Here is a 72089-nt window from a genome sequence, read left to right as displayed (position 1 = left end):
AGTACGAGAATGTGTTAAGGCAGGTACGTTCAATTTACTGCTCCTGTAGATTTCTATGTCGGTCACACGAATTTGAGCGTGCATGTTTATATTATCATCGACATAACGCTCTCCGTACTCCCTTTCGAATTCCTCGTCGGTTAGAAACGACGCCATACTGTGAAGAATTCAAAATAAAGCTTCGTCGAATAACAATTAAGAATTTAAACCTACACAAGCCATAAGCCAGCGGAGGTATATTGAATTAAACATGTCAACAAATAACAAGAACCAACTCTCCCAACCCAACAGATTGAGTGCTGGTGGTTTGATCTTACCTAATCGGTTTGTCGTCAATCCTCATCAAGGAGCTGGAGAATTGGTAGCATTTCGTTACGCTGGAGGCACAACTCCCCAACACTTAGTGTTCCCAGTAGGATCTTCTAAGATCAATTGGTTGACTCTAGTCAGGGTTCCATTCGTTTTGGACAGGCTCTAACTCGATCGAAAAATTTACCCAACGGTCCATTAGACCCTAGTATTCGATTGGACGCTCTAGAACTGAAACGTCTTCGTTTCTGGCGAAGTTTCGATTTTATCAGCGAATGTTGCAGATCGTCGGGAATGATTCGTTACGAACCTTTTGCTATTGGTTGCGGTCTGTACGACCGGGAAGCTTTAAACCTGCATCCTAAAAGTGTTCACGAACGTAGTATCTTGTACTTGGGTGATCATTATTCGCGTAACAACACGCTATTAAGTGACATGGTCCACACCCGGGATTTATGGCTCCTACCTGACGCTGTGTATCAGAATCGAAACGACATTATCCGTCGGGTACTGGAAGCAGAAGAGAAGAGCGCTGCTTTGGATTGGGAAGACGCATTACAGCACAACCGAACGAGATTTGAAGGAGACGAATTGGACGCCTCGTCGATTATTGAATCGTCCGTGTTAAATTATCGGAGAGAGAGTCGGTAGGTTAAGAAAGAACCGACTGATAGAATTCGCCAATAACGTTCTCACTAAAGAACAGAGAGACAGTCTCTGTGCAACTTTCGTACATCCCAACGAAGGAACATCTCAATCTTTCATTGACGCCTTAATCATTTCTCCCTGTAGAACTGGAGTGTATGAAATGTTGCATTCGTTATTAAAGATTATTAATTTTAGCATTTTGAACACGATTGGTTATGATGCTCATCGCATCATGATGTTCAAAATATTCGTACCGGCTTTACTGGCCGTATTCCTAAGTAACGGGGTTTAGGAGACGTGTTCGAGAACGGTGCTTTTCAACTCAAGTTGTTTCACGACCAATCTGGAAAGACGACCATTGGCAGCATACTTGAACGCAGCGCCATGCGCGCTGATGCAAACAGGCAATCCAAGAACTATGCCAAGTACGATTCAGCTACGTTAAACGGTGAGTTGACAGAGTCATCCGCTGATCTCCCGCTGGCTATTAACATTGGAGTGAGTCTAAAGAAATGTGAATACGAAAAAAAGATTTTGAACATGGTTAATGACAACATCATTAAAATAGCATTGAGTAAAGAAAAGTGGCATTACAACAAAGACGAGCTAGGAGAATATTGAAACGCAGAAAGTTGTCATCTGACACCGACTCAAAATGTTACCACTCTAAAAGACCCGAACGAACGTTAGTAACGAATTAGAGGAAATCGAAGATGAGATGGACGAAGAAGAGTATAATGAAGATTGTACTAATGCAGAAGATATAGAAGAGGAAGATCAACCAGATTGCTGTAGTAGTAGAGATGTCGAGGAGGGATGGATATCTGAGAGGAAGAGATGTTCGGATCCATCAAAGATTTGTGGTTGTGTAATAGTGGTATTCATCCTATCGATCAAGCCGAACTCTTTAAAAATTAACTTTCAGAAATTATAACAAGTTATGGTTGCTCATGTTTGCAAGGGCTATTGAAGTATTTCGAAAATGGTGTGTTCTGACACCTTCTTCTGTTGATCAGTCCTTCTTTTCTGTTAAGTTTAATCATACTGTGTCACAGATTCACGACTACAATGCTCCAACTATGGTTCACCATGCTAAATTTGTTTCTTCGGGTTACAATTAATATTGAAAATATTATCATAGTTCAACACGGTTTCTTCGGGAATGTAGTCACCCAACATAGAGTCGTAAACAATCTTCGATGCATTGTATACTTCAGGTTTGTAACTTTCCAAAGCTGCTGCATCCGATGTATTAAAAAACTGCACAAATTCAGATTGCATTCCAAGATAAAATTGGAGAGTTAATCTGCAAACGTTAGCCTTTACCATTGAAAAGACACTAGGACAGAGCAACAACACATCGATATTCCATCCCTTCGATTTTAAAAAGTTCTTATACAGAATGTAAAGCAAATACAGAGTCGAAAAGGTTGCATTCTCGTTAGTGTGGAAACTCTTATTTAAATTTAATTTGATTTGAGATAAATAATCATACATCAATATTGCATTAGTGGTAAATTTTTGTAGTATCCTTTCCAAAGAAGAGATCGAGTACATTGTTTGGTTCAAGCGTTTCTAACCGATACATCGGATTGGTGATAATTTCATCACCAAGAGATTTGGGTGTCTTCAGATATCCAGATAGAGGATGGATCTGATGGACCATAAGCAGGCCCGAGCTCAGAACTATAAGACTCATTGATGACACCAGCTGTTGAGTACTGTACAGATTGGGCAATTAAAATACACGAGAAGGGGCCTGCCGATCCAGTGCTATAGTGTAGAGAATATTCACACGATTCCTGAGTATTGAGTACAGCCGACGTGTACTGATTACTATTACCTTCCACAGTCAAATACATGAACCTGTAAGCTGGTGTGTCAACGACTGTCGGACACAGAGGTACACCCGCCTGCTGATCCTCGAGATAATCAGATTGCACTAGCAATGTAATGAAAAGTATAGCATTGGTGGAGTTAATAGTGATTAACTTATAAACTCCACCACCTAGTGACTGCACACGCACGTCCAATCGAGCAGTATTTTTAATATCATACATTGACAAGTCATCTTCTAATCTTCTCATACTGATAGGTATGTTTCCATGATGGTCAGTTGCTACTACGTTAGTTAATTCCTTCGACCAAGTTAGACACACTTTACCATATCGGTTAGGATAATAATTGCTTTCTAGACCTTTTGGTCCACGCAAACCGATTTCACCTTGAGGACCTGTAAAACCCATCACTCCCTGAGGCCCTTGTGGTCCATTCAAACCCCGTTCTCCTGGGTCTCCCTTAAGACCTTGTGGACCTTGTGGACCTTGTGGCCGGTCATTACTTGCAAGGAACGTTCAGCCCTCCCACCCTCAAAGAGGAAACGGGTAAGACACTCGGCTACCCTTGCACTGGCGCCTTGTCCCAATACATGACGTTGATGGTACCAAAACCCACTGGCGTCCAATCGCACTCGCACGTAACCCGCGAAGAAATCTTAGGCTATGTCGAATTAGTTTTGCAAAATAAACACAACCTCATCGATTACTTTTCGTCTCTAGGAAAACAAGAGACGTGCAACTGTACTTGTGATGTGTTCTGTCCTGTCTTGCACGCCAACGGCAGAGACGGACCTGTCGCAGCTGTACCCAGTCGCGGAAATAGACACAGTCAATTTCTGCTCATGTCCACTCTACCTAAGAATGATCTCAGTTTGACATACACTCTCTTGAAGTTACAGGCTGGTGACTTACATGTTATGAACAGCATTGGGCGTACCGACCGTCAAGGGTCTCGGATCAACCTCGATCATCTCAACATCAACACGGGCTGGGACCTCAACACGAAGGTTCCGTTCACGGCTAATGTGTGGTCCGCCAAAAGCAGTAACGTGGCATTCACTCCTTATTCGTGTCGACTTCTCAACAGACCTGCTAATTATCTCAACGACGAGAAATTATGGAAGCCCACGAGATTCAATAGGTCCGCAAAGACCATGGGTGCACACAACGGGCACGCTGCAGACATACCTCCTAAATCAGTCTATAACAAAAATAGCATCAATGATATTTACAATCCATCTCTAGGAGACAATTTTGTCGACCAGATTACCAATAAGGCGGTTATGGATGGTCAAGACGGTTCGGTTTCTCGTCGACTAATCGATATGATGGAGAACGCAACAGGCACGTCTCCTTCGACTCTGAACGTTGGGATGTTCAATCCACATGTCGAAGGCAGTAGAGACGTGATTTCCTGCTTTGCCACATCCATATTCACTCATAGACTCTCCACTTACACCGTCCCTCAAAAAGAAGGGTTGGGAAGTGTTCCAGATTCACCCCTATGAACATTCCTGTAGAACCACTCAAAAATCCAATCATCGACTTGAAATCCGGACGAGTTTCATGGTCAATTCCATCTAGCAGTCATTCTCACATAATTTGTAAGCCGCAGCCGCAGATACCCTCACACTCACATGTCTACGAATTGCCCCGTCACCCACCCCCACCAGTTTTATTCAAAAAAGTAACCCGTTGATAAGAGGATGTTGAGAATAAAGGAGGATCATTACATGTCCATGAATAATTACATTAGCAGTTCTGCACCCAATGCTTCATCATCATGCATTACACCACCGCCTCTTCCTGAACGCAATATGACCATGTAAAGAGTGGAGGCGATTCATGTGTAACCACAATTCAAACCCAAACCAAAACATAGTTCAAAATGAAACAAAGCCAAAGCATAGTTTAAATAATATTAAGAGATAGATATAGATTTTTTATTATTATAAATTAAATACACAATTTGTTAATGAATTTTTTTTTACCCTTCAATATCTGAAGCTTCGGAAGACTAAAACACACATTCACTTTGATCCCTTAAGGCGAATGTGTGTTTTTCTGTTATGTTGCATCCAATTCTTAATTGGAGTGTGAACAGAATCTGAAGCTTCGGAAGACTAAAACACACATTCACTTTGATCCCTTAAGGCGAATGTGTGTTTTTCAGTTATAATGCATCCAATTCTTAATTGGAGTGTGAACAGAATCTGAAGCTCCGGAAGACTAAAACACACATTCACTTTGATCCCTTAAGGCGAATGTGTGTTTTCTGTTATATTGCATCAATTCTTAAATGGCGTGTTAACAGACTCTGAAGCTCCGGAAGACTAAAACACACATTCACTTCGATCCCTTAAGGCAAATGTGTGTTTTTCTGTTATGTTGCATCCAATTCTTAATTGGAGTGTTAACAGAATCTGAAGCTCCAGAAGACTAAAACACACATTCACTTCGGTTAAGGTTAATGTGTGTTTGAATGTTGTCTAAACTCTATCCCAATTCTTATACATTTATCAAGGTGAATGTGTATGTTTGTATGACGCATCTTAATAAACTTATATTCACATGTAGAGTAAATATTTAACTTTGAGAATACCAACTCTGAAAATATCTAAACTCTATCAAAGTGAATGTGTGTCAATATTTTACATCTCCATGCAAGACAACTTCAATGGCTTATGCTTTAATTTAACAATATGTGACGCATCTTAATAAACTTATATTCACATGTAAAGTAAATATTTAACTTTGAGAATACCAACTCTGAAAATATCAGAAGCAAAAGGTTGGGTCCAATATTTTACATCTTCATGCAAGACAACTTCAATGGCTTATGCTTTAATTTAACAATATGTGAATGAGGGATACACTATATATTCACATGTAAAGTAAATATTTAACTTTGAGAATACCAACTCTGAAAATATCAGAAGCAAAAAGGTTGGGTCCAATATTTTACATCTCCATGCAAGACAACTTCAATGGCTTATGCTTTAATTTAACAATATGTGAATGAGGGATACACTAACTTCAGAATATAAACTTTGCATGGGTATATGTACATCGATAGTACAAAGTGGGGTCCAAATCTTCATGGGGTGCATACAGATTATAAACTTAATTGAGATGAATGTGTGTCTGCACTACGGAGCGTCCAATTTCTATCTTTGTCGCGACAAACTACCTAAATTCGAGAATATAACTTTACAGATTCCTACTTTCTCCCTCTCTAATAATTTATATACCTTCCCTCAGAAAAACTCAATTTTTAGATTAACGCTTAGGAGACGAAATCGTCAAATATCGGACCCCACTCTAGCTAGTGTTGATCATGAACAGATTCTGACTCTATCGGTGAATGTGTGTCGAGGGTGATAATCACCTGCAAAAAACGAGGGTGTTAATTCCACATATGGAAATGACGGGTGTTAATTGCACATATCATATAGTAGTGACGTAACAATACTGTGACGTAGTCTCTAAATTATCTGCAAAAATAGTAGTGATGTAACAATACTGTGACGTAGTCTAGCAATAACACGAGGGTGATAATCACCTGTAACAATACTGTGACGTAGTCACGAGGGTGATAATCACCTGCAAAAATAGTAGTGACGTAACAATACTGTGACGTAGTCTAACAATAACACGAGGGTGATAATCACCTGTAAAAAAACACGAGGGTGATAATTGCACATGTAGTAGTGACGTAACAATACTGTGACGTAGTCTAGCAATAACACGAGGGTGATAATCACCTGTAACAATACTGTGACGTAGTCACGAGGGTGATAATCACCTGCAAAAATAGTAGTGACGTAACAATACTGTGACGTAGTCTAACAATAACACGAGGGTGATAATCACCTGTAAAAAAACACGAGGGTGATAATTGCACATGTATTAGTGACGTAACAATACTGTGACATAGTCTCTAACAATAACGAGGGTGATAATCACCTGTAACAATACTGTGACGTAGTCACGAGGGTGATATTCACCTGCAAAAATAGTAGTGACGTAACAATACTGTGACGTAGTCTAACAATAACACGAGGGTGATAATCACCTGTAAAAACACGAGGGTGATAATTGCACATGTAGTAGTGACGTAACAATACTGTGACGTAGTCTATAACAATAACGAGGGTGATAATCACCTGCAAAAATAGTAGTGACGTAACAATACTGTGACGTAGTCACAAGGGTGATAATCACCTGCAAAAACACGAGGGTATAAATTGCACTAACAATCAATACTGTGACGTATTCTCTAACACGAGGGTGATAATCGCACACATGTAGTGACGTAAGCAATACCTCCTATCGATACATACTGTGACGTAGTCGTAGTTTGGCATATCACGCACTTGTTAATGACGTAAGCGTGGTTATCCAATTTTGGCATGTAATAAAGGTATGCCAAATCAAGCTAAATTTGGACATTGTTGGATTCGGCACGATTGATTGAGATGACGTAAATCGTAAGGAGTGTTATGCTCATGCTAAAAATGGCAGGAAGCATTGCGTGATTTTTAGTCTTGTTGTTATTTTTCCGATCAATTGATAATAAGGGATGGTTGTTAACACATGCCAAATTTGGATATTGTTGTTGACAAGGTTAATAATGACACCAATGACGTAAGCAATAGCGCTGATTGCACATAACACTTACCTCGAAGTCCGCATGACCTTTGGTGACGTAAGCTGCCAGGGGCGTTGACCACACTTACTTACTATAAACACGTCATTATTGCGTGTTGATTGCCAATTTTTTTTTGCATGTCTTTGGCACTGTTTTTTTTTTTGTCATGTTTTGTTTGTATCGACTCGTATTTGGGAAAATCAGTAGCCATGTGTACTAACATTGGTTTATTGATTAAACATTATAAACACCGATATTTACAAGACATGAATTTCCTATAAACAATACACAATCAGCAACACCTATTTAGCACTTATAAGTGCAGTTCTCATACAGATTGATCTTCAATTTATGCGACTGGTTAGTCAACGATGACATCATTTCCATGGGCTGTGATTCATTCATGAAGCCTGGTGACACAATGTGGATATACCCATCGTCGTTCCACATCGTTAATCTCTCACCATCGATGGCCACATTTGGCAACACTATCCTGGTTCTCTTGGCATCAGGCAAGTCGTCAGTATCCTCATTATGACGCTTGGTATTCGCCTTCTTATTACCAGGAACTGCAACCAATTTGCGGGTGATGAGGACACTCGTCTTAACACGCCATAGCTGATTTTCAGTCGTCTCCTCTTCAACGAAGGGAACAAGCTCATTACCGATTGGAATCGACTCCTCCTCCTTCACTGGAACCGACTCCTCCTCTGGAACTGGAACCGACTCCTCCTCTGGAACTGGAACCATCTCCTCCTCTGGAACTGGAACCGACTCCTCCTCTGGAACATCCTCCTCCTCCTCCTCCTCCTCCTCCTCCTCTTCACCAGGTGCGTAGACTGGAATGTCCACCTCATTATCCTCCTCCTCCTCCTCCTCCTCGTTGTTGTTGTCGTCTTCTTCGTCATCCTGTTCCTCCTCTTCCTCTTCGTTATCGTCATCCTCTTCCTCTTCGTTATCGTCCTCGTCGTCGTCATCGTCATCCTCCTCCTCCTCCTCCTCGTTGACTACGTCATCGTCTTCAACCGGACTGTACAAGGGGTACCCATCCTCATCGACATTTTCACTGATAACGACTGGATCATACCTGTTATCGATGAACTTGAAGACACCAGGTGAAACCTCTTCTTTGAATGCAGCTGCTTTGTTATTGATGACGTGTGAATCCATGATGTTCATGTCATCGTCCAACAGTGCGAATTCCCTGATGACGAAGGGATGGTGTTGTCTGAAGATCAATGTGGTCCTGCCATGTTGCAATTCGCGGTGGGTGAAGGGCTTTGAGCACACCACACAATCATACTTGTGATAGTAGTCCATGTGCGTGGAAATGCAAAATCGGTGATTCAAATGACCACAAGCTGATTGGAAGACACGTAGACCTTCCTTGAATGCAGCATCGCATGTCACGCATGTCATTCTGTCTGTTGACTTGACCTTGTAATTTGGCATGACACGGGTGTGATCAATCAATTTTTGCACCATTGCATTACACTTCATTTTGAGATTAATGCCAAATAATTGATATGACGAACAGCACGATGTCAGTAGTCCGCGCAGCGTTGTCTTCCTCTTTAGTGGCAGCGAGATCTTTGTAAGCACTTCCCAGGTTGTTAGACAGGTGGTTTTCTATGACCTTATCCATAATCCGTGATTGAACCCGAGCGTAATTGGACACGTCACATATAAATGGCTATATGGTTAACGGTAATTAAACACATACTCAAGCGATAACTCTAACTACACCACCGTAACGATGAATGAAACCGTATCCACTGAGGAGTACAACTTGGACAGACGCGAACGCCGCGAAGGTGTAGTGTTCAAGGGCAAAGAACACAGAGATTATGTCCTCTCGTTGCCTAATCATGGATCGTGCTACACCCAACACCCCATCGATGTTGAGGCATACGCTCAGTCGGATCTCGTGAATCGATGCAATATCATTCTCGATGGGATTCAGGTCACGGAAAAGAATAAAGATCAGATAGATCTATTGAGAAAAACCTGACTCTATTAATGTACAATGAAGTTAATCCTCTCCAAGTCGCGACTGAGTGCAATATCGTCTTGGATAATGTGCAATTCACAACAGAATACGACAAAGAACAGATAGCAAATTTGAGAGACTGTTTCACCGAATTGATATACCAGCCCTGTGGAAACAGCATCTAAAATCACCACCAAGAACCACGTCATTATGAATTTGTTTTAAGGTTCGTGACAGGCATGCGTCTCCGAAGGTTCACAAGGCAGAATGAATACTGTTATCAAATCTGATGATTTATCTTGGACAACTGTCGATAGCGATCCAGAAGACGATGATGAGAGAGTCAGCATCAGTGGTGGTGAACCAATAGCGATCGGCTTAACATTCAAAACAAGTGATAGTAAAATTTGGTCTGAATGTGTGTCTTTGTCTTACGAAGTGTTCAATTCTGATTTTGTAAGTCTAATGTTTGAGTTAAAGTCTTACTGCTACAAATTCAGAATTGGACACTCCGTAAGACAAAAACACACATTCACTTCAATAGAGTTAAGTCGACATTGAGTTGAGTCTGCGTGTCACCTGTAGCGGTTAACATTTAAAAAAAAATATTCTTAACTTTCTCTCATCTTTATTACGCATGTGAGAGAGTATACGTAACTTTGAATCTCTGGTGTGTGTACTCGCTTGAATGTCGACTAAACTCTATTGAGGTGAATGTGTGTCTTTGTCTTACGAAGTGTTCAATTCTGATTTTGTAAGTCTAATGTTTGAATTAAAGTCTAACTGCTACAAATTCAGAATTGGACACTCCGTAAGACAAAAACACACATTCACTTCAATAGAGTTAAGTCGACATTTAGTGTGTGCTCGCATTGAGTTGAGTCTGCGTGTCGAAGAGACAACAGCGGCGGTGGCGTCTGTCATTTCATTGGTAGGTGTGTAGTAGTCGTGTTTGTGTGCGTGTGTCTTAGCCTTGTATGTGCGTCTGTGTTTGTATCATCAACAAGATTATAAATACTTAACTGCGTCTCTACCTTAACAGGCAACCATCATTCATCATTGGAGAAAGAGATAGTTTGGAGCAAGCTAGTCTTCAAACAGTCTACAATCAAAATGACGACGATTCCACACATCAGCCATGCGGATTATATGGAACGTCTCCACACAAAATACATAGCTTATGTGGGTGCTCATACCCACATCGTGGATCGAGTCAAGTTAATTTTAACACTGTCAGACATCCACCCACATTCCTCTCTTCTATTCCTTGTCTTCGAAATTTAAGATCGTCGACGAGAAATTTATTTTCCAACAAGTTGAAACACTTCACTAGAAATTTTAGGTTACCTGACGATGTGCAATTATTGTTGTATGTTCTAAGTGTCTTGCATCATGAAATACAGACTGTACATGATGTTAGTCAAGAGCGCGGCAATCAATGTATTGATTTCATGAGAGAATTGGGTTACCGACAAAGACGTTTGCCTTCCATTCTATTGGAAACTTGTCTAAAAGGACACCGATGTAAGGTCGAGTTAATCTAGCATAACGAACACTTCTTCTACTAGCGTTGTAAATGTGAATTCTGTTATCTCCCTCCGAACAACACGACCCGGCATACTCCGATCCTGGTAAGACCATCATTTCCTTATCGTTGACATTCGTTGAAAACGTACCACACATTACATAACGAGCATTAGTAAAGTTTTTCTCTTAAAGCCTATTCGTCGAATATGTGTTTGAATCGTCGATAAGATCGCAGGTGTCAGCGTTACGGTTTCACGGGTGCGCATTTCTTTATTCATCGAGACTATGTTTTTCCAATTATAAAATTTAACGATCATTCTTTGTTGTCGTAACCATGAGTGTGAATACTATAGTCTTTCGACAAAGAACTGTCACTATCCGTGTTTGCAAAACTCGGTCTGTCTGCGAACCCTACCTTAGTCCAAGTATTGAACCGATCATCTTTATTGACGAGAACCTGTAATATATCATTTTGGCAATCTCTGAACAAGTTACGAGAGCACGTTATCCAGATAAAGAAAGGGTTCCCGTAAACATTCCGCCTTGACGTATGTGTTAACACATCCATATGTGAATCAATGGCTAGTTGTTTAATGCTCGACTCGGCCAACACGACACTGATGATAAAAGCAGCCATTTCCTGGTCTTGCCAATACCTGTTCCATCGCCAATGACAAAACCCCCTCCATAATTGTTCACTCGTATCTCTTCACGAATTCTCGAGTCATATGTTGCGTTTAACAGAGTTTCAACACTCAAAGAAGGACTCCAACAAGCATGTTTGTAGTATTGAATTAAAGCTAATCGTACGGCGTGTACTTGTACTTGGTTAATCGAAAAGGTCGTGGTAAACTCTTAGGGTACAGGTTACATGCCACTTCTTGACACAAGCGCACCGATGTTAAAGCTTCGCTTTGATAAATTTTAAACGATGGGGTTGGAAACTTAATACAATTTGTTTCACCGTCGTCATCAAATAACTTTGATAATAATATTTTGTCTTTGGATTCATTTCTATATTTTTCTAACTCACATGTTTTAAAATAAAACTCAGGCACTACTAAAGTTAAAGTTTATTAAATAGAGAAAAGAAAAGTTTACATGTAGACTGGAACCCTCGTTCGCCATGGTATAGATATTCAACTGCAACCAACTGCTGTCAACTGTAATTGAATAAAATGATATTAGTTATGGTCGTTGCTGGCAACCACTTCCCTTCTCCTCCTCTTGTAGTGATATGGGGGGGGTTCTTCTGGGCTCTGGACCACATCTCTACACTTCCATTTAGAACTCGAGGAAGGAAGGAAGTGTAACCGTTCCCGAACTCTAGAAATGAATAACGAAACAATATTACAGACGGTATTAAAAAACTATACGAGTATTTCGAAATATCCAATAAAAATATATTGGAACGAACTCTTCGTTGCTGGGTGGACGCACACCACCCATCACATGAACTCTATTGTTGAATACAGGTATGGAGTCGAACGAAGGTGCGACCTGGTACGTCGTGTGGAGGTTCTCGAGGTGCAACGCTAGCACCATACGGAACTCGGACAAAATATCATCCAACGCGATGGACATGAAACGTATACTCGATCGCAAGGCGTGAGACAGCTTCAATGCAAAATCCCAATGAACGGGTTTGTTCATCTGAATTTCGTCTATTGACTGCATTTCGAGTTTGGAGAGACTCGTGTCTGCAAACTGATCGTGTTCTAGTGTGCGTTCGAACTGTTGCAGATGTGCCTGGTAGACACTCTTGACATACAGGCAACTTTTCTTCAAACCATCTTCAACTCCTTGTTTCAATTCATCTATCAAGGATAAGACTAATTGTTGTTCGTTCGAGAAAACTAATTGTTGTTCGTTAGACATCGTAACGGACAGGATGACACTCTGTATTTGTTTAATATAAAAAAAAAGGTGAAAAAATAAGGTCTTTGATATCGCGGTATAGAACATAAATCACAATTTGTGAAATTAAAAATATCAAAACGTATTCAATCTAGACACAGATAAGAAAGACTGGAGTTAAATATTTCAAATTTAGTATTAAAACAGACTGGTTTGATCCAATATTTCAAATTTAGGACTGGGGTCCAATATTGTATTGTTGTTGTTGTTAGTGTTATCCTTTTGTCTTTATAACAGAAAGACTGGGGTCCAATATTGTATCGTTACTAAGTATGTGCCATGTGTTACAATCCCCATGCAGCAGGGAAAGCGGGTAGCGTTCAATTCTGATTCTGGTATATCCGAAACGGACACATCGACATTAGATCTTGAGTCTTTTCTCTTTTCTTAGATGAAAATGGTAGCTTAGGATAATTCAACCTTTTGTCTATACAACAGAAAGACTGGGGTCCAATATTGTATCGTTGCTAGGTACTGTGTGCCATATAGCGTCCAATTCTGACTTTGGCTTGCACTTTGAATCTTCTTTCTCATTTAACTTTTCTTAGATGAAAATAGCTATATTTCTTTGGTTTTGAAGTGTTTAAAATTCGATACTTCAAAAATGTATCAAATTCACACTGCTCAAAAAATATAGTTCAGGTTAAATAAATTATAAATATACTGTATCTGATTCGGATGTGTAGAATCGGACGCTCCGTAAGGCCAAGACATATCTGCACCTCAATGAAGTTTAGACGACATTCAGACATCAGAATTGGACGCAATATAGTACAAAGTCACACATTCACCTCAATGGAGTTGAGACGACATTCAATGAAACTCTAAACTCTGTTAAGGTGAATGTGTGTGTTTGACTCATTGAGCGTCCGATTCTGATGTCTATTAAAGTTAGAATTGGACGCTACATAGTACAAAGTCACACATTCACCTCAATGGAGTTGAGACGACATTCAATGAGACTCTAAACTCTGTTAAGGTGAATGTGTGTGTTTGACTTACTGAGCGTCCGATTCTGATGTCTATCAAAGTTAGAATTGGACGCTACATAGTACAAAGTCACACATTCACCTCAATGGAGTTGAGACGACATTCAATGAGAATCTAAACTCTGTTAAGGTGAATGTGTGTGTTTGACTTACTGAGCGTCCGATTCTGATATCTATCAAAGTTAGAATTGGACGCTACATAGTACAAAGTCACACATTCACCTCAATGGAGTTGAGACGACATTCAATGAGAATCTAAACTCTGTTAAGGTGAATGTGTTTTTGACTTACTGAGCGTCCGATTCTGATGTCTATCAAAGTTAGAATTGGACGCTACATAGTACAAAGTCACACATTCACCTCAATGGAGTTGAGACGACATTCAATGAGAATCTAAACTCCATTAAGGTGAATGTGTGTTTGTCTGTTGTGATGCATCCAATTCTTAATACGAGTGTTAACAGAATCGGAAGCTCTGGAAGACTAAAACACACATTCACCTCGGTTAAGGTTAGATGACATTTGAATGTCGTCTAAACTCCATTAAGGTGAATGTGTGTTTGTCTGTTGTGATGCATCCAATTCTTAATTTGAGTGTTAAGCAACTATTACATACTATGTAACAGTATTGTCAAAATCGGAAGCTCCGGAAGACTAAAACACACATTCACTTCGATTCCTTAAGGCTAATGTGTGTTTTTCTGTTGTGATGCATCCAATTCTTAATTGGAGTGTTAACAGAATCAGAAGCTCCGAAAGATTAATACACACATTCACCTCGATCGAGGTTAGATGACATTTGCACTCTTGTACTTTGTGAGTCCTGGTGAATGTTATTTAAGTTTTTGTCTTGTGAACTTACAATATCGTCTTAACTCTATTGAGGTGAATGTGTGTTTTATCTTAGGAAGCTTACAATGTATAACTCAATCAGTGTTACTCGGGTGTTTAAAGCCAAAGCTAAGTCTACATTTTATTGTTAACCTTTTTTTAAATGTACTAAATAATGTCTTACTCTTTCAAGTGCACTTGGTTATACATGACTTCCATTAATAACCAAATGTAATAAGAAAGTCACCAAGTTAGATTTAACAGCAGCAAGCATAGTGTCAAGTGTGTCTGCATCCTTGCAACGAATTCCCATTTTCTGCACTGTCAATGTAGCGCTAGTTATATCAGACGTCGTCTCGTTGATTGCTTTCCGGTCAAACGACGGAATGGTTACGGTGTGTGTCGTTACTTGCTTGTGATTTGTGTGAGTCGTTTTAAATGTGGATGTCGGACCTGTGTGAAGCACGACATGATGTGCTGACAAGTGTTCAGCGTCCTTGTCCGCTGCAACCACAAAAGCCGACACGTCACTAACGTTTGAATCGGCTCTCGAGAAACCGTAACACACGTTGGTGTTACCTATCCCGAAGACAAAATTTAATTTAATCGTTGGACAACCTTGCTTTTTCATCCTGGATAAGATTTGATTTTCAACATCACTAGCTTTTAAACTCCTAAGGATGTTGCGGTCTGATCGTTGACCGGCTTCAACCTGAGCTAAGATGGACATAACCGGTGATACTAACACAGCACCTGAATACTGATCGAAATCGTAATACACTTGAAAGCAGAATCATTACATAAATTAAAAGCAAGCAGTCAACGCTCTTAAGAGAAGTGGAACTCTTGTGTGACAAATATGAGAAAACCGACACTATGTGAAAACGGACAACAACGCTAGTGTTAGCGTGGACTATAGAGAAGAGTACATATTACGCGTCAAATTGGGTGTTTATTTCATACCTACTTTGGGTAAGGTGTACAGGTTCCTAGACAGTGCAGATAAATTCATCGAATACCTGACAGAGGTAAGCGTCGGATTGCGGTTGAAAGAATGCATACAGAGCGTTGTTGGTGTCGAACGTGTCTGTCCTGAGCATTTCTGTTACGAGTTGCAATATGTGGGACCAGGATTGGATGTGGTGCTCCAAGCAGATGAGAGTATTATTCTAGACACTAGATATCGAGAAATGTGTGTATACAACATGGTGATGTTAAAACATTGTATAGCTGTTGAGGATCAACATCTTTATGATGGATTGTGGTCTTTAGAAAACACCTGTGATTTAGCATGTGTTGATAAGAGATACTACGTCACCATTAGTAGTACGGTGTGGGTGTGTGTGGTGGGTGTGGGTGTGTGGCCCTGCTAAACTGGGTCCAGATTTACCTGATATATTTGCATTTTATATACATTGTTGAAATTATTGCGGAACTAAACCGGGGTGTGTGTGGGGGTGGGGGTGGGTGGTCGTGGCGGCGGCGGCTTAGTAGTAGTAGTAGTAGGAGGCTTAAGGCGGGTGTGAGTGAGTGAGTCACCACCTAAACCACCACCACCACCTAACCTAACCTAAACCACCACCACCACCTAAACCACCACCTACACAGCTGTCACAACCACCCTCTCCCCATTCTCGTGGCAAAATTAATTTCGGACTTATTACGAATCACTATATGTCATGACCCCCCTGCAGATCTGGACCCCACTTGGAAAACAAGAGGGAGGGGTGGGTGGGTGGTAGGGTGGCTCAAACTAGGAGGAGGAGGAGGAGGGAGGGAGGCTACAGATTAGCAGCAGTGGGGTGGGGTGTTGTGGACAAGTTAAAGAACTACGATTATAATATCCGTCTGCGTTATTTTCACTTCAGTTGTCAACCATGTGAGAATTTAGAATCAACCCTTCTAGAACTTGGAAATGAAAGTATCAGACAAATTTGTAATTCTCCTTATGTTACAATTCTTCATGTGTCTACTAATAAGAAGAGGACCAGTCTTGTTGATTTCCATCAGTTTGTTAAGGTTAATTTACCTGCCTCCTTAAAATTATATTTTTCTGTCAGCACTAGAAATCATATTTTTAGTTTCATTAATAAAAGTTTTATCATTTCTTCGAATGTGTTCCATTGTGACATATTTCCATCCAATAGGGTACTTCCTGTGTTAGGTAAGAACGGAATAAATGAAGTTTTATTTGGATGTAATTGTGATAACGGGATACAAGGATAATAAAAAAGGAAGGAATATTGGGTATATATACAAAAAATTAAATCAATGATTTTATTATTCTATAAAATAGGGATGGGGGTTCACTTTGTACACTCTTGATGAGTTTCATCCAAGGTGGAAAGTAGTAAATGCCCATTTTATTAGATATCTTCATCTTAATAAATCTAAAACCTAAAAATTCGGTGGTTATATTTGTACTCATGTTTTCTAATAGAAAACATGTCCACAACAACACCAAGAACAAGTCATCTAACAACATTCATCCATTTTTGAATTTAAAATTCGATAAATTAGAATTGTCTAAGTCAGTTCGTCGAAATATGTTTTTGAAGAATTACATTCAGGTTGTAAGAGATTTTAAATTGGGTATTCTACCTGCTGACATATCCAGAGAAATAGAAATCGTTTCTTTGAATGACTCGAATGTAGCTTGCGTCGTGACACCATTAGGTCTTCATGTCGCATTGGTGGCTAGTAAACTTATAGTTTACCCGCGTCAGTACCAATTCGAAAACGTGTTCTGTTCGGAGGGAAAACAACATAGCCTTGTTTTTAATCCTAGTACGTCCAAGTGGAGTAGCGGGTGTAGCATCAACTTTAACATCTTTAAAATCCATGACGTTACTTGCATCGCATTTTGTTTTAACTATAAAAACTAAATTCAGAATCGGAAGTATCGGAAAACAAAAACACACATTCACTTCAATCAAAGGTAGACGACATTCAGTACGAACTAAAAATCAGAATCGCAGCTTCGGAAGACAAAGACACACATTCACCTCACATAAGGTTAGACGATATTCAGTACGAACTAAATTCAGAATCGGAAGCTTCGGAAGACAAAGACACACATTCAACTCACACAAGGTTAGACGACATTCAGTACGAACTAAATTCAGAATCGGAAACTTCAGAAGATAAAGACACACATTCACCTCACACAAGGTAGACGACATTCAGTACGAACTAAATTCAGAATCGGAAACTTCAGAAGATAAAGACACACATTCAACTCACACAAAGTTAGACGACATTCAGTACGAACTAAATTCAGAATCGGAAACTTCGGAAGACAAAGACACACATTCAACTCACACAAGGTTAGACGACATTCAGTACGAACTAAATTCAGAATCGGAAACTTCAGAAGATAAAGACACACATTCAACTCACACAAGGTAGACGACATTCAGTACGAACTAAATTCAGAATCGGAAGCTTCGGAAGACAAAGACACAAATTCACTTCACACAAGGTTAGATGACATTCAGTACGAACTAAATTCAGAATCGGAAGCTTCGGAAGACAAAGACACACATTCACCTCACTCAAGGTTAGACGACATTCAGTACGAACTAAATTCAGAATCGGAAGCTTCGGAAGACAAAGACACACATTCAACTCACACAAGGTTAGACGACATTCAGTACGAACTAAATTCAGAATCGGAAGCTTCGGAAGACAAAGACACTAATGTCTAATCGCATTGAATGTCAACTAAACTGTATTGAGGTGAATGTGTAACCTTGTCTTATGGAGTGTCCAATTCTGACTCTACAGTTGTGAGTGTGTCTGTGTATATTATGACGTTACTTATATCGCATTTTGTTTTAACTATAAAAATGAAATTCAGAATCGGAAGTATCGGAAGACAAAGACACACATTCACTTCAATCAAAGGTAGACGACATTCAGTACGAACTAAATTCAGAATCGGAAGCTTCGGAAGACAAAGATACACATTCAACTCACACAAGGTTAGACGACATTCAGTACGAACTAAATTCAGAATTGGAAGCTTCGGAAGATAAAGACTCACATTCAACTCACACAAGGTTAGACGACATTCAGTACGAACTAAATTCAGAATTGGAAGCTTCGGAAGATAAAGACTCACATTCAACTCACACAAGGTTAGACGACATTCAGTACGAACTAAATTCAGAATCGGAAGCTTCGGAAAATAAAGACACACATTCAACTCACACAAGGTTAGACGACATTCAGTACGAACTAAATTCAGAATCGGAAGCTTCAGAAGATAAAGACACACAATACATTGCAGATGGACGCTGTCATGAAGGTGACTCTACCCAACACTCTATTGAATGGCGGGGTAGAGATTATCATAACAGATCCGAGTGCGGCAGCGGCAGCACTTCGCCGTAAACGCAAAGCCGCCGCCGCTGTTGCTCTCGCCGCACCCTCTTCTAAATTTAACAATGAGACGAACACAATCATTGAATACGTCATGCCGAGAGCGTTAGCCATGAATTTAAAAATAACTGATAATCCTCACGGATTCATCGATTTACTCAACAACAATGATCTCCTTGCATTTCTTAATTTTCGTAAAAACATGACTCTTCCAATCAATAACAACAAACCTATCATTGACGATTTTAAAGTTCATGCCACGTTAAATAATGATTTATTCCAAACCAATGAAAATCTTCAAAAATATGAAATTAATATCAATTTCATTAAACAAGGTTATTTACATGTGCATGAAATCGACAATTCAGAAGTAGTGTTTTCAGAATCAATAATGTCTGTGAAAAATTTTGAAGAGGCATGTAACTTGAAACTAAAAACAGAGACATATTAACAAAACAATGACTGAATTGCGCTATTTAAATTGGTCTCACGTGTTGGGTGTGTTCAGCATTTTAATGTTAATCGTTCTACTGGTTGCTTTGACCATACGTCATACATTTCGAATGAAATTATACAACAAGCAAAGCGAACAACATTTCAATTCAAAGTTTCTACCGGTGTCATTCTTGGAGCCAAAGACGGGAAGAGTCAGAGATATGTGGTTATCCCCCAATGAATATGTGGTGTTCGCGGGTTTGGTGAAACAATGTCAACGTTTTCGTCACGGCTTGTGTACAGACACTCCAGGCTGGACGCAGTTTGCCTACTTCGCTGCTGCTAACGCTTACAACCGTTTGAGAGATGCATCAGATGTACAACAATCAATCACCGTCCCATCTTTGTTGGCGAAGAGTATAGAAGACGTTGTGACTCTATCTGTTGTTTATGTAAAACAAATTGAATAAAGCAAGTAAAGAAGATCTCGACGAACTACAATTATTAGGTATACCTGACAGACCTGTCTTGTCTCTAACTCAACCCATATCTCTTCTGGTTGAAGAATAAATCAAACTCTACTGGTTGAAGAATTACTCACCTCTGTATTCAAATAAAGTAGATGAAAGATTAAAGGCTTTTTTTTTTAAATTTCTAAACGCAATAATCCCATTTTGGATACCCCGCAGGCAACCTTTCAATTTTTTAGGTGATGTGTAGGACCTACTTATGAGACAAAATTGACAAATTTTAGACCCCACTTGAGCTACTGTGAGCTTACGAAACGATCATGAATGCCGACGATTCGCGTTCAACCGAAAACTTTATTAATTGTAGCGAATTCCTCTAGTAACGACACAGCTTCTAAAATCAATTTGAAAGAAACTCAAAATGAAAACATAAGGTTTTCGCGTTGGAATGATGAAGCAGATCTCACTGTTGATGAGAGGGTAACATTTCTAATGTCTCTGGAAGCCACTAACAGAGAGACTTTTACTTTTACCAGAGTGTTAATGTCTTGTATTGTGTTCAGGTTGTGCATTGAAAATTGTGAAATTTATGCACTCAATGGGACGAATGGAGACGACGCCAAGAGACTACTCCCGTTCATCAAGAGTCTCTACATTGTCAGTCGGTCTTGGAAATCTTCAGCAGTATTACCCACATCCAATTCCTATTTCTCAAGATGTGAGAGGGAAGGACGTTTCTTTGATATTGAAGAAGACACTACCTTTTTCTACACTTACACAGCTTACATGCTGGGGATGTTGGGTACTAACGATGAATTTTATGAAAACATCATGTCCACCATAACAGAAATATTTGATTTCAATGGTTTCGATACAAGGAATTGGAACGAGTTTATCGAAAAACACTTCATCTCCTTTTTATTGGGTCGAAGAGCTTTCCTCGCTTCTAGACCTGCTGCTTTCATCAAACGATTATTGACGGAAGATAAGAGCGATTGTATCCAACGTCTATGTAACATTGTCTTCATGAAGTCTATCAACTCGGATTCCATCACTATTGACGATTTGATTTCAAGTTGTGTTGACCATCCCAATGATCTACCTCGCGTAGGGTTAACGGATTACGCTCAGAGAAGTGCCTTCGGGCGAAGTGTCGTCAAAGAAGCTTGTGTATACCCTATGTAAATCCGACCCCACTCTGTCGATACCTTGTATACCCCTATGTAGATCCGGACCCCACTCTGTCGATACCTTGTGTATACCCCTATGTAGATCCGGACCCCACCCTGTCGATACCTTGTGTATACCCCTATGTAGATCCGGACCCCACCCTATCGATACCTTGTGTATACACTTTGTTTACCTCACATGCCATGTAGTTTAGTTCGTGTATCCCTCATCCACATGTTGCGAAATTAAAGCATAAGTCATTGCTTTTGTCTTGCACGGAGACGTAAAATACCGGACCCCACTTTTTGGCTATTAAGACATGTTAGTTATAAATATATATTTTATTGAATCAAAGTTTTAATTCTGCTAACACAGCTTGTAGGTGTGCACCATAACCTTCGATGTCGTCATACAAGAACCTTGCGAACACAGAAGAGAACGGAATAGCAGCCGTGAAGATATTTTCATACATAGTTTCTTTGAGTGAATTATTGGTGAGATACGTGTTGATTTTATAGGCTTTGATAATGTTAAGTAGATTTCTTATCAAATTGTGTCTGATGTCTTTAAGGTTTGATCTGGTCTTTGAACATCGGACAGATGTGAGATCAAGCCATCCCCGTCTATGTACACCCCTGTGGCATTGCTCTCAAGTATAACTTTAGTGCTTACATTCTCTAAATTTTTTTGGGGATTGACAGCCACGTGTATACTATCAACCATAATTTTAATTATTTCTTTACAAAGATCGGCAATAATTTCAAATTCTTTTTCGCTTACCACTACCATTAAACGACTTATTATACATTTCATAATATTTTCAAAATCGTTTTTGAGAAAAGATAGGATATCCGAAATCGGAAGATCCTTCGGTCCTTTACTGGTAAAGTCGATCGCTGCTGCTGCTGCTGCTTCATTGTTGTTTACTAGTTTCCTTTCCTGATTAAAAAAGTTTTGAACGCTGTTCACACCACCCTCGTGTTTTTGCAGGTGATTATCACCCTCGTGTTATTATTAGACTACGTCACAGTATTGTTACATCACTACTATATGTGCAATTAACACCCTCGTGTTTTGCAGGTGATTATCACCCTCGTGTTATTATTAGACTACGTCACAGTATTGTTACATCACTACTATTTTTGCTAGAGACTACGTCACAGTGTTCAAGAATCCGTGAGGATCATTAGTAAGAACAGACATGTCAGTTTTTTCTAAAATATTTCTAATTTGTGCCAAGTCTAAATACGGTAAACGAACTTTCTCAATTTCACTCTTCAATGCATCTAAAGTGTTATCGACATCCGTTTTCTGAAGAAAATGTGCAATGTTAAGGAACACATTAATAAGTGAGACGGCTTGACCTACCGAATATATGATGACTCTCCAGAGGAGAACTTGCCGCTACTTTGGGTGAAGATGGTGAGCAGCTATTACTTCTCGTCATCGATTGTCGTCGATTCTGAATAACAACAGGACTAGATCGAAAATCCACCAACCTTGGCGAACATCTCGGTAGCGATTGTCGTCCGTTCTGAACAACAACAGGACTAGGTCGAGACGCCAAGAGAAGAGATCCGTAAGCATGCAAGAAAGAATTAGCTGATTCGTTTAACTTAACAACATTACTATTCTCACTTAATTTGAGCACTTTTTTTAGTTTTAACATGCTTGAGAAATGCTGTTGAAAAAAGAGAAATGATTTGTTCTGGGTCGGTGACATCTTTACGACCAGATCATTAACACAATCGTTCATCAACACGGATGAGGACAACTCAGGATAGAGACGCATGATGTGACGAGCGTGACACACTTTCATCCAAGCCGCAATCATTCGTTCTCCGATTTCCACATTGATGTTTTTATTAACAGTAGTGAAGTCAGTTTCGAGATTGAAGACTAACATTCTATTATACATAGCCTTGTCCACAAAAAACTTTAACAAGAAAGAGTTGCTGATTAACACTGGTGTCGCAGTTATACTGCAAGTGACCGGACGACTGTGTAATCCTCGCACTGGTACAACAGATCCGCTTGAGGCGACTAACTTTAACATGTTAGAGTTGTACTGTCCGGGTAACATGTCTCTGGTCATGGGTGTTTCTGAAAACATAGTGCATGTAATGATGTTAGCATCCGAAGCTGTATTTGAAGATAAATATTTCTCACCGTCGAGATTTTGATCGTACAACTCTAACGCGTGGTATAGAGTCGACAGTTGGTCGTTCAACACTCTCTCACGAAGGTGTCGCCGAGTAAGGGGCAATCATCACCGACTTCAATTGTCTCAAGTACGGATTCATCCTTTTTCTTGTCGTTGCGGTTGTCTTGATGCTGCTGATGTGGTTGTTGCTGTTGATGTTGATTCAAGAGATCCACCTCGAGCGGATCAAAATCACTATATACAACGTCGACAAAACTGTCGTAATTTAACGACGCAAGACTCCTATCGTGTTTCTGCAACCTAGAACACAAAGAAACTAAATTTGAATTGGTTAGCGATCCAGTAGAGAGAATCAAGCCATAGAACGCAGCTGTTGTAAGTATATCTTGCGTGCGGTCTGAATCTTCTTCATCATCCAGATGACTATTGTAACTCTGTTGACAGTGAGAACAACCGAGAACCTGACCTTTGTGATTCACCTGATTGTTATAACAATGTTTTCGTATTTCTGGTTGTGACGATATACATTGTTTTAAAGTTTTATAATAATAATTCAATTCCTTCAACGTAGCAGAAGCAACTGACTTAAAGCTACTGTCGTTGTTGTTGTCCTTTTCCATCCTGAATGAGCGATTCAATAACAGAAAGCACAGAAGAAGCCCTTTTAAATGAGCCGGTTAGCAATGACACCATAGAAGAAAGCTCGAATGTTGAAAATAATTCGATACAAATGGAAATGGAAGAAAGCCTAAATGATCCAGCATCACCACCACCGCTACCTTTGCAACCAATGCCACCGCTACCACCGCCACCATCACCACCACCGCTACCTTTGCAACCAATGCCACCGCCACCACCACTATCACCGCTACCACCACCACCACCACCACTTTCACCACCAGGAGAGCCTACACCTGCAGCATTAGATCCTACATCAATGATTGTGGTAGATACAATACCAGGATATCAAACACCAGAAGAGCCTGCACCAATGATTGTGGGAGATGCAGAGGTAGCAATGATTGTGGGAGATGCAGAGGTAGATAGTGCACCAGAAGATCCCCCACGAGAGGAGCCTCCTCCACCACCACCACTATCAACTAGCGCTACAAGAGGCGAAGAAGAACTACGGGAAGAAAAAATGGAAGTTGAGCAACCCAGCGAAGAAAAAATGGAAATTGAACAACCCAAATCATTGGAGGATAGAATAAAATTGTTGCGTCCGAGTTTTAAAGCTAACCCTAAATTGATAACAGACAACGTCGATGTGATAGGTGCTTCTATCGAATACAACCGAGCTGGAAATTATTTTATGTACGAAAGTGATGTTCTTACTCAGGAGAACTTAATCAGTGAAAATGATAAACGCATCTCTAGTTTATACTCTACAACCTTAATTTAAAAAAATGCTAAGTTAAATAAAACTCCGTCTATAAACGAAGACAATGGTAACCTGAATAACCTCAGTTGTGTCTTAGGTTCTTACCCAGCGGTGGAGTTACTCACAATCTTGGTAGATGACACTAGCAGAAGGAAAGACATGGGAAAACTCATGAAGTATGGGATTGACTCTGTATCTTGGATTTTAAAAAATATGATATCGGTTCATAACGTAATGCATTCTTTTGTGGTTTCGTTATTGGAAATGATGAAATCTAAATTTAATCCGATGTATCGGTTAGAAACGCTTGAACCAAACAATGTACTCGATCTCTTCTTTGGAAAGGATACTACAAAAAAATTACCACTAATGCAATATTGATGTATGATTATTTATCTCAAATCAAATTAAATTTAAATAAGAGTTTCCACACTAACGAGAATGCAACCTTTTCGACTCTGTATTTGTTTTACATTCTGTATAAGAATATCGATGTGTTGTTGCTCTGTCCTAGTGTCTTTTCAATGGTAAAGGCTAACGTTTGCAGATTAACTCTCCAATTTTATCTTGGAATGCAATCTGAATTTGTGCAGTTTTTTAATACATCGGATGCAGCAGCTTTGGAAAGTTACAATCCTGAAGTATACAATGCATCGAAGATTGTTTACGACTCTATGTTGGGTGACTACATTCCCGAAGAAACCGTGTTGAACTATGATAATATTTTCAATATTAATTGTAACTCGAAGAAACCGTGTTAAACTATGATGATATTTTCAACATTAAATGTAACATAAGCTGTAAGGAAAATAAAAATAACACTAGAATATAGTATGATTTTATTACACAAATACCAATTACATCAAAACCTGTAGAAGTTGCCCTGGATGTTGTTGGTAGTAGACATATTCGTCAATATTTCTCTCTGAGGAAAAAGGAAGGTCTTTGAATCCATCTTAAGCACTCACGACAGTATTTAAAAAAACAGGAGATGTTTTTTCAACGATCTTCATGTACCTGTTGACATGATCTACTTTGACATCAACATCTAGGCTTATTAAAAACAAAAGAAACAATATCATCAAACCAAAGAGAAACACCAGACTCAAAGCTCGTCGTTCAGAAAGAACATGTGTCTCTTTAAAATCACCGTAGGTGAAGGGTGTTGTTCCGTCCCGTGTCCTGTCCATTTGATCTCAAAGAGATATTTGATCAAAGATAACGTCGGATCTTCTCCTACAATGTATATGTCCTTCAGCGATAAAAATTTTCTTCGGCCATAAGACTGTTGGATTTTAAAGATGTTAAAGTTGATGCTCCACCCGCTACTCCACTTGGACGTACTAGGATTAAAAACAAGGCTATGTTGTTTTCCCTCCGAACAGAACACGTTTTCGAATTGGTACTGACGCGGGTAAACTATAAGTTTACTAGCCACCAATGCGACATGAAGACCTAATGGTGTCACGACGCAAGCTACATTCGAGTCATTCAAAGAAACGATTTCTATTTCTCTGGATATGTCAGCAGGTAGAATACCCAATTTAAAATTTCTTACAACCTGAATGTAATTCTTCAAAAAATTATTTCGACGAACTGACTTAGACAATTCTAATTTATCGAATTTTAAATTAAAAAATGGATGAATGTTGTTAGATGACTTGTTCTTGGTGTTGTTGTGGACATGTTTTCTATTAGAAAACATGAGTACAAATATAACCACCGAATTTTTAGGTTTTAGATTTATTAAGATGAAGATACCTAATAAAATGGGCATTTACTACTTTCCACCTTGGATGAAACTCATCAAGAGTGTACAAAGTGAACCCCCATCCCTATTTTATAGAATAATAAAATCATTGATTTAATTTTTTGTATATATACCCAATATTCCTTCCTTTTTTATTATCCTTGTATCCCGTTATCACAATTACATCCAAATAAAACTTCATTTATTCCGTTCTTACCTAACACAGGAAGTACCCTATTGGATGGAAATATGTCACAATGGAACACATTCGAAGAAATGATAAAACTTTTATTAATGAAACTAAAAATATGATTTCTAGTGCTGACAGAAAAATATAATTTTAAGGAGGCAGGTAAATTAACCTTAACAAACTGATGGAAATCAACAAGACTGGTCCTCTTCTTATTAGTAGACACATGAAGAATTGTAACATAAGGAGAATTACAAATTTGTCTGATACTTTCATTTCCAAGTTCTAGAAGGGTTGATTCTAAATGCTCACATGGTTGACAACTGAAGTGAAAATAACGCAGACGGATATTATAATCGTAGTTCTTTAACTTGTCCACAACACCCCACCCCACTGCTGCTAATCTGTAGCCTCCCTCCCTCCTCCTCCTCCTAGTTTGAGCCACCCTACCACCCACACCCCTCCCTCTTGTTTTCCAAGTGGGGTCCAGATCTGCAGGGGGGTCATGACATATAGTGATTCGTAATCCGTCCGAAATTAATTTTGCCACGAGAATGGGGAGAGGGTGGTTGTGACAGCTGTGTAGGTGGTGGTTTAGGTGGTGGTGGTGGTTTAGGTTAGGTTAGGTGGTGGTGGTGGTTTAGGTGGTGACTCACTCACTCACACCCGCCTTAAGCCTCCTACTACTACTACTACTAAGCCGCCGCCGCCGACCACCCACCCACACCCCACACACACCCCGGTTTAGTTCCGCAATAATTTCAACAATGTATATAAAATGCAAATATATCAGGTAAATCTGGACCCAGTTTAGCAGGGCCACACACCCACACCACCACACTCCCACACCGTACTACTAATGGTGACGTAGTATCTCTTATCAACACATGCTAAATCACAGGTGTTTTCTAAAGACCACAATCCATCATAAAGATGTTGATCCTCAACAGCTATACAATGTTTTAACATCACCATGTTGTATACACACATTTCTCGATATCTAGTGTCTAGAATAATACTCTCATCTGCTTGGAGCACCACATCCAATCCCGGTCCCACATATTGCAACTCGTAACAGAAATGCTCAGGACAGACACGTTCGACACCAACAACGCTCTGTATGCATTCTTTCAACCGCAATCCGACGCTTACCTCTGTCAGGTATTCGATGAATTTATCTGCACTGTCTAGGAACTTGTACACCTTACCCAAAGTAGGTATGAAATAAACACCCAATTTGACGCGTAATATGTACTCTTCTCTATAGTCCACGCTAACACTAGCGTTGTTGTCCGTTTTCACATAGTGTCGGTTTTTCTCATATTTGTCACACAAGAGTTCCACTTCTCTTAAGAGCGTTGACTGCTTGCTTTTTAATTTATGTAATGATTCTGCTTTCAAGTGTATTACGATTTCGATCAGTATTCAGGTGCTGTGTTAGTATCAGCGGTTATGTCCATCTTAGCTCAGGTTGAAGCCCGTCAACGATCAGACCGCAACATCCTTAGGAGTTTAAAAGCTAGTGATGTTGAAAATCAAATCTTATCCAGGATGAAAAACAAGGTTGTCCAACGATTAAATTAAATTTTGTCTTCGGCATAGGTAACACCAACGTGTGTTACGGTTTCTCGAGAGACGATTCAAACGTTAGTGACGTGTCGGCTTTTGTGGTTGCAGCGGACAAGGACGCTGAACACTTGTCAGCACATCATGTCGTGCTTCACACAGGTCCGACATCCACATTTAAAACGACTCACACAAATCACAAGCAAGTAACGACACACACCGTAACCATTCCGTCGTTTGACCGGAAAGCAATCAACGAGACGACGTCTGATATAACTAGCGCTACATTGACAGTGCAGAAAATCGGAATTCGTTGCAAGGATGCAGACACACTTGACACTATGCTTGCTGCTGTTAAATCTAACTTGGTGACTTTCTTATTACATTTGGTTATTAATGGAAGTCATGTATAACCAAGTGCACTTGAAAGAGTAAGACATTATTTTGTACATTTAAAAAAAAAGGTTAACAATAAAAATGTAGACTTAGCTTTGGTTTTAAACACCCGAAATGAGTAACACTGATTGAGTTATACATTGTAAGCTTCCTAAGATAAAACACACATTCACCTCAATAGAGTTAAGACGATATTGTAAGTTCACAAGACAAAAACTTAAATAACATTCACCAGGACTCACAAAGTACAAGAGTGCAAATGTCATCTAACCTCGATCGAGGTGAATGTGTGTATTAATCTTTCGGAGCTTCTGATTATGTTAACACTCCAATTAAGAATTGGATGCATCACAACAGAAAAAACACACATTAGCCTTAAGGAATCGAAGTGAATGTGTGTTTTAGTCTTCCGGAGCTTCCGATTTTGACAATACTGTTACATAGTATGTAATAGTTGCTTAACACTCAAATTAAGAATTGGATGCATCACAACAGACAAACACACATTCACCTTAATGGAGTTTAGACGACATTCAAATGTCATCTAACCTTAACCGAGATTTAGTCTTCCAGAGCTTCCGATTCTGTTAATACTCGTATTAAGAATTGGATGCATCACAACAGACAAACACACATTCACCTTAATGGAGTTTAGACGACATTCAGATGTCATATAACCATAACCGAGGTGAATGTGTGTTTTAGTCTTCCAGAGCTTCCGATTCTGTTAACACTCGTATTAAGAATTGGATGCATCACAACAGACAAACACACATTCACCTTAATGGAGTTTAGATTCTCATTGAATGTCGTCTCAACTCCATTGAGCTGAATGTGTGACTTTGTACTATGTAGCGTCCAATTCTAACTTTGATAGATATCAGAATCGGACGCTCAGCAAGTCAAATACACACATTCACCTTAACAGAGTTTAGAATGTCGTCTCATCTCCATTGAGGTTAATGTGTGACTTTGTACTATGTAGCGTCCAATTCTAACTTTGATATACATCAGAATCGGACGCTCAGTAAGTCAAACACACACATTCACCTTAACAGAGTTTATATTCTCATTGAGTGTCGTCTCAACTCCATTGAGGTGAATGAGTCTCATTGAATGTCGTCTCAACTCCATTGAGGTGAATGTGTGACTTTGTACTATGTAGCGTCCAATTCTAACTTTGATATACATCAGAATCGGACGCTCAGTAAGTCAAACACACACATTCACCTTAACAGAGTTTAGATTCTCATTGAATGTCGTCTCAACTCCATTGAGGTGAATGAGTCTCATTGAATGTCGTCTCAACTCCATTGAGGTGAATGTGTGACTTTGTACTATGTAGCGTCCAATTCTAACTTTGATAGACATCAGAATCGGACGCTCAGTAAGTCAAACACACACATTCACCTTAACAGAGTTTAGATTATCATTGAATGTCGTCTCAACTCCATTGAGGTGAATGTGTGACTTTGTACTATGTAGCGTCCAATTCTAACTTTGATAGATATCAGAATCGGACGCTCAGTAAGTCAAACACACACATTCACCTTAACAGAGTTTAGAGTCTCATTGAATGCCGTCTCAACTCCATTGAGGTGAATGTGTGACTTTGTACTATGTAGCGTCCAATTCTAACTTTGATAGATATCAGAATCGGACGCTCAGTAAGTCAAACACACACATTCACCTTAACAGAGTTTAGAGTCTCATTGAATGCCGTCTCAACTCCATTGAGGTGAATGTGTGACTTTGTACTATGTAGCGTCCAATTCTAACTTTAATAGACATCAGAATCGGACGCTCAATACGTCAAACACACACATTCACCTTAACAGAGTTTAGAGTTTCATTGAATGTCGTCTCAACTCCATTGAGGTGAATGTGTGACTTTGTACTATATTGCGTCCAATTCTGATGTCTGAATGTCGTCTAAACTTCATTGAGGTGAATGTATGTCTTTGCCTTACTGAGCGTCCGATTCTACACATCCGAATCAGATACATTATATTTATAATTTATTTAACCTGAACTATATTTTTTGAGCAGTGTGAATTTGATAAATTTTTTGAAGTATCGAATTTTTAAACACTTCAAAACCAAAGAAATATAGCTATTTTCATCTAAGAAAAGTTAAATGAGAAAGAAGATTCAAAGTGCAAGCCAAAGTCAGAACTGGACGCTATATGGCACACAGTACCTAGCAACGATACAATATTGGACCCCAGTCTTTCTGTTGTATAGGCAAAAGGTTGAATTATCCTAAGCTACCATTTTCATCTAAGAAAAGAGAAAATACTCAAGATCCAATGTCGATGTGTCCGTTTCGGATATACCAGAATCAGAATTGGACGCTACCCGCTTTCCCTGCTGCATGGGGATTGTGACACATGGCACATACTTAGTAACGATACAATATTGGACCCCAGTCTTTCTGTTATAAAGACAAAAGGATAACACTAACAACAACAACAATACAATATTGGACCCCAGTCCTAAATTTGAAATATTGGATCAAACCAGTCTGTTTTAATACTAAATTTGAAATATTTAACCCCAGTCTTTCTTATCTGTGTCTAGATTGAATACGTTTTGATATTTTTAATTTCACAAATTGTGATTTATGTTCTATACCGCGATATCAAAGACCTTATTTTTTCACCTTTTTTTTTATATTAAACAAATACAGAGTGTCATCCTGTCCGTTACGATGTCTAACGAACAACAATTAGTTTTCTCGAACGAACAACAATTAGTCTTATCCTTGATAGATGAATTGAAACAAGGAGTTGAAGATGGTTTGAAGAAAAGTTGCCTGTATGTCAAGAGTGTCTACCAGGCACATCTGCAACAGTTCGAACGCACACTAGAACACGATCAGTTTGCAGACACGAGTCTCTCCAAACTCGAAATGCAGTCAATAGACGAAATTCAGATGAACAAACCCGTTCATTGGGATTTTGCATTGAAGCTGTCTCACGCCTTGCGATCGAGTATACGTTTCATGTCCATCGCGTTGGATGATATTTTGTCCGAGTTCCGTATGGTGCTAGCGTTGCACCTCGAGAACCTCCACACGACGTACCAGGTCGCACCTTCGTTCGACTCCATACCTGTATTCAACAATAGAGTTCATGTGATGGGTGGTGTGCGTCCACCCAGCAACGAAGAGTTCGTTCCAATATATTTTTATTGGATATTTCGAAATACTCGTATAGTTTTTTAATACCGTCTGTAATATATTTTTCGTTATTCATTTCTAGAGTTCGGGAACGGTTACACTTCCTTCCTTCCTCGAGTTCTAAATGGAAGTGTAGAGATGTGGTCCAGAGCCCAGAAGAACCCCCCCCATATCACTACAAGAGGAGGAGAAGGGAAGTGGTTTCCAGCAACGACCATAACTAATATCATTTTATTCAATTACAGTTGACAGCAGTTGGTTGCAGTTGAATATCTATACCATGGCGAACGAGGGTTCCAGTCTACATGTAAACTTTTCTTTTCTCTATTTAATAAACTTTAACTTTAGTAGTGCCTGAGTTTTATTTTAAAACATGTGAGTTAGAAAAATATAGAAATGAATCCAAAGACAAAATATTATTATCAAAGTTATTTGATGACGACGGTGAAACAAATTGTATTAAGTTTCCAACCCCATCGTTTAAAATTTATCAAAGCGAAGCTTTAACATCGGTGCGCTTGTGTCAAGAAGTGGCATGTAACCTGTACCCTAAGAGTTTACCACGACCCTTTTCGATTAACCAAGTACAAGTACACGCCGTACGATTAGCTTTAATTCAATACTACAAACATGCTTGTTGGAGTCCTTCTTTGAGTGTTGAAACTCTGTTAAACGCAACATATGACTCGAGAATTCGTGAAGAGATACGAGTGAACAATTATGGAGGGGGTTTTGTCATTGGCGATGGAACAGGTATTGGCAAGACCAGGGAAATGGCTGCTTTTATCATCAGTGTCGTGTTGGCCGAGTCGAGCATTAAACAACTAGCCATTGATTCACATATGGATGTGTTAACACATACGTCAAGGCGGAATGTTTACGGGAACCCTTTCTTTATCTGGATAACGTGCTCTCGTAACTTGTTCAGAGATTGCCAAAATGATATATTACAGGTTCTCGTCAATAAAGATGATCGGTTCAATACTTGGAAATTGACTGTGTCTATTTCCGCGACTGGGTACAGCTGCGACAGGTCCGTCTCTGCCGTTGGCGTGCAAGACAGGACAGAACACATCACAAGTACAGTTGCACGTCTCTTGTTTTCCTAGAGACGAAAAGTAATCGATGAGGTTGTGTTTATTTTGCAAAACTAATTCGACATAGCCTAAGATTTCTTCGCGGGTTACGTGCGAGTGCGATTGGACGCCAGTGGGTTTTGGTACCATCAACGTCATGTATTGGGACAAGGCGCCAGTGCAAGGGTAGCCGAGTGTCTTACCCGTTTCCTCTTTGAGGGTGGGAGGGCTGAACGTTCCTTGCAAGTAATGACCGGCCACAAGGTCCACAAGGTCCACAAGGTCTTAAGGGAGACCCAGGAGAACGGGGTTTGAATGGACCACAAGGGCCTCAGGGAGTGATGGGTTTCACAGGTCCTCAAGGTGAAATCGGTTTGCGTGGACCAAAAGGTCTAGAAAGCAATTATTATCCTAACCGATATGGTAAAGTGTGTCTAACTTGGTCGAAGGAATTAACTAACGTAGTAGCAACTGACCATCATGGAAACATACCTATCAGTATGAGAAGATTAGAAGATGACTTGTCAATGTATGATATTAAAAATACTGCTCGATTGGACGTGCGTGTGCAGTCACTAGGTGGTGGAGTTTATAAGTTAATCACTATTAACTCCACCAATGCTATACTTTTCATTACATTGCTAGTGCAATCTGATTATCTCGAGGATCAGCAGGCGGGTGTACCTCTGTGTCCGACAGTCGTTGACACACCAGCTTACAGGTTCATGTATTTGACTGTGGAAGGTAATAGTAATCAGTACACGTCGGCTGTACTCAATACTCAGGAATCGTGTGAATATTCTCTACACTATAGCACTGGATCGGCAGGCCCTTCTCGTGTATTTTAATTGCCCAATCTGTACAGTACTCAACAGCTGGTGTCATCAATGAGTCTTATAGTTCTGAGCTCGGGCCTGCTTATGGTCCATCAGATCCATCCTCTATCTGGATATCTGAAGACACCCAAATCTCTCTTGGTGATGAAATTATCACCAATCCGATGTATCGGTTAGAAACGCTTGAACCAAACAATGTACTCGATCTCTTCTTTGGAAAGGATACTACAAAAAAATTTACCACTAATGCAATATTGATGTATGATTATTTATCTCAAATCAAATTAAATTTAAATAAGAGTTTCCACACTAACGAGAATGCAACCTTTTCGACTCTGTATTTGTTTTACATTCTGTATAAGAACTTTTTAAAATCGAAGGGATGGAATATCGATGTGTTGTTGCTCTGTCCTAGTGTCTTTTCAATGGTAAAGGCTAACGTTTGCAGATTAACTCTCAATTTTATCTTGGAATGCAATCTGAATTTGTGCAGTTTTTTAATACATCGGATGCAGCAGCTTTGGAAAGTTACAAACCTGAAGTATACAATGCATCGAAGATTGTTTACGACTCTATGTTGGGTGACTACATTCCCGAAGAAACCGTGTTGAACTATGATAATATTTTCAATATTAATTGTAACCCGAAGAAACAAATTTAGCATGGTGAACCATAGTTGGAGCATTGTAGTCGTGAATCTGTGACACAGTATGATTAAACTTAACAGAAAAGAAGGCCTGATCAACAGAAGGTGTCAGAACACACCATTTTCGAAATACTTCAATAGCCCTTGCAAACATGAGCAACCATAACTTGTTATAATTTCTGAAAGTTAATTTTTTAAAGAGTTCGGCTTGATCGATAGGATGAATACCACTATTACACAACCACAAATCTTTGATGGATCCGAACATCTCTTCCTCTCAGATATCCATCCCTCCTCGACATCTCTACTACTACAGCAATCTGGTTGATCTTCCTCTTCTATATCTTCTGCATTAGTACAATCTTCATTATACTCTTCTTCGTCCATCTCATCTTCGATTTCCTCTAATTCGTTACTAACGTTCGTTCGGGTCTTTTTAGAGTGGTAACATTTTGAGTCGGTGTCAGATGACAACTTTCTGCGTTTCAATATTCTCCTAGCTCGTCTTTGTTGTAATGCCACTTTTTCTTTACTCAATGCTATTTTAATGATGTTGTCATTAACCATGTTCAAAATCTTTTTTTCGTATTCACATTTCTTTAGACTCACTCCAATGTTAATAGCCAGCGGGAGATCAGCGGATGACTCTGTCAACTCACCGTTTAACGTAGCTGAATCGTACTTGGCATAGTTCTTGGATTGCCTGTTTGCATCAGCGCGCATGGCGCTGCGTTCAAATATGCTGCCAATGGTCGTCTTTCCAGATTGGTCGTGAAACAACTTGAGTTGAAAAGCACCGTTCTCGAACACGTCTCCTAAACCCCGTTACTTAGGAATACGGCCAGTAAAGCCGGTACGAATATTTTGAACATCATGATGCGATGAGCATCATAACCAATCGTGTTCAAAATGCTAAAATTAATAATCTTTAATAACGAATGCAACATTTCATACACTCCAGTTCTACAGAGAGAAATGATTAAGGCGTCAATGAAAGATTGAGATGTTCCTTCGTTGGGATGTACGAAAGTTGCACAGAGACTGTCTCTCTGTTCTTTAGTGAGAACGTTATTGGCGAATTCTATCAGTCGGTTCTTTCTTAACCTACCGACTCCCTCTCTTCGATAATTTAACACGGACGATTCAATAATCGACGAGGCGTCCAATTCGTCTCCTTCAAATCTCGTTCGGTTGTGCTGTAATGCGTCTTCCCAATCCAAAGCAGCGCTCTTCTCTTCTGCTTCCAGTACCCGACGGATAATGTCGTTTCGATTCTGATACACAGCGTCAGCTAGGAGCCATAAATCCCGGGTGTGGACCATGTCACTTAATAGCGTGTTGTTACGCGAAAAATGATCACCCAAGTACAAGATACTACGTTCGTGAACACTTTTAGGATGCAGGTTTAAAGCTTCCCGGTCGTACAGACCGCAACCAATAGCAAAAGGTTCGTAACGAGTCATTCCCGACGATCTGCAACATTCGCTGATAAAATCGAAACTTCGCCAGAAACGAAGACGTTTCAGTTCTAGACCGTCCAATCGAATACTAGGGTCTAATGGACCGTTGGGTAAATTTTTCGATCGAGTTAGAGCCTGTCCAAAACGAATGGAACCCCTGAGTAGAGTCAACCAATTGATCTTAGAAGATCCTACTGGGAACACTAAGTGTTGGGGAGTTGTGCCTCCAGCGTAACGAAATGCTACCAATTCTCCAGCTCCTTGATGAGGATTGACGACAAACCGATTAGGTAAGATCAAACCACCAGCACTCAATCTGTTGGGTTGGGAGAGTTGGTTCTTGTTATTTGTTGACATGTTTAATTCAATATCCCTCCGCTGGCTTATGGCTTGTGTAGGTTTAAATTCTTAATTGTTATTCGACGAAGCTTTATTTTGAATTCTTCACAGTATGGCGTCGTTTCTAACCGACGAGGAATTCGAAAGGGAGTACGGAGAGCGTTATGTCGATGATAATATAAACATGCACGCTCAAATTCGTGTGACCGACATAGAAATCTACAGGAGCAGTAAATTGAACGTACCTGCCTTAACACATTCTCGTACTTCTACTACTCTGGTCAGTGAGAAATTACCCTTATACAGAATCGACACGAGCGTTGGTAGACCTCGGTTGATGATGATAACTGACAACGGCGGTATAGCGACGATTCAAACATATATTCGACGAATAGGCTTTAAAAGAAAAACTTTTACTAATGCTCGTTATGTAATGTGTGGTACGTTTTCAACGAATGTCAACGATAAGGAAATGATGGTCTTACCAGGATCGGAGTATGCCGGGCCGTGTTGTTCGGAGGGAGATAACAGAATTCACATTTACAACGCTAGTAGAAGAAGTGTTCGTTATGCTAGATTAACTCGACCTTACATCGGTGTCCTTTTAGACAAGTTTCCAATAGAATGGAAGGAATGCACTATCACCCCTTTTACTCTTTCGATGTTCATTTTAAAACCTAAAGAGCAAAGGACGTTAACGCTCGTCCGAAATTTAGGAACACCTCCAAGCTATTCCTTATTTTCAACTTCTATTGGAGCGTGTTATATTCCTCCTGGTATCATGCATGACGACTTAATCAACTTGAACAACGAAATTACTTTTACAACGCACATTTATTGAACGATGTTAAGATTCACTTTAAGACATCAGACTTCTTGGGATACTCAATACCACTCCCATCACCGCTGACATCTAACCCGATTCACATCACAGATCTGTCGCTAATTGAAACCCTGACCAACTACAGTCTCACAACTCAACAAGATTATACGTTTTACCCAATCACCAGAACTACGGTCACATTTAACGAACAAGTTTTTGTGAAACATGCAAGTGTCACTTAACAATATGGCTGAACTTATGGAATTGAGTGTTAAGTCAATCGTTCATTTCCTATTTCCTATTTTAGAATCAAGAGTGGTTTTAAAGAGTTCAGGATCTGTAACAACAGAGGGTGTAGGAAATCTAACGGATGAAGATATACGACTCTCGGAAGGTTACATTCACATTAGTAAACTCTCACGAGATACAATTAATGTAGAAGTTAAACCGATGATAAACAATACTAACATGGGTCTGTTGTTTAACCATACTCATCCACCTTCCATATTCTCATGGTTTGATATCAAGTCAAACGGAAAACTGAGAAACGACAACCAAACCAATTTTACACCGCTGATTTTCACCAGACGTCTCGTTAAAACCAAGATAAGAACTAACAAAATCTTGGGCGAGTGGCAAGACAAACTAATTCGCCTAGATAATTTTATACTTAATAGCCAAGGCATTACAACGTACATTGAAAAGAAATTAAACAACATATCTTACATGATCGGTTCCTACGGTAAATTCATTCGGAGAATCGCTGAAGTCAAATCATCAGCCTGTGTTGAAGACCAACAGTTATTACAGAACGTGGCTCTATCTTTGATGGATATCAATTATGACGACAACAAATTTCTGTCCCTGCTAGAATTCCAAAAAACATTGTTTTGACGATTATGGGAAACACTCCCAATGGTTTATCGGTAAGAGTCATACGAGTGTTGAAGAAAATGATGTCGGAGATCAAACCCACGACGGTAGAAAAATAGACTGTTATTGGAACTATCATTAACAAGCATATGTCTGCTTGAAATTTTAGAAATTATATTTTGACGGACAGACAGATTTTTACTAACAGACGGTGATATTACCTGCTGATTAGGGACGAGTGGACGTGACGAAGGAGGGGAAGGAGGAATAGGAGAGAGTAGATTTTTTTTCTCGAGAAACATGCTGTAATCGGGTGTTAAAAGTCTTAGTTGTTTTGATTGAGAATATTACGTTAGGAAGGATTCCTTCCTGGGAGTTAAATGTTTTCGGCGTCGTTAAATAACTGCCAAAGTTTTTGGGATTTACGACGCGATAATTTTTTAAACGGTGCATCATGAGATATAATTCTATCTCTATGATACGATTTAGAAACACCTTTATCTCCATTCAAAACAGTTTTGGGATTACTTACAATTGGTTTACTACTACTTCTTCTTTCACTATTTTCTTTTTTGTCAGATTCGAGTCTTGGTCTTTTCTGTTGATCTTTTGTTGACCAGCTTCTTTTTTCTTGGACGTCTTCTAAATCTCGGCGGTGTCGTCGTTTGCTGCGAAATTCTTTTGTAGTTGATGATTTCTTATTTGTTTCCCTGACCGATGGCGGAGAAGTCGTTCGTGATGCGAAAGGTGAATCATAATCTGCACTTGCACTTGACGAAGCGACACCTCTGCGCATGAAACCAAATATATCGTAAGGACTCAACGGTTCTTCGAATCCCGTGTCCTCTGAAAAACATCCTCCTGGTGTCTTTGGTCTCTCAATTGGGGATAAAGACGGCGGTGTATTTGTCGTATCCTCAATATAATTCTTGGATGTGTCTTTAATCTTTCTATTGTTTCAAAATCCTCCGGGTGATCTGAATCAATACATTTCCGAAATCTTCATATTTAGGCAATTGAACGCAAAGGAAGAGTAAATTGTTGTTGTCAAACAAGTAACGGTTCCATACATTGTCTTCAAGACTGTTAGCTTCCGTGTCGATCTTTTTTAGTTTGTCAATTATATTAACTGTGTCTATTGTCCATTTCAAATCTAAATATTTCGTTGCCATCACTACGTTCGTCCTCTGATCGTAAATGACAGCCAATAGTCTCCCGTCTGGCACAACACTGGCTGAACCTCCGTGACGTACATCCAATCTCAACAAGCGTGAATTTTTGGTCGGGTCTGAAGATTTTCCTTCTACTACAGGATCTCCACCGCTCCACACCTGAAGCTTCAATGTTATGGCAGTGAATTGGGACCAACTCAGAAACAGAACGCGATGGGTAAGACACCTTCCCACTGTGTCGTACACAGATGTTGATGACACGTATACTCGTACATCGAATTGGCGATCGTGTCGTCAAGCACTGGGTAAAGTCAACGACTTTAAACGTGCTTATCGCCAAGCTTTCAAGTCAGATAAACTCGTCAAAGGACATCTAGCTCCAGTGGCTGACTTTTTGTTAGCAAGTGAAAGACTCGCCACTTTTCAGATTTGTAATGTAGTACCTCAACCGCAGATACACAACAATATAAACTGGAAGATTGTAGAACGCGAAACGCGTGAATTTGTGACTAATAATCCAACGGTTGTTTCTTATATTGAAACTGGACCAATCTACTGTGACGATTCCAAACCACTTATAAATAATTTATTGCATGTACCTTTTGGTATGTACAAAATTGTAGTTGGACACAACGGATATAAGTTATTCACTCGTGTATCGATGTTCTGAGCATCTAATACGTCACCACCGCTAGGCACCGCCACCAGCAGCAGTCTAGATCCTATTTAAACCGCCGCGGATACAGCAGAGTCATCATATCCTCTCTGTCTTCTGGTCTCTTAACAGAACTCTGAACATGGCTGATACTAAATCTGGAACTACTAACGATCTTATGGATTTTCAAGAAGAATCATCCGAACCTGTAAGAACAGCAACAACAATAATGTCACAGGATAATAAGTCGGGGTTTGGAACAAAGTCAAAAAGTGGTGGTTTTACAACTTCACCTCCAAATTTCGGAGGAGCAGAGTGTGGAGCATTACCTGAAAGTGGGTGTGGGTGAGGGTTACGGAGAAAAAAGCGAGCAGCGTGCTGCTACTATTGATGCAGCGAACGTTCGCAGCGGCGGTGAAGATGATGCAGCGAACGTTCGCGGCGGCGGTGAAGATGATGTTGCAACATCATCTAACTTAGGTGATGGAGCAGATCATGACTTATGCAGGGACACATTGGATTATTTCATGGCCTCACCCATGCGATTGGTGTTCACACTCATACAAGACGATCAAAAAAATGACAGAGCTATGAGTTTAGGCGACATGGCCATTTTGGCCGTGTGGATCAAGATTCGTGTATTAGGGCTTCAATGGACAGACTCTGCTATTAATCCTCGAAATAGTTGGTTGAGTGAAGTTCTTTGTAATCAATTATTGTTGAACGATCTCACTAACTTTGGAGTCTTGGGTGATTCTAAGATCGTCAACAGATTAGATTGCACGACCGATACCATTCACCGAAATGGAGCTCGTATACCCACTGAAAAAGACCAGTTAAATTTTCTTAAGATGACGTCTCAGCAGGATCGTAAACAGGCCGCTTGTCAGCACCGACTCATGAATGTCCGCACACGTACTCATCTAGGTCGTATTACAGGAGCGACATGGGCCCTAGAAACCATCAAGACTCTTTCGAAAGGTTCCAAAGAAGTTTACGCCAAGTTATCTTCCGCTATGGATGTGGCTCAACTGGGACACACTAACCTCGCTAACATGTTTCCTTACTACAGTACTAATTCTCTCTGTAATGAAAAAGAGAACGGTTTGTGGGGTTACGTACGACGTACGTCAGAATTGAAATACAATCTTACAAGGTAGACTGCTCCCCGATTTCATAATGAAAAATCCTCTGGGTGCGGCTTCCATCAATGGTTACCCTATTACAAGCGAGGGTGAGTTGATGGCGATGCTCAAGCGTCAGAAAACCGCAGGAGTTGTCCAAGGCAGTAGCGACAATGGCGGTAATAACAATGATAAATTCGGAGAAGGTATCATCAGCGAGAGTGCTTTGAGAGCGGTGGGTGATCAATTCCTAAACTCAGAGTTGAAACCACTAAAGGAAGCTTGGGATAAACTAATGGAACTCCTGGGAGTATTTAGAAAAACTGCAACTGTGTTTAAACATATTCTTTCTAATAATCCATCTAATCAAAAACAAAGCAACGTCACCTCCATGGTGCAAACCCTGCGCTCTCACATCGACACCATCAACAAGGCTCAGAACTTTATCAGGGACGAAGTAGCGAACGTAGTGGCAGGTAGCGACCTAATCAGTAGAGGGTACGGGGGAGACCCCACTCATGCATTGGTTTCTCCTCATCGATATGAATTCTTTGGGGTGCTCGGAGCCATTTCAAGTGGTGTTCAAGACGGTCTTAACGGACTCTACTCCATGAGGAATATTGACGTTGATATCTTACGTAGATCCCTAGAAGAACAGGTTGTTCTTCCGAACAAACAAGGTAAGGTTTTACCCGAACATGGTAATTTACGATTCAACAAAGCGGATCAGTTGATCACTAATAGCGAATCGATCTTTAGATCACAGGCTTATAATGTAAGTGGCGACAAGCTGAAGAGGGTGATTGATACCATAGTTCAAGGCTTCGAAAGTATAGATGCCACTCAACGTCGAAACGTCGATGGAATTGCACCTATGACTCTAACGACCAGTAACGAAATTAAACGACATGGTGTTATCAAACTGTTGAACGACAATCCTGTGCTACTTCAATCCATATCGAATACTTTGTACTTTGGAAGAGAACAGGAAAATGATCAACCGCAAGTTACGAACTTTAAAATATATTCAAACACCGTCAGAGATCAAAATGATAATATGAATCATCTTTTCAGTACTAAGGTACGTTAACTAACTAAATCTGTAGGTTGCAAATTAATACAAAGACATTCATACAATGTTATATTTATTCCAACCTTATTTTTTTTTTTATTTTACTTTTACAGGTTTTCTTCAGTGTAGGCGAGCATGGTGAAAAATGTTTTTGATTCTACCGATTGAACAGCCTGAGGAGTTTGTTCTGTATTAACTTGAACCAAAAAGACGCCTTCGCCTTGACTGTCTGCTACACTCATAAGCTCATGGATGGCTGGAAAAATGTATGTTGCATCACTGTTGTCACTACGTGTTGAAAACATGGAAACATACACTTTAAAGTTTGCAGTGTTTTTAAAACGAATTTTAAAATTAATTATATTGGCCCCAGTAGATATTTTGTCGATCCAAATATACAAAAAGACATTAGGCACTATATCATTTTCTGAAATTGTATTATCAATTAATTGGATCGGGAAGGCTCCGTGCTGTTGAGGTATGTTTGTGTTAACATAGGTAGTTTGCGTATTATCATCGAAATAAAAATTTAATAGACTTAACCGGTTTTGTTTGTGAAGTCGTTTGTTCTGCAAGAGGATTCTTGAAGAAGAAGTGTGTTCATATTACTCTCACTGAGCAATTGATGATCATCGATTAATTGTTTAACATCGACTGTTAAATCAAATATAATATCTTCGTTGACATTCGACACGATACGTGCCAGTTGATTCCTCACAGTTTCGGTTAAGTTGACTTTAATGATTTCACTAATCTTAGTTTTTAAAGATTCTGAATTGAACACTTGATCTGAGAAAGCCAACATAGATTTATTCAAAAACAAGTTATAAAACGTATCAAGATTTTTACTAACAATGTATCTTTTCAAATAATCGTATAACAAGTACAAAGTCAATGGTTGATTCGGAATTTCTTTCTGAAGTGTAACCAACCTCTTGTCAACTAAGGCTTCAATTCTTTGCTTCACGGTGTCAGAGAGTAGCCATCGCTGCCTGCGGTACTGCTGCTAAAGCAATCCGTCGTCTATTTCACTAACGTCTGCGTCCTGTTCTGCAATTAAGGGTTCGCGATGTAACAAACGATTCTGATACACAGCCACTAACGTAACGCTTATGGCTACGAAGACCATTAACAATATCAAAATCGACGAATCGTTCATCGTTATTATAATTATTCTTTTAACTAGATTGAAAAATTATTACACCGTCCTTCTGTATCTTGACAGAAGAATTGCCAAGTAATCACACGTCTGTTAAATAGCTAATTATGTTTAACACACCTAAGTCTCAGCGCTCACGACTCGGTCCGCCTTCCTTTGTTGTCTCAATTTTAGAGGGTGTGCAAAATAGATCTACTCTCATGAAATATTCGCTAATAAAATCCTTCATACTTTTGGCTATTCGCAGGAGACTCCTATTGGTTTCGATGAGTCCTGCTACGGTTATATCTTCTTCGCGTCGAACAAAGTTCATATCGTATCCCACGGAAGATAACAGTCGAATACAAGGAGTTAGGATCTACATAGAGAGATGTACACATGAGGTATGTAAACCAGTAACACACTGACTTACAATTCTGACTTTATTGTTAGAACTGAATGTCGTCTACCTTTGATTGCAGTGAATGCGTGTCTTTGTCTTCCGAAGCTTCCGATTCTGAATCTAGTTCGTTTTGAATGTCGTCTAACCTTATGTGAGGTGAATGTGTGTCTGTGTCTTCCGAAGCTTACGATTCTGAATCTAGTTCGTACTGAATGTCGTCTAACCTTGTGTGAGGTGAATGTGTGTCTTTGTCTTCCGAAGCTTCCGATTCTGACTTTAGTATTATGTTAACCATAATTTAGGATCTACATAGGGAGATGTACGTTCGAACTGAATGTCGTCTACCTTTGATTGAAGTGAATGCATGTCTTTGTCTTCCGAAGCTTCCGATTCTGAATCTTGAATGTCGTCTGACCTTATGTGAGGTGAATGTGTTTTCGATTCTGAATTTAGTTCGTGCTAGAGTTTATACTACATTCATAAAGTCAGAATTGGAAGCCAAAGACTTCACATCCAGAAACTACAAAGTCAGAATCGGAAGAACCGAAAGACATAATTGAAAAAAAAGAATCGTCAAATGTGTCGAGGTCTCCGTCCGATTTTGATCTAGCGAAGTTTGCTACTGTTTCGCTACTTGTCAATTCACCGTTGCCAGCAACGAGTAAAGTCAGCCGAGACCCTGTGAGCCACTGCAGCTCGCTAGCTGCTCACCCCCCACCGTGTTGAGCCCCACCGCCCAACACCCGAGCCGAGAAACTCTCGGCTAACTGGCCGGGAGTGACCCGATGAGGTGTTCCCCCCCCTAAAAAGTCCACTTACGGCTCAAACCGGGCGAACGGACCGCTCGATTCTGCACCTGTTAGGGATGAAATGCGTGACGCGAGCGCGCCGATATCGTGAGTTACCACTGAAAGTCAGAATGCGACGCTTCCTCCTCCCGATTTGGAGCGTAGGGATAACTGAACTATTTTAACGGATGGGTTTCGGTCACGACGGTCGACGATTTGGACCATTCGGGAGGCAGAATCTGTCGCGCTCGTCACCCTATATGTTCCCAGGTGTTCTCAAGGCACTTCGCTACACGCTAGATGCGCTACTAAGGTGGCGTTGGACCGTCACTGGTAACGCTGGGGAGGTCGTCGTCAAAACCCCCCCATAGCCTGTACACCCCCGCTGACCCTCCACCCCCCGCATCTTAATTTTTAGTAAATTGACACAAGAACACACACATTCACCTATTAGAATCGGACACTCTGAAAAAAAAAAAAACATTAGTTGCACTAAAACCAATCTATATTATCAGAATAGGACGCTCAGAAAGACAAGAGCACACATTCACCTCGATAGAGTTAGACGACATTCAGTTGTATTATAATTGGATGATAAAATATACAAGAACACACATTCACCGATAGAGTCAGAATCTGTTCATGATCAACACAAGCTAGAGTGGGGTCCGATATTTGACGATTTCGTTTCATAACAGTCTCCTAAGCGTTAATCTAAAAATTTAGTTTTTCTGAGGGGAAGGTATAGAAATTATTAGAGAGGGAGAAAGTAGGAATCTGTAAAGTTATATTCTCGAATTTAGGTAGTTTGTCGCGACAAAGATAGAAATTGGACGCTCCGTAGTGCACAGACACACATTCATCTCAATTAAGTTTATAATCTGTATGCACCCCCATGAAGATTTGGACCCCACTTTGTACTATCGATGTACATATACCCATGCAAAGTTTATATTCTGAAGTTAGTGTAGAGACATTCACAGCTAACCATACAGCTACAGGGCCATCAACCGCTTGTTCTGCGAAGGGAGTTCTCATAAGAATTACCGCTAGTTTGTCGTTCTTGAGATTAGAAGGCGAGTACTCGCTAGCTTTAACAATTGCTTCTCTAGCGCTGGACGGAGTAGGCAGGGAGCTCACATACGTTGACGGGTAATGCATTTGCATGCTCTTGGATGGTACAGACGCGGCGGCGGCGTTGTTAGTGTTGTTTTTGTTGATGAAGAGTTTAATTTTCGAATAAGATAGAGTTATTTCTTCTTTGTTTAACTCTTTGGTTATAAAAAAAGGAGATTTACAAATCACAGATTCTGCAAACCGCTGTTGATAGAGTTGAGAGGTTAAATAAGCGCAGTTAAACAACCGTCCGATCATATAAGATATGATGAAGCCGCGAGTGTAGTTGCTGATAGCTGATGCGTTAACGCGGGCCATGTATTCAATTTCTCCTTGAAAGTAACGTTCGATCCGTCTAGGTACTCCCATTGTGATGTTCGGAATTAATTCGAGGAAGACACTGTAAGACTCTGAAAGTTTGTTACTGGGTGCAATGGACTCGCACGATCTCATGAACGTATCGAAAAAGAGGACGGGCGTGTAATGTTCTAAATTGATTTTTTGAGCCGTCTGAGAGAAAATAATCTTGCCCGTTCTTATTTCTGAATTTAACGCGCCCTCGTTTGAAGCCAACAGACAACGATTTACATTCTGGTAATGTCTCATGACATGTTCTTGGACCAAGTTGCGTTCTTTTAATTGTCTCCATATCTCCTTGTCCGGATCGTTGATTTCGGTATGTCTGTCACTTAACAAGTCTCGTATTTCGGATTCGATCACTTGACTCAATACTTGATTGTTCTTTGCTCTTTCGTAAGCTAAAGTTAAGACATTTGTTGGACTCTCTTCGTCATTCTCTGTTTCAGTTTGAGCGCCGCCTAGACTCGATTTCATTTTTTGGCGTTTGGTATTTTTACTTCGCGCAATAAAAAGGTCCTTGACATTGTTGTCATTTAATCTCCTCTTCAATAATTCAATAATTATATTTTGAGATTTCACTCTGTAGCGTTTATTCAAATGATTCTTAAATCTACCGGTGATGGGTGACGTTCCCTGTCCATCCTTGTTACAATATACACATCGCTCCAACGCATTGGAATTAACGGTTAAGTAGCTTTCGCCTGTACGGACATCCGAGCGTCTGCACTTGGAAGAAAGCCACTCTATTTTTTCGCAAGAACACATAACTAATTCTTTCATTGAAGCTAGAATAGAAATTATTCTTTGGTAAAACATGATTACCTTTTTACCAACAGATGATACTTTAAATTTAGATTTCATCATTTCCAATAACGAAACCACAAAAGAATGCATTACGTTATGAACCGATATCATATTTTTTTAAATCCAAGATACAGAGTCAATCCCATACTTCATGAGTTTTCCCATGTCTTTCCTTCTGCTAGTGTCATCTACCAAGATTGTGAGTAACTCCACCGCTGGGTAAGAACCTAAGACACAACTGAGGTTATTCAGGTTACCATTGTCTTCGTTTATGGACGGAGTTTTATTTAACTTAGCATTTTTTAAGATTAAGGTTGTAGAGTATAAACTAGAGATGCGTTTATCATTTTCACTGATTAAGTTCTCCTGAGTAAGAACATCACTTTCGTACATAAAATAATTTCCAGCTCGGTTGTATTCGATAGAAGCACCTATCACATCGACGTTGTCTGTTATCAATTTAGGGTTAGCTTTAAAACTCGGACGCAAGAATTTTATTCTATCCTCCAATGATGTGGGTTGTTCAATTTCCATTTTTTCTTCGCTGGGTTGTTCAACTTCCATTTTTTCTTCCCGTAGTTCTTCTTCGCCTCTTGTAGCGCTAGTTGATAGTGGTGGTGGTGGAGGCTCCTCTCGTGGGGGATCTTCTGGTGCACTATCTACCTCTGCATCTCCCACAATCATTGCTACCTCTGCATCTCCCACAATCATTGGTGCAGGCTCTTCTGGTGTTTGATATCCTGGTATTGTATCTACCACAATCATTGATGTAGGATCTAATGCTGCAGGTGTAGGCTCTCCTGGTGGTGAAAGTGGTGGTGGTGGTGGTAGCGGTGATAGTGGTGGTGGCGGTGGCATTGGTTGCAAAGGTAGCGGTGGTGGTGATGGTGGCGGTGGTAGCGGTGGCATTGGTTGCAAAGGTAGCGGTGGTGGTGATGCTGGATCATTTAGGCTTTCTTCCATTTCCATTTGTATCGAATTATTTTCAACATTCGAGCTTTCTTCTATGGTGTCATTGCTAACCGGCTCATTTAAAGGGCTTCTTCTGTGCTTTCTGTTATTGAATCGCTCATTCAGGATGGAAAAGGACAACAACAACGACAGTAGCTTTAAGTCAGTTGCTTCTGCTACGTTGAAGGAATTGAATTATTATTATAAAACTTTAAAACAATGTATATCGTCACAACCAGAAATACGAAAACATTGTTATAACAATCAGGTGAATCACAAAGGTCAGGTTCTCGGTTGTTCTCACTGTCAACAGAGTTACAATAGTCATCTGGATGATGAAGAAGATTCAGACCGCACGCAAGATATACTTACAACAGCTGCGTTCTATGGCTTGATTCTCTCTACTGGATCGCTAACCAATTCAAATTTAGTTTCTTTGTGTTCTAGGTTGCAGAAACACGATAGGAGTCTTGCGTCGTTAAATTACGACAGTTTTGTCGACGTTGTATATAGGGATTTTGATCCGCTCGAGGTGGATCTCTTGAATCAACATCAACAGCAACAACCACATCAGCAGCATCAAGACAACCGCAACGACAAGAAAAAGGATGAATCCGTACTTGAGACAATTGAAGTCGGTGATGATTGCCCCTTACTCGGCGACACCTTCGTGAGAGAGAGTGTTGAACGACCAACTGTCGACTCTATACCACGCGTTAGAGTTGTACGATCAAAATCTCGACGGTGAGAAATATTTATCTTCAAATACAGCTTCGGATGCTAACATCATTACATGCACTATGTTTTCAGAAACACCCATGACCAGAGACATGTTACCCGGACAGTACAACTCTAACATGTTAAAGTTAGTCGCCTCAAGCGGATCTGTTGTACCAGTGCGAGGATTACACAGTCGTCCGGTCACTTGCAGTATAACTGCGACGCCAGTGTTAATCAGCAACTCTTTCTTGTTAAAGTTTTTGTGGACAAGGCTATGTATAATAGAATGGTAGTCGTCGATCTCGAAACTGACTTCACTACTGTTAATAACAACATCAATGTGGAAAGCGGAGAACGAATGATTGCGGCTTGGATGAAAGTGTGTCACGCTCGTCACATCATGCGTCTCTATCCTGAGTTGTCCTCATCCGTGTTGATGAACGATTGTGTTAATGATTGGATTTGCGTTTCTGGTCGTAAAGATGTCACCGACCCAGAACAAATCATTACTCTTTTTTCAACAGTATTTCTCAAGCATGTTAAAACTACAAAAGTGCTCAAATTAAGTGAGAATAGTAATGTTGTTAAGTTAAACGAATCAGCTAATTCTTTCTTGCATGCTTACGGATCTCTTCTCTTGGCGTCTCGACCTAGTCCTGTTGTTGTTCAGAACGGACGACAATCGCTACCGAGATGTTCGCCAAGGTTGGTGGATTTTCGATCTAGTCCTGTTGTTATTCAGAATCGACGACAATCGATGACGAGAAGTAATAGCTGCTCACCATCTTCACCCAAAGTAGCGGCAAGTTCTCCTCTGGAGAGAGTCATCATATATTCGGTAGGTCAAGCCGTCTCACTTATTAATGTGTTCCTTAACATTGCACATTTTCTTCAGAAAACGGATGTCGATAACACTTTAGATGCATTGAAGAGTGAAATTGAGAAAGTTCGTTTACCGTATTTAGACTTGGCACAAATTAGAAATATTTTAGAAAAAAATGACATGTCTGTTCTTACTAATGATCCTCACGGATTCTTGAACACTGTGACGTAGTCTCTAGCAAAAATAGTAGTGATGTAACAATACTGTGACGTAGTCTAATAATAACACGAGGGTGATAATCACCTGCAAAACACGAGGGTGTTAATTGCACATATAGTAGTGACGTAATAACACTGTGACGTAGTCTAATAATAACACGAGGGTGATAATCACCTGCAAAAAACACGAGGGTGGTGTGAACAGCGTTCAAAACTTTTTTAATCAGGAAAGGAAACTAGTAAACAACAATGAAGCAGCAGCAGCAGCAGCGATCGACTTTACCAGTAAACGACCGAAGGATCTTCCGATTTCGGATATCCTATCTTTTCTCAAAAACGATTTTGAAAATATTATGAAATGTATAATAAGTCGTTTAATGGTAGTGGTAAGCGAAAAAGAATTTGAAATTATTGCCGATCTTTGTAAAGAAATAATTAAAATTATGGTTGATAGTATACACGAGGCTGTCAATCCCAAAAAAGATTTAGAGAATGTAAGCACTAAAGTTATACTCGAGAGCAATGCCACAGGGGTGTACATAGACGGGGATGGCTTGATCTCACATCTGTCCGATGTTCAAAGACCAGATCAAACCTTGAAGACATCAGACACAATTTGATAAGAAATCTACTTAACATTATCAAAGCCTATAAAATCAACACGTATCTCACCAATAATTCACTCAAAGAAACTATGTATGAAAATATCTTCACGGCTGCTATTCCGTTCTCTTCTGTGTTCGCAAGGTTCTTGTATGACGACATCGAAGTTTATGGTGCACACCTACAAGCTGTGTTAGCATAATTAAAACTTTGATTCAATAAAATATATATTTATAACTAACATGTCTTAATAGCCAAAAAGTGGGGTCCGGTATTTTACGTCTCCGTGCAAGACAAAAGCAATGACTTATGCTTTAATTTCGCAACATGTGGATGAGGGATACACGAACTAAACTACATGGCATGTGAGGTAAACAAAGTATATACACAAGGTATCGACAGAGTGGGGTCCGGATCTACATAGGGGTATACACAAGGTATCGACAGAGTGGGGTCCGGATCTACATAGGGGTATACACAAGCTTCTTTGACGACACTTCGCCCGAAGGCACTTCTCTGAGCGTAATCCGTTAACCCTACGCGAGGTAGATCATTGGGATGGTCAACACAACTTGAAATCAAATCGTCAATAGTGATGGAATCCGAGTTGATAGACTTCATGAAGACAATGTTACATAGACGTTGGATACAATCGCTCTTATCTTCTGGCAATAATCGTTTGATGAAAGCAGCAGGTCTAGAAGCGAGGAAAGCTGTTCGACCCAATAGAAAGGAGATGAAGTGTTTTTCGATAAACTCGTTCCAATTCCTTGTGTCGAAACCATTGAAATCAAATCCTTCTGTTATGGTGGACATGATGTTTTCATAAAATTCATCGTTAGTACCCAACATCCCCAGCATGTAAGCTGTGTAAGTGTAGAAAAAGGTAGTGTCTTCTTCAATATCAAAGAAACGTCCTTCCCTCTCACATCTTGAGAAATAGGAATTGGATGTGGGTAATACTGCTGAAGATTTCCAAGACCGACTGACAATGTAGAGACTCGTGATGAACGGGAGTAGTCTCTTGGCGTCGTCTCCATTCGTCCCATTGAGTGCATAAATTTCACAATTTTCAATGCACAACCTGAACACAATACAAGACATTAACACTCTGGTAAAAGTAAAAGTCTCTCTGTTAGTGGCTTCCAGAGACATTAGAAATGTTACCCTCTCATCAACAGTGAGATCTGCTTCATCATTCCAACGCGAAAACCTTATGTTTTCATTTTGAGTTTCTTTCAAATTGATTTTAGAAGCTGTGTCGTTACTAGAGAGGAATTCGCTACAATTAATAAAGTTTTCGGTTGAACGCGAATCGTCGGCATTCATGATCGTTTCGTAAGCTCACAGTAGCTCAAGTGTGACGTAACAAAGTGTTAAACTTTGGTGCTAAACATGTTTGTTTCATTGACGTCCATTCAGACGCCACTAAGTTTCCTTTGATGAACACCAAAGGTCATGCGGACTTGTAAGTAAGTGTGGTCAACTCCCCTGGCAGCTTACGTCACCAAAGGTCATGCGGACTTCGAGGTAAGTGTTATGTGCAATCAGCGCTATTGCTTACGTCATTGGTGTCATTATTAACCTTGTCAACAACAATATCCAAATTTGGCATGTGTTAACAACCATCCCTTATTATCAATTGATCGGAAAAATAACAACAAGACTAAAAATCACGCAATGCTTCCTGCCATTTTTTAGCATGAGCATAACACTCCTTACGATTTACGTCATCTCAATCAATCGTGCCGAATCCAACAATGTCCAAATTTAGCTTGATTTGGCATACCTTTATTACATGCCAAAATTGGATAACCACGCTTACGTCATTAACAAGTGCGTGATATGCCAAACTACGACTACGTCACAGTATGTATCGATATGAGGTATTGCTTACGTCACTACATGTGTGGGATTATCACCCTCGTGTTAGAGAATACGTCACAGTATTGATTGTTAGTGCAATTTATACCCTCGTGTTTTTGCAGGTGATTATCACCCTTGTGACTACGTCACAGTATTGTTACGTCACTACTATTTTTGCAGGTGATTATCACTCTCGTTATTGTTATAGACTACGTCACAGTATTGTTACGTCACTACTACATGTGCAATTATCACCCTCGTGTTTTTACCGGTGATTATCACCCTCGTGTTATTGTTAGACTACGTCACAGTATTGTTACGTCACTACTATTTTTGCAGGTGAATATCACCCTCGTGACTACGTCACAGTATTGTTACAGGTGATTATCACCCTCGTTATTGTTAGAGACTATGTCACAGTATTGTTACGTCACTAATACATGTGCAATTATCACCCTCGTGTTTTTTTACAGGTGATTATCACCCTCGTGTTATTGTTAGACTACGTCACAGTATTGTTACGTCACTACTATTTTTGAAGGTGAATATCACCCTCGTGACTACGTCACAGTATTGTTACAGGTGATTATCACCCTCGTGTTATTGCTAGACTACGTCACAGTATTGTTACGTCACTACTACATGTGCAATTATCACCCTCGTGTTTTTTTACAGGTGATTATCACCCTCGTGTTATTGTTAGACTACGTCAAATCCACTCAACGATTTGATTTGTTTAACAAACATAGCCAAAGATTTATGCAGTAAAATATCGACACCTAATACCACAGGTATGTTACGAGAGTAATCGTACGTGGGAGACACCCAGAAGCGAGAGTGAAATATATCCAGAATACTCTGAACGGCATTGACGATAAAGTTGCGAACGAATACGTGAATTGACTTAACACCTCTAAGAATACTAGTCAGTATATCGTTGTTGGTTTTGTCGTTGTATTCACTGTTATTGTTTTTACCGGCTATAAAATCAACAAAGGGTTTACTTGGATCGTTAGCCAATGACGACGAGGAGCGCATGATCGTGTCCGTTAAAATCAAACACTCTCTTTCGGTAGGTAATGGTGGTGGGGAAGAACGCTGCGATGGTCGCTTCACATCCCAAAGGAACTTCTTGTAAGCGATAACTAAACCTGCGAACCGCAAGGCAGTGCTAGTGTCACCATTGACACGCTTCAATTTGTCGTGACTCATTACTTCTTTCAAGACGTACGCTCTTATCTTATCGTCTGACAAATTTAAGAGTCAGCTTTCTCACACGATGTAGTTTGGAAAGCCTTGTTCATGACACTAACCCCGTTGAGAATCTCTATTAAATTTGGCTTCGTTTTTGGATACGATGCTGTTTTGGAATAGTATTTCTTTTCAAGAGAGGCGGTCCTCAATTGTTTGTAAGCACCGATGACAGTTTGTGCGATGGCCCAGTCCGCCTGTTGACTCAATTCATCAGGTTTCTCAGTTCCGTATAGTCGTTTAGCCTTGTTGTACCCCATTAGATTGAAAGCCTTTTTAATTTCAACACAGAAGTCGATCAGGTTAAACATTTTTTTTTATCTGTTTCACTTAAAGATGAAGTCTTGTTGTCTTTCGAGATACATCTAAAGAGAAAGTTGTTCAACACGAACGACACGAATAACCCGCGTTGCATGAGACTCGAGTTTAAAAAGATTTCAATGGAATCGTTTTTAAGGAATTTGCACAATACATTCGCCGCTACGTGCAAATGGGACTTGTTCCATTCGCGGCCAGTAAATAATCGTATGTGATCGAATGAACACTCTTTTGGTTTATTTCTTTAATCGCTAAAGGTTTGGACGCTATGTAAAGATGTCTTTTATCGTATGAGTCTTTGCTTAACTCGTTCATGATTCCAATGTGCACGTCTGACTTACTGTGTTTGTGGGCTTACACTATGGCACGTAATCTCATGTACTACTATCACAAGTATGATTGTGTGGTGTGCTCAAAGCCCTTCACCCACCGCGAATTGCAACATGGCAGGACCACATTGATCTTCAGACAACACCATCCGTTCGTCATCAGGGAATTCGCACTGTTGGACGATGACATGAACATCATGGATTCACACGTCATCAATAACAAAGCAGCTGCATTCAAAGAAGAGGTTTCACCTGGTGTCTTCAAGTTCATCGATAACAGGTATGATCCAGTCGTTATCAGTGAAAATGTCGATGAGGATGGGTACCCCTTGAACAGTCCGGTTGAAGACGATGACGTAGTCAACGAGGAGGAGGAGGAGGAGGAGGATGACGATGACGACGACGAGGACGATAACGAAGAGGAGGAGGATGACGATAACGAAGAAGAAGAGGAGGAACAGGATGACGAAGAATACGACAACAACAACGAGAAGGAGGAGGAGGAGGAGGAGGATAATAATGAGGTGGACATTCCAGTCTACGCACCTGGTGAAGAGGAGGAGGAGGAGGAGGATGTTCCAGAGGAGGAGTCGGTTCCAGATCCAGAGGAGGAGATGGTTCCAGTTCCAGAGGAGGAGTCGGTTCCAGTTCCAGAGGAGGAGTTGGTTCCAGTGAAGGAGGAGGAGTCGATTCCAATCGGTAATGAGCTTGTTCCCTTCGTTGAAGAGGAGACGACTGAAAATCAGCTATGGCGTGTTAAGACGAGTGTCCTCATCACCCGCAAATTGGTTGCAGTTCCTGGTAATAAGAAGGCGAATACCAAGCGTCATAATGAGGATACTGACGACTTGCCTGTGCTTGTTTTTGACGTTGCTGCTGTTGATTGTAAATACATTGTTCTTCCGCAAAATCACGAGGGTGTTAATTGCACATATAATAGTGACGTAACAATATTGTGACGTAGTCTCTAGATTCTGCAAAAATAGTAGTGATGTAACAATACTGTGACGTAGTCTAGTAATATCATGAGGGTGATAATCACCTGCAAAATCACGAGGGTGTTACTTGCACATATAAGAGTGTCGTAAGAATATTGGGACTGAGTCTCTAGAATCTGCAAAAATAGTAGTGATGTAACAATACTGTGACGTAGTCTAGTAATATCATGAGGGTGATAATCACTTGCAAAATCACGAGGGTGTTAATTGCACATATAGTAATGAAGTATACTGTGACGTAGTCTCTAAATTATCTGCAAAAATAGTAGTGATGTAACAATACTGTGACATAGTCTAGTAATAACACGAGGGTGTTAATTGCACATATAGTAGTGACATAATAACACTGTGACGTAGTCTAATAATAACACGAGGGTGATAATCACCTGCAAGAAACACGAGGGTGTTAATTACACATATAGTAGTGACGTAACAATATTGTGACGTAGTCACAATATTGAGCAAGCGTCCCGCTCGCCTCAGAAGCGGGCTCCTGGCCAGTCGCAAACACACATTCACTCTTTCGCTCTCAACCCAGCATTCAGCGTCCCGCTCGCCTCAGAATCGGGCTACTGGCGAGTCTAAAACACACATTCACCCTTCCGCTCTCAACCCAGCATTCAGCGTCCCGCTCGCCTCAGAATCGGGCTACTGGCGAGTCTAAAACACACATTCACCCTTACGCTCTCAACCCAGCATTCAGCGTCCCGCTCGCCTCAGAATCGGGCTACTGGAGAGTCTAAAACACACATTCACCCTTCCGCTCTCAACTGAGCATTCAGCGTTTTTAGGGGGGGGAACACCTCATCGGGTCACTCCCGGCCAGTTAGCCGAGAGTTTCTCGGCTCGGGTGTTGGGCGGTGGGGTTCAACACGGTGGGGGGTGAGCTGCTAGCGAGCTGCAGTGGCTCACAGGGTCTCGGCTGACTTTACTCGTTGCTGGCAACGGTGAATTGACAAGTAGCGAAACGCGGTAGCAAAATTCGCTAGATCAGAATCGGACGGAGACCTCGAGATATTTGACGATAACTGATTTCAGAGTCGGAAGCTTCGCAAGACAAAGACATACATTCAACTCAATCAAGGTTAGACTACATTCAACTGTAACATAATACAAACTCTATAATGACTTTGTAGTTGATGTAGTTGATGATAATTTGATACAGATCCAGATGTAATAACGTAACTGAGAATAAACTCTATCGAGATGAATGTGTCTTTGACTTTTCTTATTGTCTTTCTCTGCGTTCGGCTTCCCATGGGTGTATTAAATTTATCAAATCAAATCTTCCAATTGGAGTGTTAACAGAATCTGAAGCTCCGGAAGACTAAAACACACATTCACTTCGATCCCTTAAGGCGAATGTGTGTTTTTCAGTTATGATGCATCCAATTCTTAATTGGAGTGTTAACAGAATCTGAAGCTCCGGAAGACTAAAACACACATTCACTTCGATCCCTTAAGGCGAATGTGTGTTTTTCAGTTATGATGCATCCAATTCTTAATTGAAGTGTGAACAGAATTTGAAGCTCCGGAAGACTAAAACACACATTCACTTCGATCCCTTAAGGCGAATGTGTGTTTTTCAGTTATGATGCATCCAATTCTTAATTGGAGTGTTAACAGAATCTGAAGCTCCGGAAGACTAAAACACACATTCACTTCGATCCCTTAAGGCGAATGTGTGTTTTTGAGTTATGATGCATCCAATTCTTAATTGGAGTGTTAACAAAATCTGAGGCTCTGGAAGACTAAAACACACATTCACTACGATCCCTTAAGGCGAATGTGTGTTTTTGAGTTATGATGCATCCAATTCTTAATTGTAGTGTGAACAGAATCTGAAGCTTCGGAAGACTAAAACACACATTCACTTTGATCCCTTAAGGCGAATGTGTGTTTTTGAGTTATGATGCATCCAATTCTTAATTGGAGTGTGAACAGAATCTGAAGCTTCGGAAGACTAAATTTGTTTCTGAGAAAATGATTTCAGAGTGTCTCCGCAATACGGTACCTCTCATTCATCTCCGGAACATGCATATTGACATTGCCAAACACCACCATCAACAAGGTGGTGGCGGCGGCGGCGGCTTAGAAAATCTTAACGTGTTGAGCGTTGTCAACCCTGAGCTGGTCGACAAGGCAATTCTGAGTCGAGAGTTTCTGACCAGTGAATATGATGAGACTGGGTCTTTCACGACAAGTAAGTTCACCAACGGAGCAACGTTTAGCTTCACACCCGGTACAAGCATGGACCTCAGCGATTACCAAACGGATGATGGGTGTGTGACTGTGGACACAGACTATACCGGCCGAGAAGAAGTGTTAGAATTGGATTCAATCAACACGTGTTATGATGAACTGATACATGCATTAAAGTATGGTGTTTTCGACAGTGTGGTTTCCGATGAAGGTTGTGAAAGATCAATAAGATTATATGATAATGATTTAGTCATGAAAACTAGTGGTGATTCTATTCACGTTGTATCCAACAATAAAGGTAGCGAGAACACTATGAAGAACGCTAGAGAAGCATCTCTCAATGATCACAACCACTGTACTACCATTCTCCATTCCGTATACGGCACTCTCACCTCCGCTTACTCTCCCGTCAACGACAATTACAATGCCCGTCATATCCTCATGAACATGCAACATGTGCAACGGACCTCCTCCTCTTCCTCCTCATCTGATGAAGGAACGGTGACGACGACGGGACCGTCACCACCGCCTTTTCGAAAAAAGTCAATGAATATTCTCTGAGATACCACATGGGTCTGGGAAGAGGTTACGTTATCTATGACGACGAATTCACAGAATGTAAAAACCAATCTTATCTTGTCACTCTCAAGTATTGTTTGAATGTACTGAAAGATAATCTTCCGTATAATATTCTGTTGACCGATTGGACATCGATTGTGTTTGCTTCTAAGATGGAAAAACAACAACAAGTAGAACAAAAGAAATCGCCTTATTCCTACTTGCATGTGTTCACCGAAAAAGAAAGAGAGAGCAAGAATGTCTCCAATGTCGTGCCGTACCTGGCTAACCCGGTCGTCTCTATGAAATGGTTCCTCATGCGAGCCCATCATCTACGATTGTCATGTACCAACACCGGCGTTGCCTGTCTGTCCAAGTTCATGAGTGCACGCTTCCACAGGCAGCTTAACAACCATCGTTCTTCCAATAATCTGTTAAGTGTTTTTAAAATGGTGAATTCCAAAACATCGTGTATAAGCGTCGATAACAACAGATTTTTCTTATCGACGGTAATTTTCTGTTGGGTGGCAGATTAGAAAATATCAATCTTAAATCAGACATGTATGTCAGGTGTAAGATTCAAACTGAAAAACAGATCGTCCTCGAATCGATGTTCGATCCTAACACAAAATCGGCTTTCTTGAGTATGTGCATTGAAGGCACCGCTGAGACACGTGGACTCATGATGGCTGAACACATTTCGAGATTGGTGAACTACTCTTCCAATGATATAAATCTATGGTATCAACCTGATCATTAACTTCAGAATGGGGTGGGGTCCGGATCTACATAGGGTAATGTACATTAGGTAGGTCCAGATCTACATAGGGGAATGTACATTAGGTATCTTTAGAGTGGGGTTCGGATCTACACAGAGAAATTTATATTAGGTATGTTGACAATAAAATTTTAAAAAAGAATAACTTAAAAAAAAAATGTGACTACTTTACTTTCTCATCCTGAAGGCACACCAATAAAATAGATGAAAGATTAAATCCATATTTCTTTATTTTCTTTTACAGTTAATGAATGTGACGAGTGACGTACAAATGGTTCATTACGATAATATGTTTGCTGATCAAAGTTTCGTTCTTAATTCTAGCAAAGTAAGTTACTTTTGACTCTCCAGCGACGACGACAGTGGAAGACAATGATGAGTTATTGTCCAAACTATTGGCTGGGGATATAACTGAATTTATTCCAACAGTGCTGACGTTCAAGTCAGTGTATCCACCTGAAAAGTGAAGATCGTGTTTGGTTCTGTTGTAAATCTTGACCATGCACAATTCTTGAGGTAGAGTGTCAGCATATACGGGTGTCACAGGCACAAATTGGAATACAACATCTGATTTATTAGCTTCGACTTCAGCATCTGTTGACAGGATGGCGATTTCACCCAATGGAGAAGCAAATACATCCTTGACGACAACTGGTGCCTTAGCATTGAAGGAGACGGACACGGGAACCCCGATGGGTGAAGTATCAATGTGTGCTTTCTTGATGTATGTCTGCCTCGTTGCCATGCCGGACACCAACATGACCGCAACAACAATTACTAGCAATGCGAGTACCAACATAGTTACAGTATTCATATTCATAAAATCCATGATTGGTTATATTTCTCAGATGTTCAGCGCGTGATTTTAACATGAACCGTTCACAGTTTCAGACGATGTAACTGACGGACGTCTTTAAATTTTGTCGTATGACGTCAACTGAAAATACGACAAATTTGTATACGATTGTTTATTTAAATCACTTAGGTAAGATTTACTGAGAAGTATTAAATATGTGGGATCACCACCTAGTGGATTGACAGTGTCAAGGGTTGCAGTTATATCCTTTGTGGCCACGGAAACGGGTTGACTATCGGAAGCTACTAGCGGTTCTGATTTCAATGAACCTTTCAATTTACTTTTAACAGCGCTCATTTCTTCGGCATATTTTTCGATAGTGTTGACAAAACTATCACTACTATATCTCTCATCTTGTTTCAATATTAGATTCAACGGAACTGGAAAGGAGGGTAGAAACGAATCGTCCATTACGTTGGGACGGACACGCACAGCGTTGCGTAAGGCCCACACTCCCAAAGAACATATTGTGTCTCTGTCTCTCGAAGCCAGACGTTCTTCTTCTTCATTGTTGTTGTTCGGTCTAGTGGAATATACAATTTTGGAAGATACAGTCCAAGTCTGTAACAGACGCATTATATCTTTATCTTCGATAGGGTGATCATTCAACTGTATGCTGTATAACCGACAGTCCCAGAACCTCACTAGCGTAACGCATCGCGTTGTCTGAGAGGTGATGACTGTATAGATTGTAACTTACAACGCACCAAATATCGCTGTGTCTTGTCTCTTTGACGGTTTGACATGACTGCTGACCACTTCGGATTTCAATTCTAACTTTCGGAACAAAGTGTGTAATACAAAGGGAAGTATTTAAATTTCTGGAAATCTACATTTTTTTTTTTTGGCAATTACATCGATGTTAAATACGACCAACAGGTGATTCCATCTTCGGTGTGGAGGTACGTATGAATGAGCACCGAACACGCTTGCGCTTCCGTGACGCCGACGTTGCCGCCGCCGCTCTTGCGATCGGAGGGATACAAGCTTGGCGATTCAGGAAATCAATGTAACGGGCTTCCACTAGACTTTGCATGTACCTGTTGGATGCATCATCATCATAATGCGGCGGTGGCGGGTATTGGATTGGACTGGATGATAAATTTTTGGTCGCCGTCGCGTGGCTTTGGCAGTCGCAACAATAACAGCAGTCTTCTTCTTTTTCCTTTTGTTCATTCTTAGTTTGACCACACGCACCATAATAACGATTCTCCAACTTGAGAATTGAATTCAATTTGATTAGCTGATTGTATTTCAAAGTATCAAGTTGTAAATATTTCATTACCTCTTCTTTTGAAAATTGGCGTTGGTGTATCCTATCATTCTTGCGTCGGTCATTGACTAAAGTCGTGATGACATCCAATGCCTCATTATTGTACATCATTATCATCTGCTGCTTTGGCTGCGAATAAGATTAATAAACGCTTGAAGTGTTTGACACAGTCTGCAAAAGGTCTTAGTTGATTTGAAGTATCTTTGCGAATGATGTTAAGGTAACGTCCTACTCTTTCCGATGAAGATAAACTAGGCCACTGCTCTTCATCTACTTGCATTGCAAAATGATCTTCTATGATCTTTGAATTGCGAAGTAAAGGATCAGTGTCTTGAAACCATTTTGATGTATCCAACAGTTCAGGAGAATGTATACTATACGGTATTTCTCCCATGGAGATTATACTGTTTAAACTCTTTTCTTTAGACATCTTAAAAATGACGGAACCTAAATTTAAATTCCACCACATGACTACTTGAGACATGCCACTTATAATATCAGGAAACTCATGATGTGGTTGTGGTAACGTTAATTCCTCATCATCATCGTCGTCGTCGTCATCATCATCATTGTTGTTATTGTTGTTATTATTAAGATTGGTGTTGTCGTGGTTATTACCAATTACTCGCTGAGACACTCGCGACCACAACCGATAGGCTACCATCCTATTGGCATCAGCAGTTACCCCTGCACCATCAACTGTAGCTTTGACTGTTTGTTTAGCATTGTTATGATTGTACGATCCCTGATACCCGACCTCTTCGATGACGAATATTTGTTTCTTGCCAGCCACATAAGCCAATTTAGCATCAGATGAAGAACAATCACCCTTTCCAACCAGCGCTTCTGCACCCATGTCGGTGTAGGAATCCCACCAAGTATGTTTGGCGATGTTGACAACAGATGATTTTAAGTTGTTTCCTAAACCAACTAAAACAACGACAGTTTTGGAGTCATGTTTAACCCAATAGATGTTATGGTTTGGACCAGGTGATGAGCCATTTCTCCGTCGCCAGTGCACATATTGTTGATGAAACCCATGAAGTTCATCATGGATCTCAGAAAATACAGACTGTGAAGTCTAGGTAGCCCTGTTTTTTTATCAACTACTTCTCTGTAACATTTTTGAACTGCTTTAGCAACATGTTTATCTACTTTACTTTTGTTGTTAAGATTTTTGGAGAGATCGAGTGCAAGAGCGTAGAAGATCTCCAGCGAGACGGCGTTCTCGTCGTCCACACAGTAACACACAGGTGCCATTAAGGCCGACGTTACTACGTCAACTTGTTGTCGCTTCTTCGGTGGTGGACCAATCCTGTCTTCTTCCTCCTCGTTAACACACATTGACCAGAAATTCTGTTCGTTGATATCATTGGAAGAGTAGTTCACCAATCTCGAAATGTGTTCAGCCATCATGAGTCCACGTGTCTCAGCGGTGCCTTCAATGCACATACTCAAGAAAGCCGATTTTGTGTTAGGATCGAACATCGATTCGAGGACGATCTGTTTTTCAGTTGTTAATTTACCTGCCTCCTTAAAATTATATTTTTCTGTCAGCACTAGAAATCATATTTTTAGTTTCATTAATAAAAGTTTTATCATTTCTTCGAATGTGTTCCATTGTGACATATTTCCATCCAATAGGGTACTTCCTGTGTTAGGTAAGAACGGAATAAATGAAGTTTTATTTGGATGTAATTGTGATAACGGGATACAAGGATAATAAAAAAGGAAGGAATATTGGGTATATATACAAAAAATTAAATCAATGATTTTATTATTCTATAAAATAGGGATGGGGGTTCACTTTGTACACTCTTGATGAGTTTCATCCAAGGTGGAAAGTAGTAAATGCCCATTTTATTAGGTATCTTCATCTTAATAAATCTAAAACCTAAAAATTCGGTGGTTATATTTGTACTCATGTTTTCTAATAGAAAACATGTCCACCTAAGCAAGGTAAACTGGAAGCTCATCATCAAACTCACTCTTTCTCTCTCTTATCTAATAACATAGTTGTACATTGCTTAAACCTAAGACAAATGAAGGACCTTTTGATATGTGTCAAAAATAGACTTGGTCCTTTTGATTATAATTTGTACATATTGAAATGCCTTTGGCAGACTTAGGTTATTGATATACATAGATACAAAGGTCCTTTTGATTATAATTTGTACATATTGAAATGCCTTTGGCAGACTTAGGTTATTGATATACATGGATAATTTGTACATATTGAAATGTCTTTGGCAGACATAGGTTATTGATGTACATGGATGCAAAATATATGATATTGGGTTTACAAGAATTTTTTTATTAACATATCAATCTCAGACACTTGCTCATTGTGCTGCTGCTGCTGCTGTTGTATGTAAGGTTCAGTAGGGTAAGGTGGTGCGAATGAGGGTGGGGGTGGTTCAGTAGCAATCAGCATCACCGGTGGGGACGTCGTTGATGACGCAGCAGCAGTAGTGGTGGCAGTAGGGAAGTGGTGGGAGTGTGTCATGTTCATGTTGTTGTGGGTAGGAGGAGACATCTGCTGCTGCATCAGTATGGTTGGGGGTGTGTGTGTGTAAGGAGGAGATGGTTGGGTATAAGGTGATTGTTGTTGAGTGTTGAAAGGTGAATGAGATTGTTGTTGTTGAGCAGCAGCAGTAGTAGAAAAAGGTGAATGGGACTGTTGTTGATGAGCAATAGCAATAAAAGGGGAATGATACTGCTGTTGTGTATTATTTAAAGTTGAATAAGAACTTGGTGAGTTTTGTTGAAGAGGAGGAGGATGAGAAGAAACAGATTGTTGATGAATAAATCCTATTTGTTGTTGAAATGGAATATAATAAACCTGGTTTGACATATTGGTCAATTGTGTGTAAGAAGGGGATGATCCACCACCACTAAATCTAGTGTAAGATGATGAAGAGGCATCTGATGAATTGTAAGGAGAAACCTGCACGGATTGGATGGGTTGAGACGTACTACAACCACTACAATTTCCGCCAACGCCGCCGCTGCTGGATGCTGCAGAGGAAGGCGATGGCTGCTGGTGAATGATGTTGTTGTCATTTGTGTTCGGTGAATCTACAATAAAGTTTTGCGCCACTGCTGTGTTCGGTGAACCGAATATTAATTCTTGCGCTGCCGCTAATGGGTCGATGTTAGGTTTAGTATTATATGTCGATGAGGGTGGAACAACAGACGCTGCTATGGGTGAGAGTGAATGATGAGAGAAAAGTTGTTGGTCTTCTTCCTCCATCACTTCATCATTTCTGAATGAGATAGTTTTTGGAGTATGATTCTCGACTGGCATAGGTGTGTTCAATTCACAATCGTAAGCGTCGTAAACGGGTGATGACTGTCTGGGTATGATGCCAATTGGAGTACCCGGTCCCGGTGTGTTGAAACAAACAGAATATATTTCATTCTGCTGTAATGATGATCTTTTGAAGAAATGTGGTTGTGGTGGTGTTTCAATAGTTTCAAAATCATTGTGTTGGCTGTTTATTAACTGTAGATTTTTAACAGCTTGTTCTTGCTCTTTTCGTTGTTCATTTTGGCGTTCTTCTTCATCTTGTCTCTTTTGCTGCTCTCGTCTCTTTTGTTGCTCTAGTTCATCTCGTCTCTTTTGTTGCTCTAGTTCATCTTGTTTCTTTTGTTGCTCTAGTTCATCTTGTTTCTTTTGTTGCTCTAACTCTCGTCTCTTTTGTTGCTCTAGTTCATCTCGTTTCTTTTGTTGCTCTAGTTCATCTCGTTTCTTTTGTTGCTCTAGTTCATCTCGTTTCTTTTGTTGCTCTAGTTCATCTCGTTTCTTTTGTTGCTCTAGTTCATCTCGTTTCTTTTGTTGCTCTAGTTCATCTAACTTTTTTTTTGTTGCTCTAGTTCATCTCGTTTCTTTTGTTGCTCTAGTTCCTCTAACTTTTTTTTTTGTTGTGCTTGTTCCTCTAACTTTTGACGCTTTTGTTCCTCTAACTTTTGACGCTCTTGTTCCTCTAATTTTTGACGCTCTAACTCTTGTCTCTTTTGTCTCTCTTGTTGTGCTTGTTCCTCTAACTTTTGACGCTCTAACTCTTGTCTCTTTTGTCTCTCTTGTTGTGCTTGTTCCTCTAACTTTTGTTGCTCTTGTTCCTCTAACTTTTGTCGCTCTAGCTTTTGTCTTTTTTGTCTCTCTTGTTGTGCTTGTTTCTCTAACTTTCGACGCTCTTGTTGTGCTTGTTCTTCTAACTTTTGACGCTCTTGATCTCGCTCTTGTGTCTTTCGCTTTGGCTCTTGTGTCGATGATGATCGCTCTCGTTGCTCTCGCTTTTGTGACTTGGGTCGCTCTCGTTGCTCTCTCTCTTGTGACTTGGGTCGCTCTCGTTGCTCTCGCTCTTGTGACTTGGGTCGCTCTCGTTGCTCTCGCTCTTGTGACTTGGGTCGCTCTCGTTGCTCTCGCTCTTGTGACTTGGGTCGCTCTCGTTGCTCTCGCTCTTGTGACTTGGGTCGCTCTCGTTGCTCTCGCTCTTGTGACTTGGGTCGCTCTCGTTGCTCTCGCTCTTGTGACTTGGGTCGCTCTCGTTGCTCTCGCTCTTGTGACTTGGGTCGCTCGTTGCTCTCGCTCTTGTGACTTGGGTCGCTCTCGTTGCTCTCGCTCTTGTGACTTGGGTCGCTCTCGTTGCTCTCGCTCTTGTGACTTGGGTCGCTCTCGTTGCTCTCGCTCTTGTGACTTGGGTCGCTCTCGTTGCTCTCGCTCTTGTGACTTGGGTCGCTCTCGTTGCTCTCGCTCTTGTGACTTGGGTCGCTCTCGTTGCTCTCGCTCTTGTGACTTGGGTCGCTCTCGTTGCTCTCGCTCTTGTGACTGGGATCGCTCTCGTTGATATCCATTTACTTCTTTTCGTCTTTTTTTTTCTCCCTTGACACTCTCTCCGTTTTCTCGGTCTCCATCTTTTTTCTTTTTCTTCTTGTATTTTCGAGTGTGATCTTCTTCAGTTGGTTTAAATATTATTTTATTGAGGTCCGGTAGGTAATCGTCCTCTTCTCGAGTTTTCTTAGTGGTGTTGATGTACTCTTCTTTTTGGTCTGTTGTCATCATCATCATCTCTTTAATGATTCTTTTCTTGTGTGGTTTTTTGATTTCAGATGTCTGTGCACTCATATCAACGGAGGAGGGTACCGTCGTCGCCATCATTGCTTCTCGCATCATGACGTATTCTTTGGCTTTATTTTTCAAAAATTCTGACTCTTGCTGCGTTGGTGTACTGGATGTAGATGCTTCAGCTTGCAATGTAGACGTCTTCGCCTCCTCCTCTGCTGCTGAAGTGGGATGCACACGCTCCTGTTTTTCACCAGAACCCCTGGATGTCGTCGCCTCTGTTGCTGCTGAACTGGGATGCACACGTTCCTTTTTCTCACCAGAATCTCTGGCCGTCGTCACTGCTGTACTGGGATGTGCACACCGCTCCTTTTAACACAAGAACATATGTGAGTTGAGCGGTGACGACTTACACTCAAATCTTTTTTGATCCTCTTACTCTTTGATGAAGAAGAATCGCTGCAACTTCGTTTTTCGGAATTGGATCTTTCTATGAATTTACGCCATGAAATTTTGGGTTTGATCAATTCACGCAGATCTGAATCTTGAATCCTTCTGATAGGCAGATCATCATCATCTGAAGAATTGTAACTCCTGTCATGCTGTGATTGGGATTCGATCGTTCCGATTACTATGTCTTTATCAAAGACATCATCATCATCATTCAGTACACACAGAATGGGTTTTTCGGGACGTGTGACTACTTTAATCACTGTAGGAACATAGGTTATTTTATCATAATTATCATCACTAGTGTTATCATGAACATCAGCGGGTGTTTTCTTCTTTTTCTGCGTTCAGATTTGACAACGTTTTTGGAATGCTGTTGATAGTCATTTGGCTTGCATCGACTCCGTAGAGGTGTTTGTTGACATCTAATTCAAAGATGGGTGGAAGCTCACGAGAAGGCGACAAAATCCGAGACGGTAGAGGCCCCATTCTAAGCACCGTTCTGCGGCATCGTCCTTGTTCAGCAAGAAGAACTCTTGCAGAAACTCACTCCTATCGAGACCGATTTCGCGCACGAACACATACATTTGTTCGTAGCAGATGTAGGAAGTGCAGGTTCATGGTGTGATGTCACCATGTTACTGATGCACAGGTGAATGTAAATGAATCAGGAGAGCAAATAGGTGATGTCGATACCCATGAGAACGAAGTCGTCTAGATGTAGTTTATGGTTTCCATTTCTGATCATTTGGTTGAGATGATGCAACTTGATCTTGTAATCGTTGTGGGTGAAGTGACTGTTGAGAAACGTAAAGACGTTGTTCCAAAACTATCCTGTCATTTCTTGTAATAAAGAGAAAGCAAGGGGGATTTCTTTGTTGAGATCTTTTAACGCTGTTTCGTGCTTGCCCAATATGTTTTTCTTGTTGTTGCTACTCACTACCTCATGTGATGGTTGAGTCGCTTCAGCGCACTTGTTTTTCACAGCAATGCGTAGTAAACATGAGGAACCACTAGTATTATGTTGTTCATGATGGTGTTCAGGACAAACATTTCAAAAGGTGTAGCATTGGTAAACAGGTTGGACTGGGTTTTACCACTGTCATCCAGCGCCTTGGTGATTATACCACCGGTCATGGTTTTCGAGTCGACATCAATGATATCTTTATCAAACTGATGATTGATGAAGAGCTGATCCACTGACATGATGGAACCATACAGGTGATTCGCAAGGGAGTAGATGTTACCGACATCCATGAACGATATTGGGCTATGATCGCGTGCCGTAGCGCGTTCAACTGGGCGTCTGTGTTCTCATACATTTTGGTGAAGTTGGGATAGGTGTTACTCTTTCGGTCACCCTTTTTGGTGAATGTGTTTGATCCGTGAGTATCTTCGAATTGCTTGCGAAGTGTTTCACCTAAGGCTGTTGCTCCATCTTTAGATATCAAATTTTGGCAGGTACTGTGATCACCATAGGGAGGACCGAATTTCTGACATCGAAAATTTGGAGCGTTTTCTAGAAGTGGTCTGTACTGGAATTGATATTTCCACTACTTCGATCTTTCTTTGGGGTGGTTTTGAATCATTGACGGCATGTCCAGATTGTACGAGTGTAACAACGCTTCATGTAACACTTTGGAGAATAATTGTTGTTGTTGGTTTTCCCTCTTACTGTCTGACATGGCTTTTCAGGAGCATGGAGGAAGACTCGCTTATCATGGACATGTATTTCATGAAATTGATGATGGAACAAAAAACTTCTTGAATGACAACATTGACTCCTTTCTGCATAGCCGCATGGATAGTCTCTTGATTTAGGTTCCAATTTTCAGTAAAGGCATGTTGGATGAAGAGCGATCGTAATTTAGGATTGGGGACGTCCATGTTTCGGGTCAGCCACTCCTTGGCGCGGATAACACTCAATGACATTTGACATTTGCTGCAGGTGTTCGATCTTTCGATGTCTGCCATTTGGCGTTTGTTCTTTACGTTGTCTGGGATGTCGTGCAGTTGACAAAATTGTAAATCGATATTAATAGACTTCAGAGTTTCAAAGGTCATCTCACAAATCGTCTGATTAAACCGGTGAACTGGGATGAAATCTTCGCGTATGAACGTATTCAGGATCAGATTTCGAAAATCACAATTTTGCAAATCAAAACTTTTAAGTAAGTTATTCACATTATGACAGAAGTTCATGATACTATCACCTTGGTTGACAGTTGCGGACTTGCATTTTTGCCATTCTATATTCAGTGCTGATTTCATGGATGTTTTAAGACCTTCTTTGGAACCTGCATCGACTGCATGTCTGTGCAATTCAGCAATGTGTAGTAGCATTCTCCCATGGAGTAGAGGCGATCATTGGGTGTATCAGCGTATGCCTTGTTATGGATAGCCTTTGTCAACAATTTCTTCATCTCTGCATTTTTTTTCTCTTTGCAAATCGGTGTGACATTCAACAGATATTTGAACAGGGCTCTGTCACATATGGGTTTTTTTTGAAAAACATAAATATTTTTGGCACTTGATAATAAGATTTGCTGCTGGTATTCCTCCAGTTGTTTTTCGAGTATGTTTCGCAGAGGTTTCTTCTTCGGTTTTTTAGAAGCAAATGCGGTTCCAAGACTGGAAACAATTTTCGCTGCGTCACACATTTTGAAGTCTGAAAATTAAAAAGAAAAATAATAATCACAATCACTGATCAACAATAAGTGCATGCACTCTTGCTAATGCATATGCGAGAATGTAATGTAAGCTTAAATATTTGTAATCACGCACGCACAACTTTGGGAGAGACCAACAGACGCTATAATTGGGTCATGTACACACAATAATATCTGGTACGGGTTGGGAACCTACTAAATTAAATATTAGCTTGCACGCTTCTTTTAAACGGATGGTAAACAAAAGGCGGCATCTGTCAGTTTGTTCATCATCTTCGAGGAGGCGCGCGCCGCGCGCCGCCGAACGCCGCCGAACACCCCACCCCCATCCCCTCTCTTCTCGTACACCACCCCGCACACACCCGCACACACACACACTTACACAACACAAATGTAGGTAAAGTTGGGTCCGGATTTGGACGGGATTATGACAGATGTATAAATTGTGTAAATTTCAACTGGGATCTGAATTTGGATGTGGGTGGTATATATGGGTTGCATATATTTGAAGTTGATTATCAAGACTGATAAGTTAGTTTTGTCAACAAATGGAATCTATTGAGGAGAAGGAGTCTGAATTTGGACGTGGGTCACGACATATACATGTGACGAGTCAGAGTTAGAGTGGGGTCCGGATTTGTACGTGCTGATGTATTACGACTCTGAACCGTTATGAAATGAAGATTGATGTCAACAAATGGAAGGGGTCTGAATTTGGACGTGGGTCACGACATATACATGTGACGAGTCAGAGTTAGAGTGGGGTCCGGATTTGTACGTGCTGATGTATTACGACTCTGAACCGTTATGAAATGAAGATTGATGTGGACGTGGTTCACGACATATACATGTGACGAGTCAGAGTTAGAGTGGGGTCCGGATTTGTACGTGCTGATGTAATACGACTCTGAACCGTTATGAAATGAAGATTGATGTCAACAAACGGAGTTTTGGGAATAGGAGTCTGAATTTGGATGTGGTTTGATTTGATATGATAATTTTTTGTGGGTCACGACATATGCATGTGACGAATCAGAATTAGAGTGGGGTCCGGATCTGTACAGGGTCAAGGATGCACATTAACTATTCTTGATTTTGAGTTCGCGGTCTTGCTGCCGAAATAAATGGAACACATTGTCACTAACTAGGATTACTTAAAGCGATTCTGTATAAGATAAGAAATAAAAAAAAAGGTTTGAAGAAAGTTTGCGTGATATTGTTTCTATTACCTTCAAGACGTCGTCGTCGTAACTAAGCAGCTTGAATACTGAGAATTATAAAAAAAGACTATATGATAAGAGAAAGATATCTTCATTTGTCATGGGGGACGGGGAAAATCAGGTGCTGCCATGCTATTGTGTCACCACCAGCATGTGCCATGTGTGTCACCACCAGCATGTGGTAGCAACAACAAACGGAGCGCACGCTGCCGCGTTAGCGTTGTCAAGCAGCAAGCAAGTCCCTTCCTTCCGCTCTCATTCAGCGTCGTCCCGCTCTCAGAATCGGGTTACTTGCGAGAATAAAGCACATATTCACCCTTCCGCTCTCAACCTTGCATTTACCGCGCGAGATTAAACACATGGTATGGCATTTAGCGTCTCGCTCTTCAACTCGCCTCAGAATCGGGCTACTGGGCAGTAGTGAGGTGAATGTGTCTTTGTCTTCCGAAGCTTCCGATTCTGAATTTAGTTCATACTGAATGTCATCTAACCTTATGTGAGGTGAATGTGTGTCTTTGTCTTCCGAAGCTTCAGATTCTGAATTTAGTTCATACTGAATGAATGTCGTCTACCTTTGATTAAAGTGAATGTGTGTCTTTGTCTTCCAAAGCTTCCGATTCTGAATTTAGTTCGTACTGAATGTCATCTAACCTTATATGAGGTGAATGTGTGTCTTTGTCTTCCGAAGCTTCCGATTCTGAATTTAGTTCGTACTGAATGAATGTCGTCTACCTTTGATTGAAGTGAATGTGTGTCTTTGTCTTCCAAAGCTTCCGATTCTGAATTTAGATCGTACTGAATGTCGTCTAACCTTATATGAGGTGAATGTGTGTCTTTGTCTTCCGAAGCTTCCGATTCTGAATTTAGTTCATACTGAATGAATGTCGTCTACCTTTGATTGAAGTGAATGTGTGTCTTTGTCTTCCAAAGCTTCCGATTCTGAATTTAGTTAGTATAGTGTCAGCGTCCCGCTCTCGGGTTAATGGCCAGTCTAAAACACACATTCACTCTTTCGCTCTATAATTACTGTATACCACAACTTTTGTATACTTGTTTGACGCTCACGGCGTAATAGATTAATCAAATCAAATCAAATCAACCCAGAGTTCAGCGTCCCGCTCGCCTCAGAATCGGGCTACTGGCCAGTCTAAAACACACATTCACTCTTTCGCTCTCAACCCAGCATTCAGCGTCCCGCTCGCCTCAGAATCGGGCTACTGGAGAGTCTAAAACACATATTCTCCCTTCCGCTCTTAACTGAGCATTCAGCGTCCCGCTCGCCTCAGAATCGGGCTACTGGCGAGTCTAAAACACATTCACCCTTCCGCTCTCAACCCAGCATTCAGCGTCCCGCTCGCCTCAGAATTGGGCTACTGGCCAGTCTAAAACACACATTCACTCTTTCGCTCTCAACCCAGTATTCAGCGTCCCGCTCGCCTCAGAATCGGGCTAGTGGCGAGTCTAAAACACACATTCACCCTTCCGCTCTCAACCCAGCATTCAGCGTCCCGCTCTCGTACATTCTCAACTATAAGAGAAAAAAATTGCTTAGTGTGAATGTAGTGTTTGTTTTCATGATGTGAATGTATATTTTCAGTCTTAACGGGCACCAATTCTACTCGCTTGTGCCGTCCATCTCTCTTAACTGACGTTGCTACGCCCCTATCCGTTATCCACGCCCAACCCCGCCCTCTGCCTCGCTTAATTCGTGTTGTTAGTTCTGGTTATTTTTTTCATTTACTCCGCCCACATGACACATGACACATCACTTGTACACCCCCACCTCCCTCCTCCTTGTATACACAACACCTGGTATAAATGGGAAGCACGGACGGCGTCAGTCATTGTTCGGTGCAGAAAGCTAGACACAACTTAATTCAGTTAAACTTTCAATCTGAAACACTATCATGTTTTCAACAACTACTGTCGTCGATGACGCAACTACATTAATACCTTTTGTTGACAAGAAATGAACAAGACCTATTGACGAGAAAATAGTTTCAAAATTTAAAAGATCAGATCTTGAACATCAAACAGCGACATCGGCTGCCCCTGTCCAAGAAAAAAAGATTGGTGACATACGTCAAACGGTTAACAACGGTGGTGGTAGCAGATACGACGACAGCAGTGACGTAGGCAGCAGTACTTGCAAAAAAGACATAGCTGGGTCCTCTGAGAACAACCAAATCATCACCACCATCAACAACCACCGCCCTCGTAATCGACCACCACAACATCATCATCAACGACAACACCACCACTTCTCTCCACTTCCTGTCAACCGTCAGCCTTATCACTATGAGGGTGGATACGACTCTGGATCCAGTAATAATCGTTATTCACATTACAGGTCAACAGAAGCTATCCCAAACACTTCTTACCGTGTTGGTGGTCATCATGCCCCTTATGAAGGAGAAGAATTCTACGGTGACGAGGATGTGTACGAATACGAACAACGTCACGAACCCTA

This window comes from Eriocheir sinensis, unplaced genomic scaffold (genome assembly GCF_024679095.1).
Source record: "Eriocheir sinensis breed Jianghai 21 unplaced genomic scaffold, ASM2467909v1 Scaffold289, whole genome shotgun sequence".
NCBI lineage: Eukaryota > Metazoa > Arthropoda > Malacostraca > Decapoda > Varunidae > Eriocheir > Eriocheir sinensis.
The sequence above is the reverse complement of the archived record's forward strand: the minus strand, read 5'-3'. Positions refer to the sequence as shown.